Below are 72,089 nucleotides of genomic sequence, written 5' to 3'. Positions count from 1 at the left end.
TACTGCTCTTAAAGGATCTTGAAGATTGCTTGAGGAAGCTCCAGCATGGTGAAATTGATTGCCTTGGAACTGATTTGGTCTGTTTGCTCCTCCTGCCCATTTAAAGCTTGGGTGATCTCCCCAACCGGGGTTGTATATATTTGAGTAGGGGTCCCTTTTCTAATATTGCCTCTGTCTTCCTTGGTACATCACATTAACTTCTTCAATCGGCCCGGGACAGTTCTGAGTTGTGTGCATCAGAGAGTCACAAACCCCACAACTTGTAGCTACTAAAGCAAGAGACTGTGCGTTGTTGTAGCGAAGACTTTTAATGGTGTTTGCAAGCTTGGATATATCTTGTGCTAGTTTGACCAACAGTAGATCCCTTTCAGTTTGTAGTCCCTTATATCCCTTGAGCCTACATGTTGTCGGATAAGAGCAAAAGTTCTAATCAATTCCCATGTAGCCCGTGGTTCCATATTCTCCACAGATCCACTCACGACGGCATCCAGAACTTGGGCATCGTATGTCAACAATCCATTGTAGAAATATTGTACTAAGTGCGCCTTAAGAATTTGATGGTTGGGGTACCAAGTAAGCATTTCTTGAAACCAGCTCCAGAATTCAAAGAACGACTCGATCGGCTCTTGCTTAGCTGTAAAAATTTCCTTGCAGGCAGCTGAAATGTTGGTGGAGGGAAAACACTATCCAAAAATGCTTTCTTCAGACTAGCCCAAGATTCATAAGCATTGTCCACATAGAGCGGCAGGTTCATGTACTATTCTTTAGCCTTTCCCTCCAAGAATAGGTGAAACACCTTCCGTATAACATCATCGATACTTGCCCTCACTGGCTTTATGGACAAACACTGCATGTAGAGAGTCCAGAGATGAAGGTACAGGTTTTCTCCTACAAGACCATGAAATTTAGGTAGTAAGTGGATCAATTGACCTTTAATTTCAAAATCTGCATTAAAGGTAGGAAAAGCAACAAGTATAAGATCAAAATTCCCATCAGGTTGAGTTAATTCCTTGATAGTTCTACCCTAGGTTGTCTAGGGATCCTATTATGGCCATTATTCTCTCCCTGCCCTTCATTACCACCATTATTAGGTCTATTATGATTGCCATCCCATTCCCGCCATTAGGAGGTACTTCAACCATGATTTCCTCTTCTATTTCCTCACTATCACTAGATGAATGGGATTGGTCTTATAAAAGAAGTAGGCTACGAGATGCTGTATGTTTACCTTTCCTGCCTCTACGTACTCTAAGCATGCACAATTACTCAAAATCAAACACAAATAAAGTAAAAGAGAAAAGCATTGTCAAAACTTTGATATTTACCTAGTGTCTATTTCAAAATTAAGGCAAACTCAATGATTTCAAATAATGTTCAGTGAGTTTGAGGCGTATGAAGCACTATATACTCTCAAAGTATGTGTAGAAAGCAAAGCTATACAAAAAGAGTAAGTTTGGACACTTAAAAATTTTTCAGTGGAAAAACAGCTTAGGTCACGACTTAGGGAATCTAAGTTGTGACTTAAGTGCACAGAGAGCAACCCTGAATGAAGAAGGAGCTAAGGTCGTGACTTGGAACAGTCTAGGTCGTGACTTGAACAGACCGAGAGCGTCACTGGAAAATAGAAGGTTGAGGTCGCAATAAGTCACAAGCCAAGTCAGCGACTTAAGCACTGAGGTCACGACTTCAAGTCACAGAGAGCTACCTTTGCAAAACATTTGAAAAATTCACTAAGTTCTTTAACCAAATGCTCAACAAACCATGCATAATGTTCAAAACTTCAGGCAATTGGCCAAAACACTCAGAATCAAGTCAGAACAAAATGCAAAATGCTACACAAGAATGCAAATGCCAAAGTATGGAAAAGCAAGATATTTGTTTCTATTTGTCAAAAATTTTTACGCTATGAGATGCAAAAGCTAAGTTAAAAAAATAAAACTCAATGAGAATCGACCAAAATCACAATGGTATGGAAAACCAATTACTAGGGAACCAATTTCTTGGCTCCCCGGCAACAACGCCATTGATCGGATCAAGATGTCGCCTTCTGGGTCATCAAAATTGTGATTGCACCAAATAATGTAGTATAGGGTGTAACCAATCATTCTTCTCAAGGATCACTTTATTGGAAAACAACTTAATCTAAATTGGTAATCAAAATCATGATAATTTGGGTAAAAAAAGGGTTTTAATTGTTTTAAAGATGGTGCAATAAAGGTAGAGTGCAGAGAAATAAATGTTTGTGGGATTTTAAATGAATGACGAAATGTTTTGGATTAAAGGGAAATTATGGTAAATTAGTCTCTTGATGATGAAAACTCAATTATCACTGCTCTTAAAATGAATGGGAGCTTTAGAAATCTTTTAGTCTGAAGGGGAAAACCCCAAGTAATCACTTGAGTCCAATGTCTTAATTAATGAAAACTCACTTTAATCAAAGTTAATTAACATCCTTTTAAAACATTGTTGAAAACCCCTTAGAGTGCAAATGAATGGATGGTACAATGCCCTTGGAATGTCAATCGACAATCAAAGAATACTAAGCACACAGATTAATTATCAATAATCACTAATCATTAATTAAACACCAAGATTCCCAACTGAGATATTTATAAATGATCCAACATCAACAACATCCAATCAAAATACATTTAGTAGTCTAAACACAAGATTTACAATCACAAACCAAGTCTAATACATAAAAAATTCAGAAATCCATATATCTACAAATCTCTAACACAGAATTAAGTACACATTTAGACTGAAAACTCCCCTATTAAGTCCTTGAGTTCAAGTTTTGTCTTCCATCACTAAGAGGCTAAAGATTTAGCCACTTATTCTTCAAACTAATTGCAATCGCTCTAGGTATGAGCAGCCATAAGGGAAGCTAAAAATGGGGTTGAAAAAATGGAGAAGAAGGTGACTGGAGTGCTTTGATCGGTTCAGAATTACAGAAAATGATGAATAAGTGAAAAAAAATGAAGGTTTTGGGTGTGGAATCAATAGAGGCTTGAGAGGAGATGATGGTGGCCCAACCCTATGCAAATCTACAGAATGGAAGAGTCTGGCTTCATGGTGGTTGCCCCCCTTAGGTGTAAAAGCTTAGAAACCTATTCCAAAATGCACAGCTTCACTTAATGCACTCAGGTTGTGACCTCAGGATTGCCCCCAAGTCATGACCTCAGAAGTGTCATGTCACGACTTGGGAAGATAAAGAGGATTCGGTTTTGACTCAGCTCCAAAACACGTAGCTTCATTAAAAGGACATCAAAGTCATGACCTCAGAAATTTATGTCACGACCTGGGGAGGCAGAACACTCCAACTCTTATGTTTTAGTCCTTGTAACATTATGGCTCCACCAATGCTCTATCTTGGGTCTTAGGTCCTTCTCTAATTGCCTGAAAATCACAATAAAGAGCTTTGTAAAAACTAACTAATTACAGATCAAGGCAATTATAATTAAGGAAGGAAAATTGACCTTTTTCACCCCTTAAACAGCAAAATGCAATACATAAACTAATGTAATAAAAAAGCTATAAATGCATGCATGGTGAGGGTAAAAGTATTGTAAAACATCAGAAAACACTTGAGAAAACCATATAAAGATAGGGTTCTATCTCTATACTACTAAAATTCCTATGAATCTTATCCCTCCCATATTTCAGTACACCCTAGGGCCTATAACATCAAAGGGAAAGAGCAAGGAGGTGATTAATGCATGAAGGAATGGTTAATGTTATGAAACTTTATATGACTTTGATCCTTTCTTGGAATTATGTGGATATTTGTAAATAATCTTTTTGGATGACCCTATGCTATATTTTGATGCAAATATATGCCAAAACATGCTATTATATTCAATTATGTGGTTGAATGAATGGCATATGAAGTTAGAGTTTAAGTATGAAGAAGTAAAGCAATTACGGGATAAAAGTCAACATTTTAAGGTTAAACTTTAACTAACGTGTTTCTGACCAATTTAGTGAGTTAGATCACAAAATTTTGCACGTAAATAAATATCATTTTTCTCTTTAAAATAAGTGGTAACACACCTCAAATGGATATCTGTACAAGAAGTTATGTCTATCCCAAAGCTAGGCAAAAGTACTGAAAAATTGAAAAATGACCAAATGAACAGTACTTTTTGAAAATTAAATTGGGCTCAAATTTGAAGATAATTTGTCAAGAAACCATTTTTTATAAAAAGATAATCCAAAGAGCTTCTAATAAAACTTAGAATCACTCAATTTTCATTTTTCCTAGGATTAATTATGATTTTTCAAAGTTTGGCCAAATTATGAGTTGTGGTGAATAGTAACCTGAGAACAAAATTTTTAAGCTCAATTTTTTCAAACATTTGGTCATTAAATGTGATTCCATTTACTTCTAATTGATTAGTTGTTTGGTATAATGTGAAGATGTTACATCCAAAATGGTTATTGTTGAGATATGAATGATTTAAGGGTTGTGTAAGGATTAAGGGATAGAGAATGGTTGGAAAATGATGTTTGAACCTTGTTTTTGAAAGAATATCAACTTGTGTAATTTAGAGATACCATTCGGCCAAACTTGGTTCTTGGAGCTAGGTTTTGATTTTTGTTATTTTGATGCTTTCAATGAGTTTAGGAGGTGAAATTGTTTAGGAATATGTGAGTGTCACATCCAGTAATATGGCAATTAGGAATAAGGATATTTCTAAATAATTAAAGGTCAAAAATGACAAGGAGAAATAGAAGAATTTTGGTGGAAAATAATTATTATAATTTTCCAAGCCAATTATTAAAAGTTTGACTAATTAAGGAAAATTGGTCAAGAATAATTATGGAAAAATAATTCCAAGCCTCAGAAAATTAAGGAAAAAAATAAGGACAAGGTTCCTTGAGAATTATATGGGATTATGAAATTGGTCTTATGACCAAAATTGCCCTTAAACATATTACAAAGGAATTTAAGGGCAATTTAAGCTAGTTTAAGGTCTTTTATTTGGAAAAATCCAAATAAATATTTTAAGGAGGATAAAAATTCCAAGAAAATTCCTATGATGTCCCAAGGAATTATAAGAGATTATGAAATTAAAATAAGGCCCTCAAGTATCTAAGATTTTTCTCAATTCCTCTAAAAAGTGGAAAAAAAATCATTAAAGAGAAGGAAATTAGTTTTCCATTTTATTTAATTATTGGGAAATTAATTTTGAGATAAAGAGGGCAAAGTTGGAAAGATAAAAATAAGGAGAATAATTTATGGATCTGACAAGAAATAATTATAGAGGCCAGAGTACTATAATTATAGAAAAGAAGTTAAACCCGTAGTAAAGTGCACCGATAAAGCAAGAAGTAGAGTCTTGCACTTTGCTTGGCCCACAAGTTGCCACTTGTCAAGCCTTTAATGGATGGTAATCAAAGCTTTCCAAGTGTCAAGCTAACAATAGAGAGGATCTTGACTTTGGAATTTAATTACATTATGATTTAAGTTAATTAAAAGAGAGGATCAAGACTAATTAGGCTCTTGACACATGGCATATCATTAATGATGGTTGGTGGGATATTTTGTGTGCATTGAATGAGCTCATCCTCCCCCTAAATCTGATCTATATTTTAGCCAAGAGGGAGCTTGAGAGGAAAAGAGAGAGTTCAAGGGAGAAATCAAGAGAAAGGCATCAACTTTGAGCATACAAGTGAGATCCAAGGTAAGTTTTCGATTCTAAGTTGTTCCTTGCCTTGTTTGCTTGAGTTGTATGGTTGAAATTTCTGGTTCTCTTCCTCTTTGAGTGCTGGCCGAAATGCTTCTTATGTAGGGGAGGGAGTTTGGTTGTTAGATCTTGCCAGAACACTTCAAAGTATAGTAGATCCTAGTGATTACAAGTGGTTGTAGGTTGATTTTGAAGTGTTTTCTTGGTTGTGTTGCTTGAGATCCATATCAGCCAAAGCAAGATCTGAACCCTAGGATGTGTTTTTCAAGGTTTTAAGGCTTCCATTGTGTTCAAAATGAAAAATGGTGTAGGGTAAACCTAAAGAATAAGGGTTGGAAGCCATAGAACCAAAGTTGTAATTTTTGGAAAGTGAACCATAGTGGTTTGGCCAAGCTGAAACTGAAGGAAGGAAATTTATTTTGTTAAATCCAAGTAGATATTTGGAATCTACATGAAAAATCATGTAGGCTGAGTCAAGAGGGAATTTTTAGGGTTTATGGAAACCAACTCTAAAAATTCAAGAACAAAGATGAAAGCTTTAAGGGGTTTAGGAGTTACTTGAGTTATGTTATTGATTTTATGAGGAATGGTTGATGATTCTTGCTGCTCTTTTTGTGGATTGCCATGTTAGGGTTTGGCACTTGTGGAAGCAAGAAGGAACAACAAGAAAAACAAAAAGCATTGGATCAAGGTAATGGGATCTAATTAGCCATTAATATTAACTTTGCATTGTTATTTATGGCATGTATGCTTGCTATTATATGGTTGAACTATGATGATGTGATATGGTTGCTCCTTGCATTTGTTGCCATGGCCTTGCATGTTGAGGTTGCCTATTTATATAAAGATTAGTTCTCCTATGATAGCTAATGTTGAAATGCTTTATAATGATGCATGTTAATGTTTTGGTTAATTGATCTTACTACTGGGATTTCTTAAAATCTCATCCCCCAAATATAATTTAACATTTTAGGGCCTGAAACTCCTATGAGCAAGCTGCATATTGGAGGCTAAAGTATGGTGTCTTGCCATAAAATTCATGGACCCTTTTTGGTTATGTACATATTATACTAACAGTGCTGTAAGCACACTGACACTGCCTTGTTTACATGACCTTTTGACTATGCTCCCAAATGCATTTAATCACGAAATTTGGCATGATTATAGATAACATCCTGATCTTCAAATTGATATCTAATATGTTAAAAATGGTCAAGTATACAATTTTAATGATTTTTCAAAGCTAAAGTTCAGAATCTGGGGAAAAGGGTTTTTGGCAAATGGACAGTGTTGCATTTCACAAAAACCTGATGCTTTTTCATAAGGAATTGGATCATGAGATTATTTTTCCTTGAAAGAGGACTTAAAGGGCTTTAAATAGAATTTTAAACCACCCCAATTGGATTTTTATGGAATAGGTTATGAATTTTTGAAGTTGGGCCAGAAAAACTGGATTTTTACCTGATAAACAGTAAAAATCTTAAATTTAGCATTTTTAAGATAAAAAGTGAGCCCAAGACCATCCAATATGGTCTAAAATGGTTTTGAAAGGAACCTAAGTCAATATAATAGTAAGGTGTGACATGAAGAATATTTGTTTGGAAGCATTAAAATTGAAAATAAAATTTTTGAAATTTAATAGGGCACCTCTTGACCAAAGCTGGAAATGGAGGAAGGAGTTGGATTTTTATAAATATATGTTCATTGATGGATTCTACATGAAAAATCATGTAGAAAAAGCATATGAAAGTTAAGTTAAACAAGATCATAACTAAAACCCTAAAAGAAAGGCTAAAGGGTTAGAGTTTCAGGTTAAAGTGTTGATGAAATTGTTCAGTTGATGAGAATGCCCTCTTAAATGCTTGATAGGCAATTGGCATTGATAAGAGGTGAACTCCAAGAGCAAGGAAGGGAAGCAAAAGTTAAATTTTGAAAGAGGTAGCAAGAACCTATACTTTAATGTTAACTTGCTTTGTGTGTTTTTTGCTACTTATGTTCTACCATGAGGTGGTTGAGCTAGATGTATTATGATATATGAAACGTCTTACATGTAATGCCTTGGCAATATGCATAGTTGAGTTGTGAAATGGAATGGTATAATGGCATGCTTCCTTTCTATGGCATGATGATGAAATGATATGCATGAGATGTGCATTGATATATAGTATGACATGCATTGCATTGTTAACATTTTGTTATAGTTCATTACCACTGAGATTTCTATGAAATCTTACCCCTTCCATATTTAAACTACAACAAATAGGGGCTGACTTATCAAGTGGTAAAGGAAAAGAAAATGGAGTTGGAATGAGGACTCCTTTGAACAATTGTTAGGCCACTAAACCCCAAACAATGACAAACATTAAGTTCTTCTTTCAAGCCCAAACTTGATCCCAAACATAATGTTCCTACCAACGATTTCATTCATAGACCACTCATCATAAACACTGAAATAAACACAAACAAATAATCCAACATTGTCAAAAGGTAAAAAATAGAGCACCCATCATAAAAATAGACTAAAATAATCATTGGTTTTTCCTCAATATACTAACAGAATAGTGGAAGATTCAGTTGTATAAATAGAAGTCCATTCGCCTATCTCACTTGCAAATAAACCCTATCAGATAAATAGAAGATTCAAGATACATAAGGAGGTTTACCTTCACTAAACTTCACTCTTGTATTTGGCTTTAGTCTCTTCTACTTTTCCTTCCTCCTTTGTCAATAGCTTTCTATTTGATGTCTACTTCTCTTTCTTCTTCTTTTTGTTGTACTGACTACCATGTACCAAAGCGTCGGCTTTCTAAGTTTTCTCCTTTGTCCACGGCAATGGCTACACTAGAACCACGATGATGACAATCTCATTCAGCAGTTGAAGCACTTTGAGTTTTTAGAGGGGGAGAGATATAAAAGTTGTGAAAGGGAAGAGTAGGGAATGTGAGGGATATGGGAGAGGGAAGAGTGGGATGAAGTTTTCTCATATTTTTCAACCCTCTTCTTTTCAAATTTTAGGCAACAATTAACAAAGGCATTCCTGTCTTTTGCTTTTTGCATTTAATTTCACTTTGCCCCCAAGTCCTACAGTGAAATTTTAGAATGTTTTAGGGGTTGTTTAAAATAAATTGGCTATTATGGTCCTTAATTGAAAATTTCCCAAATTAATATGATTGATTGCAAAGGTTAAAAGGGTTTTGTTTTAATATATGTTATTGGTAAGGATATTTTAGGGAAGACAATACCTATTTATTACAAATAATTAACTTAATTAATTTTTTAAGCATGAGGAATTAATTATCTAACTCTTATATTAAGAATCAGAAGTAATATTATATATATTATAGCAAAAATTTCTCAAAAAGACACTTAAATAACACATTCTTATTTGGTCACTAGATTTGTCAAACTTCTTATAAGGTTGCATGACTCTAAATTAACATGTGTCATATCACATTAAAATTTTATAAAATGACTTTAATGTCCCTTTTGTTTGAAACCAAAAGAGAATTCTAAATTAGCATGTTTGATATCACGTTTCATTATAAGATGAGAAGTACTATTTTCGGTCCTTAATATAAGAGCTCATTTAACTTTTATTTTAGCTTTAAATATAAAATCTCAATCCATCTTTTATCTCATATTTATCTATTTTTTCTCAAGATAATCTCCGTAACAATGGTAGTTCTAGTCAATACACTTGATTAACAAAGACATTTAGGAAAAACAACATCTATTTATTACAAATAGCTAACTTAACTAGTTTTCTTAATTTAATCAAATTAGTCGACTAGCTTTTATATTAAGGACCAGATGCAGTATTCTTTTTAATAAAATCTTTCCATATCTTCTTTTATTTTATAAAAAAAAAAAAGAGGACAGAAGATGACATATAAAAGAAGAAAATAAGAAACAAAATTTAAAAAAAAGGAGGAGGAGGAGGGGTGCAATGCAGCCTTGGGGAATTGTGAAGGGTGGGAGGAAATAATAATAATTAAAAAAGGGCCAATGTAAACTTTGGTTTCTTAAATTTTCTTTCATTTTAGTTTTGATCTCTCAAGTTTCAAATCATAGGTTTTAGTCCCTCAAGTTTTCTTTCATTTATAATATTGGTTTCTATAATCAAATAAAAACTTGGACTATTTTGCCCTATAATTTGAAACTTAAAAAATCAAAATTAAAATGAGAACAAGCTTGAAAGACCAAAAATTATATTAACTTTAGAAAAAAAAAAGAGTAAGTGAAGGCAGGGAAATGATTGAGGCGGTGTCTGAATAAAAACCAAATTGTGATTTTAAAGATTATTTTACAATATATGAAATAAATATGTGGAGAAATTTATTCTGATTTATTCAAAAATATTTTTAGAAGGCATTTTAGGAACATTCAAACCAATTTCACTTTGCTGAGTTGCTCCTGTTAAAAAAATAGTCAGTGTGTCAGACAACAGTTGTCTGAGTGCCTGTTTAGTTGGACTTTTCAGGGGTGAAAATTAGCTTAAACTGGGTAGAAGCTTGATTGGAAATTTGGATGCTATTTGGATGGGCGATTGGGCAACTTGGCTTTTGTATGAAAAGTTACAATAAGCTATAAGATAAAATTAATAGCTTATGACTTATAGCTTTTGAAACATGGAGAGAAAAAAGATTAAGAAATTTATTAACTCCTTTTGTTCTTATTATAAGCCTCAAATAACTAATTTAGAGATAATAAAACATCAGTTAAAATTAGTTAAAAGTAATAAATAAGTTAGAAATATACTTTTATTTTTAAATATGTTCATAGAAATATAATTTTATTTTTTCATGTTTCATTTTATATTTAAAACATTTTTGGAATAAAAGTCATTTTTGTCCCGGAAGTTTCCATAAAGGAGCACTGGCTGCCTGGATGTTTTTTTTTGGAGCAATGTTACCCTGGACATTGCAAAATCGTAGCAATCTTAGCCTACCCTAACAAACTTAGATGGTCAACGTTTGCTGACTAAAATATGCTGATATGGCTTTGCCCATGTAGCATCCACCTCACCATTCTTTCCCAATTCAGATTTATAAGCTAGGAAAAAAAATTTTAAAAAAAAAGTCACACCTCTCTCCTGGGCTCTTTTGCATCCCTCGGTTAAATTTCTCCCTCCATCTTCATCAAACACTAGCATGGCTCCTTCCATTCTCAGTCGCAGATGAATCTAAATTTCCAGTAGCCTGAAAAGTATAAATAGGTGCCAAGGAAATATGAAGAACCGAAATCAAAACTCATTTAATCCCATTCCAACACCAAAAGAGGTTAACATCTGGAATCTAGGGAAAAAAAGAAAAGAAAAGAAAACCAATCTAGAAAAAACCAAGCCCAAAGCTCGATCATCAAGCCAAAAAGAACCCCAAAGATCTGAAAAAGAAAAAGAACCAGATTGAAACATCAAGCCACTAGAAAAAAATTAAATCGAGCACCAAATCACCAATTAAACTTGTACTTATCAATATGAAAAAATTAAAAAAAAAAAGTGGAAGGGGAGTTTCATGAACACCTAGTAATTGTGGAGAGGGAAAGGGAGAGGATTTGAACTAGTTTTGCTTGTATATACACACTCACAAGGCAGTGTTGCAAACAGAGGAAGAAGAAACGCAATTAATAGAAGAGTGCTGAGACACACCCTCAGCAGTGACGGATGAATGATGGTGAGAGGAAAGGATTAAAGCTCTTGCCCTACTCATGAGACCCATAGCAACTAGAGAATGGCCGACTCCAAAAAATGGTAGAATGAGAAGACATGAAATTGGTTTGGCTGGAGAGTGAACAAAATTGAAAATAGGGTTTGCACAAATGATATTCATTCATTTCACTTCCACTCGAGAAAAATTAAATTAGGGATTTGAAGGACAGAAATTTGAAAACTCAAAACCCAGAAGATAGAGCAAAAGAGAAATAAAAGCACCCAACATTGCTTTTCACGTCTTCTCTGCCCCTTCAGATGGTTGTTGGAGGCTGGTTGTGGCTGAGAGGTGAAGAGAAGCAGAGAGGCAGTGGTGATGCTTGAACCTTGTAGCTTTGTTGTGTCTTCTCCGCCCCTTCACTGTCATTTTCAATCCCAGTCACTGACACTTTTGTTTCAAGGGTATGTTTGGTACTTTATATTTTTTTTAAATTTTTTTAATTATGTAGCATAATATGTTGTTAATACGTGGAATAATATCCCATCTGACAAACTTCACCTTAGCATATTTTAGTCAACAAACATTGACCGTCTAAGTCTGTTAGGGCAGGTTGAGATTGCTATGATTTTGCAACTTTCGGGGCAACATTGCTCCAAAAAAAACTTCCTAGCAGCCAGTGCTCTTTTGTGAAAACTTTCGGGACAAAAATGACCTTTATTCTAATATTTTTTATGATTTCTCTAAAGTTTTAAAATTTAATTTACTCATTAAATTTGACTTTTTCATATTAAATTATTTTAATTTAATTTCATTGTATTATGTGAAATTATTTTTTCTAATCATGTTTTATTATTTATTAAAACTCATACTTATTTTAGTTAATCTACAACCAAACTTACTTTTACTTAACCATAATCCAAACAACCCTTTATCAATCTCATTTTTGCAAATAGGGGTGGAAATAGGCCAGGCGGCTTATCAAGAGCCTATAGCCTGGCCTGTTTTTCAAAAGAGACAGACTTAGGCTTGTTTGAAGGCTTGTTTAATTAAATAGGCCAGGCTTAGAGTTTCTAAATGGTCTGTTAAGCCTAGTAAGCCGGCCTGAGCCTGTTAGAAGTTTGTAATTATAATATATATAAAAAATTAGTTAATGACACTATAGTTAATGTGTTCTTTTAATTTATTTTTTAATTTTAATATATAGTTAATAGATTAATCCTTCCTTACATTTTGAAGTTTAATTGATGAGTGAAGATAAAAATATAATTTAAAATAATAATATCAATAAATAATGTGATCTTTAAATCTTAAAAATATAAATAAAATAGGAAAGAAAAATTTTCTTCTAAGAATGATAAATTAATTAACTTATGTGTTATGTTAATAAATTATGATGCCTTCTTTGTTTGTTGTGAAATCAATAGTTTTTTCTTTTTATTTATTTATCTTAATTTTAATTTCTTTAGTGTACTTAAACATAATCTTGTTTTAAATTTTAACATATAATTACAACTATTTTTTAATAATATCCTTATAAATTGTAATTAAGATTTAAAATAGTACTTATAATACTAAAATTTAAATAAAAGACAAGACTAAAAAACTAATTATTATGTACGCTTTTTTTTTAATCTTAGCTTTTTAAAAAAAAAAATATAATTGTAATTTGAATTTTTTAAAAATACAAGTTTTTAACAGGTTTCAAATCAAGCCAGGTTTTTATATAGGTCAAGTTCAGGTTGAAAAATAAGCCTGTAATAAGCTACAGGCCAGGTTCAGGCTAATAGGCTACAAAACAGGCTTGGCCTGTTAAGAGTAAAGTCTAGCCTGTCTTGTTTCCATCCTTATTTGCAAACTAATTTTTCTGAAATTCAATACAAATATAATTCAACTTATTTAATTTACTTTTTACTCAATTTTATTCTTCTATAAATCAAATTGATAATAAGTTACTTTTTCAATAGCCGATGTAAACGACCCCTAACAAGAACGATTTCTTTGTGTTCTTGAACTCGCTCAGCGCATGAACAACTTCAGGTGTAGTATTTCTTCAAAGTGCAGCGTCTTCTTATTATATGTTTACGGGGTCCCCGTCAAAAAGCCTCTAATCATTCATTCATTCCATTCAGTGTGGCCATTCCCTTGCGAACTGGCGTTTCATATCCAAAGGTTCGGTATAACTTCTACACGCCGCTCGAACTTGCGTCAGACTGCTTTCGGCGGCAGATGATCTTCCTGCTCAGAGTGAACCAAGGTCGACGGCCGCGAATTCCATGGCGAAGCGACACCGTTCTATATTCGAACTCCAGCCTGAATTTTTTCACTCCTGTCGCCTCCTTGCTTCCCCTCGATTGTCCGCTTCCGACAATCTTCAGAATTGCTACAACTCAGTTCACGAAACCGTTGACCCTATTGAGAAGGACGCTGATGGCTTCCAAGACGTCGTTTTTTCAGTGCCCAGATGGACTTGCAATACTTGCAAGGCTCAATTTGACTCCCTTCAAGACCAGCGTTTGCATTTCAAATCGGATGTTCATCGTTTCAATGTAAGAGTGATTCTCATTGCGTTATTTTATTTTCGAAAATTTTAATTATCAGTATTTACTTCCAGAATCCTCTTCCCGATAATTTGTTTTGGTAAAACCTACATTTCGTGTTTTTTTTTTTAAATACAAATCTACATATTTCCCCCTTGAAGAACATAATTCAAAATTTATTGATTGTTGTGGGGATTTGCAATTGGGTTCTATATGTTTGTTTTGGGAGCTTGATAGGTATTTGTTACTTCAAAGTGGTAAAGTTGCCCTTATTTGTGGGAAAAAAATTATCTCTAATTTTTGTTAAAAGACGACGGTAGTTTTTCTCTTGCCATTTAATTCTCATTTAATGTCTGTGTTTGGCTGCATTGAATATTGATCATAGGTGAAGTTGACAATGGCTGGAAAGAGTATTGTTAAGGAAGAAGATTTTGGGCTGTTGACATCTGATTCTATTAAAGACTATGATGTTTCGAGTATATCAGGATCAGAAGATGATGATGATGGTGATGATGATATTGAAACTCGGAGACAAAATGTTCGTGACAAATTAAGTGAAAGTTTTAGGCAGAAGTTAATTATCTGCCTTCCGACAGGGGAAAGAGTTTCTATTTGGAAGTGCTTAGTAATGAACATGGGTGACAATATACTGAATGAGAACGAAGTGATTGAGAGGTTGAAGTCCTTGACTCTTGAGCCCAGGAATAAATCTCGCTTGAGAATTGTGCTGCTTGCATCTGGTGGGCACTTTGCAGGTTGTGTGTTTGATGGTGATGAGCTTGTGGCTCACAAGACATTCCACAGGTTAGAAATTTAGCACACATGTCTCTTGATATTGGATGGCATGGAAATATAATTACAATTTCTGGTCTATACTTCCTTGAGGCAGTTTGTGGGGCAAATATTATCTGTGTATATGTGAGTGCATACGCTATCATACAACCATGCACAAGGACTTGTGTATTGTAGTTATCAAAACTAAGCTTTTGCCTGACTTGATTATGATTGGTAAGTTTGTCTGAATGTGAACTCAGTATGCCATTGTGCATTAGTGTGTGAAGATACGCTAGGAGTTTGATCAGTTAGTAGTAACCAGTTGTGTGTGCCATTTATTGTTTGTGACACAATACCACATCTGCATTCTTATTTTAGAAAGTCACATAGGAGTGCTATGCTATCCCTTGAGAAAGAAAGAGAAATCTTTGGAAGTCAACGTTAGTTATAGTCCATGATTGTAAATTGACTGATTCGTGGTCTATGGCCCAATATGGAAACTTCCACTCTGCACTATTGCAGTTCAGCCTTCTCCATGTCTTCTTAGCTTTTAGCATTCATGGTTGTGTTTTTGTTATTTTGATTGATTTCTAGTATAAATAGATCTTTAGGACTTTGCTTGATTTGGACTTTTGAAGTTATTTTTCTATCAGCATATCTGGGAGATCGATTGTCAACATACAAATTATGTAAATGAATGGATTAGGTTACAAAGTTTAATTATATCGTATTTGTAAATATCTGAGTTCTCAGTTCTTACATCCAAATGATAATAAAAACTGCCGGAGTATGACCTAAGATGCTGAAAATAGTGGAAATGAGTCAAACCACATGAACAAACACATGCTCACGCACATAAGTTGCTTAGCTGTTCTAGAGGCTAGGCTCTCCCAATTGTAGTCACTCGTTGATTGCTTAACCCTCAGTAAACCCTCCTTCACAAAATGCATTTCACCACCACCCCCTTCTCCTCTCTTCTGCACCTTATGGCCGTTATGTTAGTGACGCACTTGGCCCATTAGTTATGGGCCCATCAATTTACTTTCCTTGCTCTTCCTAGCCATCATTTCATTATGTTCACTTGCCCTTATGGAACCGATAAAGCCTGTTGATCCATCATGATCACCACCAAAATAACTAATTCCTGTCATGATTCTGCCAACCCACCTATTAACCTGAAGCTATACTTAATTTCGTAGCACTATAATCTTTTGCTACCCAATTTGAAACATTTGCTGTTTTATCTGCTGAAGTAGCTGGCCCAAAAGCCAATACACGTAATATTGGAAAAAATTCAATAATAGCAGAAACCAGTTTCGGATTGTGATATAGAGAAATCTCACTGTTCATAGGATAAGAATTGAAGATCTTTGAAGTTGGATTTTAAAAGCAAAAACTTGTCTTATCTACTACCAAAACTGTGAAGAATTAAATTACGAGATTGTGGCTATGTACCTAGAAGGTGATGCGCTTTATATATTTTCTAGACCAACATTGAACAAACTATCTTGTATAAGGAAAAACTGCTGAATGTGATAGTTACTTTTGCTGCCCGCACCTCTCAAAGGAAAGCAAGGAAGATACATGAAAATGGGAAGCTACTTTCGAATGACTAGAGAGTTGACTGTTGGAAGTCACTATAAGAAGCTAGGCCCAAGCCCACTTAAGTTAGATAGTTTATATGCAATCTTTGTTATTTAATGTTAGTTTTGAATTTTGAATTCAGATTCTATCTTTCCATGATTTTCGCATATCTGAATTAAGTTCAGGGATTTGATTAGATTGTAATAATTAGCTGAGATAGGGTATGTGTTTAAACCTTAATTCTCTCTATATATGTACTGCCAGAACATTTCAATGAATAATAAGAAAAGTAGACTATTTTCTGCTCACTAAATTTCATGGTATCAGAGCCATGGCTGCCGAAAATCTCAAATTCGGCAGGTTCCAGGCTTTAAACACAGAAAGAGAGGCCAGCGCCTTTTCTGAAGCAAGTCCCAACCCTAACTTACTGTTAGCGCTGATATGGGCCTTGGCCCAAATTAACCTAATTAGGTTTAGGTTTATTTACTTAAGGAAATTAGAAGATAGGCGGCAGGAGTTTTTAGTTCCCTGATTCTAGGAGATTTTATTTTATTTTTCATTGATTCTGTATCCTATGAGTGATTCGGTCAAACAGGGCGCATGCCTATATATATGTACCTCTCTGTTTTCATGAAAGATGAATAAAACGAGCATTGAATTGCACATGGTATCAGAGCTACCATGATCCGGTTTGGATTCGGACTGGATAATGACGGTCAAGGTGGCATGAACTCCTCGGCCTTGAATGCCTCTACAACGTCGAGTGATCAGGGTTCAGGCCACCAAGTGCCGAATGATGCTACCTCCTCGTCAATCACCATTCATCGACTGAATGGCCAGAATTATCTCCAATGGGCTGCGGGCGTCCGTCTGTTCGTGACTGGAAAAGGGAAGCTGGGCTATCTCACCGGCATCGAGAAACGACCTCCGTCCTCTGACCCGAAGCTTGCAAAATGGGAAACAGAGGATTCAATGATTCAGTCATGGCTTGTAAACTCAATGACCACAGACATAAGTGCAAGCTTCTCCCTATTCAAGTTTGCACAGGAAGTTTGGGAGGCCGCACGAGATATGTTTGCCTCCCTCAATAATTGTGCTGCGATCATGGAGATTGAGGCGGCCTTGGATAAACTAAAACAGGGCACTTTAACTGTTACAGAATTTTGGACGAATCTGGTGATATTATGGCAACAACTGGATCTGTATGACATGTATGAATGGGCTTGTTCTACTGATGCCTAGCTCTATGCCAAAATCAAGGAGGAGAAAAGGATTTACAAGTTTTTGCTGAGTCTGAATCCTGTTTTTTGATGAAATCAGGGGACGCATTATGAGCTTTGAAAAGCTTCCTTCCCTACGAGAAGTATTCTTCATGGTGAAACAAGAAGAGAGCAGGCGAAAACTTACTGCCTCTGTACAACCACAACAGTTGGTGTCTGACTCTAGTGCTATGTATACTAAGGGTAGCCAGTCAAATGATGGAAAAGGGAGGAAAAGTAACAGATGGTGTGATCACTGTCAAAAATTAGGACATACCAAAGAGGTGTGCTGGAAGCTTCATGGGAAACCAGCAAACAGAGGCAGAGGGAAAAGTGACTCACGGGTCAACACAGCTAAAAGCAACTCTGATTATGGTAATAAACTCAGTACTGAGGAAGTTGAATGTCTCCGAAGAATCTTAGAAAAATATGAGACTAAGGAGCAACTAGTTGCCTCCGGTAATATAGCCTACACAGGTAATGTCATTCTTGCCCTAAAAGCTAATATTCACCATGAGAATATGTGGATAGTTGACTCTGGCGCCACAGACCATATGACCGGAAATCCAAAGCTGATTCAAAACCTAAAACCGTGCACATTCCCAATGTTTATAAAGGTAGTTGATGGAAAATTTTTAAAGGTTCATGGTATCGGTGAAACATGTCTCTTTGAAAGCCTAATTCTCAAGACCGTTTTATATGCACTAGATTTAAAGTGTAGCTTGATATCTGTGAGTAAAGCTACCAGATTTTAACACTGTCATGTTGATTTTTTCGCTACTCAATGTTTGTTTCAGGACTTGGAGTCGGAGAAGACGATTGGCAAAGCTAGGATGCTAGAGGGATTGTACTGTGTGGATGCTCAACAACCGTGGATTCAACCAAGTGCTTCCAGTTTTGCTGCTGAAAAATGTCTTTCTTCTAATTTTACTGATAAAGAAGTGTTATTATGGCATTATAGGTTAGGACATCCTAGTCCAAAGTATATGTCCAGATTGTTACCTGATTCTTTGAATAAAAATTTTTCATATCTATCCTGTGAAGTTTGCCAATTGTCTAAGCATACTAAAGGTGTCTACACACCCCACTCTCATCAATTTACTCAACCTTTTTCCTTCATTCACAGTGACATTTGGGGTCCCACTCGAACTCCCTCTCTAACACATGCTAAATGGTTTGTCACGTTCATTGATGATCACACACGCTTAACCTGGGTGTTTCTAATGAAAGATAAATCTGAGTTACCTGAAAAATTAATAAATTTTCACAAACTGATCTTAAACCAGTTCCATACCTCTATTCAAATCCTTCGGAGTGATAATGGGAGAGAATATATGGGAACATATCTACAAACCTACCTCAAACAACATGGGATTGTTCATCAAACGAGCTGTGTGAATTCCCCACAACAAAAGGGCACAGCCGAAAGGAAAAACCGTCACCTTCTTGAGGTAACCAGATCCATCATGCTAACACAGTGTTCCAAAATACTACTGGGGGGAAGCCATACTCACTGCTGCACACTTAATAAACCGTTTACCTTCCAAAACACTGAATTTTGATACACCTCTCCAAACCCTAGCTAAAACCCATCCAAATTCCTACCTTCACAGTCAGATTTCACCTAAAATTTTTGGGTGCATTGCTTATGTTCACAACGATAATGGCAGTAAATTAGACCCTAGAGCCTTCAAGTGTATCTTTCTCGGATATTCATCCACCCAAAAGGGCTACAAGTGTTATTTTCCTCCCTTAAAGAAATACTTTGTGACCATGAATGTGACTTTTGATGAAAACCACAGTTATTATCCAAAAACACCCATTCAGGGGGAGAGTAGTGAGGAATGGGAGTTTCTTCAGCGCAAAAAAAATACTATATCAACCACTCCTACTTCTACTACCCCTATTTTCACCACCTCACCATCACAACCTCAACCTACACCAGAACCACCACCAGAACTCCCTGAAAACTCATTCTAATCTGGACAGCAGGCAGAACAACACAGCAACAGGTGATACAGATGCAGAGTGTGGTGAGTTGGAAATATATAATGCCGACACTGATGCAGTCTATGAGCAGTCCACTTAGGACAATAGAACCGAAGCAACTCAAGACTCCTCTAGCATCGAGCACCGCCAAAACTCAATTCCTACTTTAGGTCCAAACGACCTTGGGTGGCCTATTGCCTTGAGAAAAGGGGTAAGGACCTGTACCCGACATCCAATCAGCAATTTTGTGTCCTATGATCGGCTATCTTCTTCCATCCAGTGCCTTGTTACTAATCTGGCAGATGAAAAATTGCCTAGTAGCTTTCAACAAGCAATCCTAGATCCCAAGTGGAAGGAAGCTATTGAAGAAGAATTGAGGGCTTTAACACAAAATCAAACTTGGAAGATCACGCAATTGCCAAAGAACAAGAAGCCCGTAGGCTGTAAGTGGGTGTTTACAAAGAAGTATAATCCAGATGGCTCCATTAACAAATACAAAGCCCGACTTGTTGCTAAAGGGTACTCACAGACCTATGGCATTGATTACCAGGAAACTTTTGCACCGGTAGCTAAACTCAATACACTTAGAGTCTTGCTATCTCTAGCAGCCAACCTTGACTGGCCCCTGCATCAACTAGATGTTAAAAACGCGTTTCTTAATGGTGATTTGGAAGAAGAAGTATTTATGAATATTCCACAAGGAGTAGCAGAGTACAACTCTCCAGGTATGGCTTGCAGACTATATAAATCTCTCTATGGTCTTAAACAGTCACCTTGAGCTTGGTTTGAGAAATTTACAACTGCTGTAAAGAAATTAGGGTATAACCAATGCCAATCAGATCATACTCTATTTGTCAGACATTCTGGTAGAAGAAAAGCGATTCTCATAGTGTATGTAGATGATATCATTTTAACCGGTGATGACTTGTTTGAGATAAACAGACTGAAGAAATCCTTAGAAAAGGAGTTTGAAGTAAAAGACCTTGGAAGTCTCAGATATTTCCTTGGAATGGAAATTGCTAGATCCAAGGAAGGCATAGTTGTCTCTCAGCGAAAATATACCCTTGATTTACTAAAGGAGACTGGTATGTTGGGTGCCAAACCAGCAGACACGCCAATGGAGCCAGGATGCAAATTAGACAATAAAGAAGAGGAAGAAATGAACTCAGAAGAAGGGAAAGAATGTTCAGAAAAGAAATCAAAAAAGGAACCTGTGCCGGTGGATGCAGAGAGATATAAGAAGTTAGTGGGAAAACTGCTCTATTTATCTCATACACGCCCAGACATAAGTTATGCCGTGGGAGTGGTGAGTCGCTTCTCAAATGAGCCACTTGAGGAACATATGGATGCTGTTTACAGGATTCTACACTACTTAAAAATGACACCAGGAAGGGGACTCTACTTTGCTAAAGGGAGTTCCAGAGAAATAGAAGTATATATGATGCAGACTATGGAGGTTTTCTCCCTGATAGAAGATCAACTTCAGGCTAGTGCACTATGATTTGGGGAAATCTTGTAACATGGAGAAGCAAGAAACAATCGGTGGTATCTAGGAGTAGTGCTGAGTCAGAACTTCATGCACTTGCTCACGGAGTCTGTGAAGGACTATGGCTACTCAGAGTGTTGAAGGAGCTACAACTTGTGCCTAGTAGTCCAATCAGGCTAAGATGCGATAGTATGTCAGCTATTGGGATGGTCAGGAACCCTATTCATCATGAAAGGACAAAACATGTGGATATAGACAAGCACTTCATCAAAGAAAAGGTGGATGCAAAAATAATTGATCTTTCACATGTTCCATCACACAAACAAGTAGCAGATTTCTTCACCAAAGCATTACCAAGGCCCCAGTTTGATGAGCTCAGAAGCAAGCTGGGAATGAAGGATATTTACTTACCAGCTTGAGGGGGAGTGTTAGCGCAGATATGGGCCTTGGCCCAAATTAACCTAATTAGGTTTAGGTTTATATACTTAAGGAAATTAGAAAATAGGCGGCAGGAGTTTTTAGTTCCCTGATTCTAGGAGATTTTATTTTATTTTTCATTGATTCTGTATCCTATGAGTGATTCGGTCAAACAGGGTGCATGCCTATATATATGTAGCTCTCTGTTTTCATGAAAGATGAATAAAACAAGCATCGAATTGCACACTTACGATCCCAATCGCAAGACCTAGCCAATCTGATTACAACACCCAAGTTAGATGGAGAGAACTACCTTCAATGGTCCCTCTCCTTCCTCATGTTTATTCGTGGACGTGGAAAGGAGGATTATATCAATGGTGAATCACCTTGTCCTGCTGTAACTGATGCCAAGTACGTCAATTGGAGAGCCGAGAATAATCAAGTTATGTCATGGCTGATCAACTCAATGATGCTAGACATTGGTAAAAATTTCATGCTCTATGAGACTGCTCGAGAGATTTGGGAGGCCGCTCGTGAACTATACTTCTCAGCTTCCAATACTGCTGTATTGTTTGAGATTAAAGGAAAGCTTCACATGATAAAACAGGGGAGTATGACAGTCACAGTATATTATAATACTTTGACTCAATTATGGCAACAAATTGATCTTTATGATACAATTGCTCTCAAGTGCAATGCAGATATAATCATCTTTCGAAAGTGGATTGAAATAGAAAGAATATATAAATTCCTCCTTGGCCTAAACCAAGAATTCGAGGAGGTTAGAAGCAGAATCTTGAATCTATCACCTTTGCCTTCCCTTAGAGAAATTTTTTTAATGGTGAAGAGAGAAGAAAGCAGAAAGAAGGTGACCATTAACCCTCCAAGCGTGAATTCTAGTGAACCAGTGGCAATTGCTGCCCAGAGTGAAGGCAAGAGTAGACTCTTCTGTGATCATTGCAATAGGAAGGGTCATACCCTAGAGACATGCTGGAAGATCCATGGCCGCCCTCAAGATAAGCAGAAGGGAAAGCAAGAAAGTCATGGTTATGCAGTAGAGGGGGAGCAAAAATCAGATATAGATGAACTCAATGAAAAACCACCTAAAGTGAGCACTGCCATTGGTTTAGTAGCAACCAAAACAGGTATTATCTTAGTTGCTTTCCCCTCAGTGCGACTTGACTCAAAAACATGGATAGTTGATTCAGGAGCCACAGACCATATATGACTGGAGAGATTTCTCTATTTCATAATATTCGACCATGTCAAGAGAAGTGGGTTGTTAGAATTGCTGATTCATCTCATGTTGATGTAGCTAAAATTGGAACAGTTATTTTATCTGAAAATATTGTTCTGCAGGATGTACTTTATGTTCCTAAGCTAGCTTGCAGCTTAATTTCAGTTGGTAAACTTACCACACAAAATTCTTGTAATGCTAATTTTGGATCACGTGATTGTGTATTTCAGGAGGTGAGGTCAGGAGTGATGATTGGTTGGTGTGAGAAGGATGGAGACCTATACTACTGTCGGGAGAAGGTTGAAAAACTATCTGCTACTAGTGCTTTCAAGCCTAGTGCCTTGTTTCAAATGAAATAAAGTTGATTACAATTCTGGTCATCCTCTATTTCATAATATTCGACCATGTCAAGAGAAGTGGGTTGTTAGAATTGCTGATTCATCTCATGTTGATGTAGCTAAATTGGAACAGTTATTTATCTGAAAATATTGTTCTGCAGGATGTACTTTATGTTCCTAAGCTAGCTTGCAGCTTAATTTCAGTTGGTAAACTTACCACACAAAATTCTTGTAATGCTAATTTTGGATCACGTGATTGTGTATTTCAGGAGGTGAGGTCAGGAGTGATGATTGGTTGGTGTGAGAAGGATGGAGACCTATACTACTGTCGGGAGAATGCTGTTGAAAAACTAAGGGCATCTGCTACTAGTGCCTTATCAAGCCAATTAGTGTCTGATTCTGTTTCAAATGAAATAAAGTTGTTACATTTTTCTTCTGGTCATCCAAGTATTGAGTACTTCAAGAGATTGTATCCTCAGTTTTCTAATAAATATTTATCTCATTTTAATTGTGAAATTTGTTCTTTGGCCAAACACACAAAAAACACCTATTCTTCTCGTCCTTATAAGCCAACCCATCCTTTCCAACTTATCCATGGTGATGTTTGGGGGCCATCCAAAATTCCCAGCACAAATGGTGCATGATGGTTTGTCATCTTTATTGACGATCACACACGACTCACATGGGTATATCTCCTCAAAGAAAAATCTGAAGTTCCCACAGTCTTTAAAACCTTTTATACACATTGAAAATCAGTTTCAAACAAAAATAAAAACCCTTCGAACTGATAATGGCTGAGAATATTTCAACACAACCTTGAAAGAGTTCTTGAACACTCATGGAGTTTACCACGAAAGCTCTTGCCCTCACACACGTCAACAGAATGGGGTTTCCAAGAGGAAAAATAGACAAAAACTCAACATAACCAGATCACTCCTAATAGCCTCAAATGCATCTAGTCAATTCTGGGGGGATGCTGTGTTAACCTCAATCTGCCTCATAAATCGCACACCTTCCAAAATCCTTCAATTCCGAACACCACACCAAGTTCTCCTTGAAACCTATCCTTCCAACAGCCTTTCAAACTCTCTACCACTTAAAGTGTTTGGATGTACTGCCTTTGTCCATAATCACAACATATCAAAACTAGAGGCAAGAGCCACCAAGTGCATGTTTGTTGGGTATTCACACACACAAAAAGGGTACAAGTGTTACCATCCTCCTAGCCGAAGGTACTTGGTTTCCTATGATGTGTCTTTTGTTGAACACCAACCATATTATCCAAAAATGCCCATTCAGGGGGGGAGAGAGAGCTATGAATGGCCTATTTTTGATGACACCATCCAATCTACACCCTTAAACCTACAAGATACAAACACATACATCCAGCCCTTCTACTTCCAGCCATTGGCCGAACCTGAAACAGACCAAACAAACCCCAAACAGCCACCTGAATAATCTATGGGACAAGAAAGGATCAGTGAGGAACATTTGGAAACTGAACAGCATGCTAAAACAGAACCAGAACAGCCACAACAGCCAGCCTAGTAGGAGATTGAGCAACTAGCAAGGGGAACCGGACAACTCACATCACACCAATCATCTCTCCTAGCCTCAAATCCTCAAGAAGGTGATCTGTGGTGGCCAATGGCGCTAAGAAAAGGGGTGAGGTCCTGCAGTAAGCATCCTATTGCTAATTTTGTCTCGTGAAAAATTGTCTCCTACCATGAAGGCTTTTACAGCTAATGTATCAATGGAAAGGATCCCAAGGGATGTTCATGAAGCCTTGAAAATCCCAGCATGGAGCAAAGCAGTTCATGAAGAAATGGAAGCCCTAAAGAAGAATGGAACATGGGAGCTAACAAGACTACCAAAAGAAAAGACTACTGTAAGCTGTAAGTGGGTACTCACAAATAAATACAACCCTGATGGAAGCCTTAATAAACATAAAGCGAGACTGGTGGCAAGGGGATTCACCCAAACCTACGGCATTGACTATCAGGAGACATTTGCTCCGATTGCCAAATTCAATACTATCAATATACTACGCTCCCTAGCAGCTAACCTAGATTGGGGTCTACACCAATTGGATGTCAAGAATGCCTTTCTAAATGGCAATCTTGAGGAGGAGGTATATATGGAAATCCCTCCTGGTTTTCGGAATGAGCAGACTAGAGGAAAGGTATGCAAGCTTAAGAAATCCTTGTATGGCTTGAAGCAATCACCAAGAGCATGGTTTGAAAGATTCTCACAGGTAGTTAAAAGGTATGGTTACTCTCAAGGTCAATCAGATCATACACTCTTTATTAATCTTTATTAAACATAGTGAGGAGAAAATATCTATCTTAATTGTCTGTGTTGATGACATTATCCTTACTGGAAATGATGATGGTGAAATTGAGAAATTAAAAGGGTTTTTCACAACTGAGTTTGAAGTGAAAGATCTAGGAGACTTGCGATACTTCCTTAGGATGGAAGTGGCCAGATCTAGAACTGGAATTGTTGTATCACAGAGAAAGTATACACTTGATTTATTGCATGAGACAGGAATGTTAGGACGTAGGCCATGCAGTACTCCAATGGAACTAAATAGAAAGCTGGGCTTGAATAAAAATAGTCCGTTGGTTGACAGAGAACGATATCAAAGGTTAATTGGCAAGCTAATCTATCTCACACATACTAGACCTGACATTGCTCATGCAGTCAGTGTTGTAAGCTAGTTCTCTAGCCAACCCAATGAAGAGCATATAGCGGTAGTGTTCAGAATACTCAGGTACCTCAAATCCTCACTTGGGAAAGGTCTCTATTTTAAAAAGGAGGCTAACAGGGGATTGAAGTTTTGTTGAAATTGATCGCCATTTTATAAATGAAAAGATTGAAGGAAAAATTTTTGAAGTAATCTATGTGCCTTCAAAACATTAGTTGGCAGATATTCTAACCAAACCTATAGGGTTGGGCCAAAGTTTGAAGATCTTACAAGCAAGCTGGGAATGATGGATACCTATTCTCTAGCTTGAAAGGGGAGTGTTGGAAGTCACTATAAGAATCTAGGCCCAGCCATTTAAGTTAGATAGTTTATATGCAATCTTTGTTATTAATGTTAGTTTTGAATTTTGAATTCGATTCTATCTTTCCATGATTTTCGTATATCTGAATTAAGTTCAGGGATTTGATTAGATTGTAATAATTTGCTGAGATAGGGTCTGTGTTTAAACCCTAATTCTCTCTCTATATATGTACTGCCACACAACATTCCAATGAATAATAGACAAAAGTAGACTATTTTCTGCTCACTAAATTTCATTGACCTTAGATTCTTACCCTTTTTGAGTAGAGCACAGAGCTAGCATTCCATAGGGTGTTTCAGACCTGACTTGGGTCAAAAGGTTGGTTTTGGTGATTGTTGAATTACATTTTTGCTCTTACTTCCCCTATACTTATAATGGCAGCAACTGATAAGTATTCTTGGTCATTTGTATAAGGCGTTGCTTAGTTTAAATGAGCATTGGATTTTTTTGTCATATATGCCCATATTTAATAAAGGAGTGAGATAATAAAGATTAATGTGATGTCGAATCAACCCAATTAATACAGATCTGGTCCTATTCCTCCTAATTAATACAGATCTCCTATTCCTCCTAAAAACATGAACACTTATAATGACCAAATTTTCCTCTAATCTGACCATTTCTTTTATTAGAAAATGTTCTCTTTAATAAACTTAGGAAATTTGTCAAGCATTTGGTATTGGGCCCCTAAGCAGCATGCCTACTTTCCCACACTCTCCTTCAAGCTGACGAATAGATGTTAATCATTCCCAGCTTATTTCTGAGACCTTCAAATTTCTGTTGAGTTAGAGACTTTGTCATCACATTTGCAATCTGATTTCTTGAGGGAATGTAAGCTAGATCAATCACTTGCCTGTCTATTTTTTCTTTTATGAAGTAAGGATCTATTTCCATGTGTTTTGTGCGATCATGATGCACTGGATTATTAGCAATCTTGATTGCTGGCACATTATCACCCGAAACTTTTATTGGAGCATTAACCTCAATTTCAAGTTCCCTTAAGAGCCTCACAAGCCATATCCACTTCAAACACCTAGGGCCAAGGTCCTATATTTTTTGGCTGACCTTGTTGATACCATTGGTTGTTTTTACTCTTCAGGTAACTAAGTTTCCTCCTCACACATAAGAGCAGTAGCCGGTAGTAGATCTTCTATCTCTCTTTGATCTTGCTCAGTTAGCATCAGTGAATAGTTCAATTTCTCTAGTTTACCCTTTGCAAAGAACAACTCTTTCCTGGGCTTTAGAATTGCTCTGATACCATGAAAGTTTTTGAATAATAATATTTGATTGGTATTCACTTAGGCTCTGATTACATAATGCCGTTTGGCATGCTGAAAGTCATGATTAATTCTACAAGGGGATTCGCTTTTTCTGAATGAAAGTTTCTCCTTTTCAGCTTCATTGCAAGTCACCCTTTGCAGTCTTAGGGGCATGAAAAGATTCGAACCTAACAACTGTATATTCTTTCACCTGAATGGAAAGTGTCAAAACTCCAAGATGTCCATTTTGTAGCATTGATGCCACTTGAAATATACTAGAGCTTTTCAATAACGAGAGAGTTTTGTGAATTGTGCAAAGAAAGACAAGCATAGGCTAGATTTAAATAGAAAGCTTTTAGAAGCCGTGATCCTCTCCCCCATCTTCTCCCTTGATTTACTCTATTAATTACCTAGAATAAGTTCCTGATTTCTTGTGATATTGCATTATTACTGATTGATTGTAATCTCTTTGCATTATTATTATTGATTGTAACCGGATTGCACTCTCCCATCCGGACTCTATAAATTGTACTCAGATCATATGAAATAAGATATATGAGTGAATTTACATACTCCACAAATATGGTATCAGAGCACTGGGTTCGGTCTGAACCCAGAAAAGCTCCGTAAACGTCTGTTGTGAGCCAGAGAGAGAGAGACAGCGCGGGGAGAGAGAGAGTGAGGCGTCCTCAAACTGATGCAAGAAGAGCTGCGTGGATGACACCACCCCTCCAGTCCTCACCGGCGTCCCCTGATCGGCCAGTCCCCAGAAGCCGACGTCGAACGGAGCTGCGCGTGACTCTCACGCGCCGACACAAGCACTGCGCGTGAAGTCCACGCGTCGCCACGCCCTGTCACTGTTCCGACGCGTGAAGCCCACGCGCCGCTGCCAGAGACCTCCAGTATCTTCCAGAGACCCAGAAAATGGATGACCTAGAATTTCCACCACTTTTTGGATCTGTTCGCAATATTCCAAGGGCCCTCATGTCCGTTACATCTTCTAATACTCAAGCTACTCCTTCTAAAAACTCCACTGCAGAATCAGACTTGACAATAGCCTCTGAACCTCAAGCTATGGGGGTATCTCACAAACTTAATGGTAGCAACTATTTCCAATGGTCTCAAAGTGTCTTAATGTATCTGCGTGGGAAGCGTAAGGAGAAGTATATCAATGGAGAAGCACAACAACCTTCACATAATGACCCCAAATTTGACACCTGGTTTGCTGAAAATAATCAGGTGATGTCTTGGTTGTGCAATTCAATGACCCTCGAAATCAGTGAAGGATACCTTCTTGCAAGCATAGCCAAGGAAATTTGGGATGCTGCTAAGCGGACCTACTCTACCCTCGACAACACTGCAGCCTTATTAGATCTCAAGAGGCAACTCAAAGATCTGAAGCAAGGCAACTTAACTGTAACACAATACTATAGTACTCTGACAAAGATATGGCAGCAATTGGATCTCTTTGAAGTACATCCTTGGAAGGATATAGATGATGCTAATTACTACAGACAGTTGGTGGAAAAGGGACGAACATATGAATTTTTGTTGGGCTTGAATGATGTGTTTGAAGAAGTGAGGGGGAGAATTATGGGACTGAAACCTCTGCCATCCCTATTTGAAGTCTTCAGTATGGTTAAGTTCGAAGAAAGCCGAAGACACCTCACCCAAGGTAATCTGACCCTAGGAGAGGGCATTGGTGACGAGGACAAACATCAGAGGGGCCTGAGAAGAGAGAACAAGTGGTGCAATCATTGTAACAAGAGAGGGCACACCAGAGATGAATGTTGGAAACTACATGAAAACCAACCCAAGGGAAGAAACGAGAAGATAGAAAGAGCCACCACACCTCATCGAAAGAGGTGACGATGGAGACCAGTTGACCAGAGAAGAGCTTCAAATGCTTCGTAAGATACTTGAAAAACAAAACAAGTCAAAATCTGTTCCCAACGTGAACTTGATACAGTCAGGTAACTCCATTATAGCCCTTAATGCAATGGTAACTAGTGATGAGACTTGGATTATTGACTCCGGTGCTACCGATCACATGACTGGTAATAAGTCCTTCTTCAAATCCCTCAAATATTGCCATGAGAACCTTAGGATAAAAGTAGCAACTGGACTATATACGAAAGTTGAGGGTGTTGGCATTGTGGCTCTATCTGAAGATCTGGAAATCCATAATGTTTTGTTTGTCCCTGCTCTTACTTGCAATCTTATTTCTGTGAGCAAATTAACTAAAGGGGACGTATGTCGGGTGATCTTTGATGATGTTAAATGTGTTTTTAAGGATTTGACCTCGGGGAGGAAGATTTTGACTGCTAAAGAATGGGATGGACTGTACTACTTTGAAGGAAAGGATATGAAGATAGCAGGAGCAAAGAAAGCTATGGTTAGCTCCAATTCTCAGAATAAAAATGTAATGTTGTGGCATCTAAGATTAGGCCACCCCAGCTTTGATTATATGAAGCATGTGTTTCCAACTTTATTCAATAAAAATTCTTCTCCTTTCCAATGCGAAACGTGCCAAATTGCAAAACAAACTCGCGCCTCTTATCCCAAACATACTTACAAACCTACTGCCCCGTTCACAATGATCCATACCAATATTTGGGGACCTGCCAAAACCAACACCCGAACAGGCACAAGGTGGTTTATCACATTCATAGATGATCACACCGGGTCACATGGGTTTACCTTATGAAAGAGAAATCCGAAGCCTTACAAATTTTCAAAAACTTTTGCTCGTTTGTGAGAACCCAATTCCAAACTCCCATCAAAGTTTTGAGAAGTGACAATGCCAAAGAATACGTGAGTGGAGCCTTTAGGGAATTTCTTAAGCAGGAAGGAATCCATCACCAAACCTCATGTGTCTATACCCCCAACAAAATGGAATTGCTGAGCGAAAGAATAGACATCTTTTGGAAGTAACTCGAGCTATTATGATGGAAAGAAACGTTCCGAATATGTTTTGGGGAGATGCTGTACTGACCGCAGCTTACCTTATCAATCGCATGGCCTCCAAAATCCTCCATTTCAGTACCCCTATTCAGAAATTCCTCGAGACTTACCCCACCTCACCTATCATCAATTCCATTCCCCAAAAGATCTTTGGGTGTGTTGTCTTTGTTCATAAACATGATGGAGGCAAACTAGGTGCTAGAGCAGAAAAATGTATTTTCCTCGGGTATTCCTCCACCCAAAAAGGGTATAAGTGTTATAGTCCTACTACCAGAAAACTCATCATCTCCAAAGATACCGTCTTTTACAAGGATGACGCTTACTACCCCAAATTACCCATTCAGGGGGAGCACTGTGGAGTAGAATGGCTAATTACACCTGAACCTATAACCACCTCCAACCTACCTCTTAACCCCCTTGAATCTTCCACACCTCAAGAAGAAATCCCCGAACCGGAATCACAAACCCTAGTCCTACACCTTCTCCAAAACACCAAAACACCACAAACACTCCTCACCCAATGGAAACCAATGCTGAAATTGATGCAGGGGTGACAGAGCACTCAAGTTCTCAATCAGGTAGTAGGGTTCCTTCCATTTCAAGGCAGCAACATGATTCCAATCCGGAGTTGGATCCTGAAGAGCTGGGATGGCCTATTGCACTCAGAAAGGGGGTAAGATCGTGTACTCAGCATCCTATTCAAAAATTTGTCTCCTATGGCAATTTATCTGCGTGAATGCAAACCTTTGTAGTGAATAGTTCACAGGTGAAGATTCCAGAAACATTTCAACAGGCTATGACAGATCCTAATTGGAAACATGCTGCATATGAGGAGTTAAGAGCCTTGAAGGAAAACAACACGTGGGATATTACCACACTTCCTAAGGGCAAGAAAGCAGTGGGCTGTAGGTGGATCTTCACCCCTAAATTCAATCCTGATGGAAGCATCAACAAGTACAAAGGAAGATTAGTGGCTAAAGGGTACACTCAAACCTATGGGATTGATTATCAAGAAACGTTTGCTCCTGTGGCAAAATTCAACACCATCCAGGTACTCCTATCCCTTGCTGCTAACCTTGACTGGTCTCTACATCAGCTAGACGTGAAGAATGCTTTCCTAAATGGAGATTTGGAGGAGGAAGTATACATGGAAATTCCAGATGGAGTAATAGCTCCACCCAACTCAGTTTGCAAATTAAAGAAATCATTGTATGGCTTGAAACAGTCTCCACGAGCTTGGTTCGACAGGTTTGCCAAAGCAATCAAAAGGTTTGGTTACATTCAAGGACAAGCTGATCACACTCTTTTCGTCAAACACAGTGATGGAAAGGTAACGATCCTAATTGTGTATGTGGATGATATAGTCATAACTGGCAATGATGAGGTTTCTATCTCCCATCTCAAGAAAGCCCTGGCTCGGGAATTCCAAGTGAAGGACCTAGGACAAATGAAGTACTTTCTTGGAATGGAAGTTGCTAGATCCAAAAAGGGTATAAGTGTGTCTCAACGAAAGTACACACTTGACTTACTCCACGAAACAGGAATACTTGGGGCTAAGCCTAGTGAGACTCCTATGGAAGAGTCATGCAATCTGGAAGTGAAACCAAACGGGACACCAGTTAACTCAGAAAGGTACAGAAGACTTGTGGGTAAACTGATCTACTTGACTCATACAAGGCCTGACATTAGCTATGCAGTTGGAGTGGTAAGCCAATTTATGCATCAACCCCAGGAAGAACACATGGAAGCAGTATACAGAATCCTCACCTACCTCAAACTCAATCTTGGAAGAGGAATATTCTTTCGAAAGGGGAATACAAGGAGCGTAGAGGTCTACACTGATGTAGATCACGGGAGAGCTGTGGATAACAGGAGATCAGTCACAGGATACTGCACTTATGTTTGGGGAAACCTAGTCACTTGGCGAAGCAAGAAACAAACAGTAGTCTCAAGGAGCAGTGCTGAAGCTGAGCTAAGAGCTGTAGCCCACGGGGTATGTGAAGGAATGTGGGTGATTAGACTCCTAAAGGAATTGAGAATTTCCTATGAAGGACCTATGAATCTCTGGTGTGATAATCAAGCCAGCATTGAAATGACCAAAAATCCTGTGTATCACGACCGAACAAAACATGTTGACATTGATCGGCACTTCATCAAAGAAAAGGTCGAAGATGGCACCATTAACTTGAACTATGTGCATTCAACTGATCAGATTGCTGACATCATGACCAAGCCATTAGCCAGAGTCAAGTTTGAAGGGCTTCGGAGCAAGCTGGGAATGGTTGACATTTACTCTCCAGCTTGAGGGGGAGTGTTAGAAGCCGTGATCCTCTCCCCCATCTTCTCCCTTGATTTACTCTATTAATTACCTAGAATAAGTTCCTGATTTCTTGTGATATTGCATTATTACTGATTGATTGTAATCTCTTTGCATTATTATTATTGATTGTAACCGGATTGCACTCTCCCATCCGGACTCTATAAATTGTACTCAGATCATATGAAATAAGATATATGAGTGAATTTACATACTCCACAAATAAGCTTGAGCCAAAAATATGACACACTGGTCTATGCTCTAGAAGAGGGAAAAAATTTAAAATGCAAAACATCTATAATATCATGACTGACATTTGCACATAACCAGGAGCTAAGATAAGGGAGATTTGATTGAGATTTTGACCTCATTTGGAGACTAATTAGAGAAATGATGCAAGATTTGGGGGTGTTTCCAGATCTGCTCGTGCTAAATATTTTCTCAATTTATGCTCCTTTATTAGCACCGCTGTTCATTTATTGAGCAAGATGCCTTGTGCAGAAGGCAAATCAAACTCAATTCCTGATTCCGCCCACACTTCCAAGCTTTTAAATTTATGTTTATTCAGCCTAAAATGTTGTTCTTGTTTCACTCACAGTGCTCCAGTATTCCTGTGTCACCACATTCTAAGCCTCTTAACTTGATATTTTTCTGTCACACACTTGCTCCAAAAAGCAGAAATTAACAATCATTGACTGACTGTTTGGAAATATGATTAATTTGACCTAGTTAAAGTCCATTTTCTAGTCACTGTTATTGGTTAGGAAGGACATTTCCTACAGTTTTGTCCAGATAATCAGGGTCTCAATCATGTCATTGTTTTCGGTGAGCACCCAATTTGTAACATTGAATAGTTGAACTAATTACATCATTCTACCCTGTTTTCATTGGTGGATATCATCGGATAAGAATCAACCCCAGCCCAATGTCGCGTCCAAATCTCATTCCAGCTATTACCAATTTTTGTCTTACCATTTGGCCTTACCAACACTCATCAACATTTCAGGTCATGATGAATAATGTACCTTGTAGTTGCTTGTAAGTACAGACTTCATGTTGTAGAGTCTGCCCTAGCTGATCTTCGTAAATGTTTCAGCATTCTGTTTTCTTTCCTGTGCCTTTTTTTCCTTCATTTGGCCAAACGGAATTCATACATAGCAGTGATTCCATTACTTATTGTTTTTGTACTACCATGTAATTGAGTTGTCAAATGAGGGTGAGGGCTGATTACTGATTTGGCTGCCTGTTTGTTTAAGAACCAGCCTGGTTACTGATTTGACATTATCCTTGATAAGTTTTTATTTGTAGTTCTGGTCATATAGAAACTGGATTTGGGTTATGAATATTAGTTTTTGTGCGTGTAGATATGTTGTGAGGGCTAAGGCAGGGAAAAAACAGTCAACAAAAGATGCTACTGGTAGGGCTGCCCATTCTGCAGGGGCTTCACTCCGCCGCCACAATGAACTTGCATTAAGGAAGGTATTCTAATCAAAGCTATATTGTTCTGAATGTCAATTGTGGATTTCTATGTCAGTGAATGGTTTTTGTGCAATTTCGTGTCTCAGATTGGGCTGATATAGCGAACATGTGCTAGATTGAGACTGTAAAGAATATATCAGCCATGTTGCACTAGATTGAGATTGTAAAGAATATATCAGTGAATAATATGTGTATGTGCTTTTTCCCCCTAATTTGAAGTTTTCATCTTAATGATGACTAGTGGGAAACTCGGGGTTTGTAAGGTCAATGACTCTGTCAATAGCTGAGGGCCCCCCCCCCCTTTTTAAGGGCAATTAAATTTGTATCAAGTCTTTTTCCTATGTCAAAAAAGCAATTTATGTTTGTGTATTTAACCAAATGGAGAATTCATCCCTCTATGAATGCCAACTCAAAGTGACTTGTGATTTAAGTAGCACTCACATTTAGTCCATTGAGTTGTTAGCACTCGTGTCATTTGTATGGTTATTGATTTGCAATTAGGTTAATGAATTAAGAACCTTGTTGCTATATCTCATAATTTGATTTTGATTGATCCTACTAGTCATAAATTTTAACAAAACGTTTTTCCCTGTGAAAAGAATTATTCTTCCCATTTAGTTCACGGTTTTCCTCCCTTGAACACAGATGTTAATGCGCAAGGATGTTTACTTTCTTTTTCCATTTACGTTTTCCCTTTGTTTATTTTTGTTTGCTTGCTTGCTTGCATTTACTCATTTGTTCTTGTGCAAAATAAGTTTAGGCTTGACTCACTATTGCTGAGCCAACCTTTTCAGGAAATTCAAGAGCTGCTTACTGGTTGGAGAGCTTATTTTGATGCTTCGAATTGCATATTCGTACATGATCCATCAAGTAGTCGTCAATTGCTCTTTGATGGAGAGAGACCGTATTTTAGTAACCAGCATAATGTTACTAGAAGCATTCCATTGACTGTCCGAAGGCCTACTTTGAGAGAAGCAAAGCGTGTGTATAGCCAGTTGACTCAAGTATCCTATGAGGTAGAAGAGGATTTAGGGTCAACTCCCATTACTGTGAGAAATGCCAACCCAGCCGTTGACAAAGAAGCATTTACTAACTCAGATAGCCAGGATAAAAGTGAGGCTTGTTCAAGTAAACAAGATGATAGTGAACTCCTTATTTCAAGTGCGAGTGAGAGCGAAAATGGGATAATGGGTAAATCAACTCCTTTGCATCAAGCTGTGCAATCTGGTGACTCTCACAAGGTTCTGAAGTTACTGGAACAGGGCATAGATCCTTGCATTAAAGATGAAAGAGGAAGGACCCCTTATATGTTGGCGCATGATAAAGAAGTGCGGAATACTTTCAGAAGGTTCATGGCATCAAACCCTGAAAAATGGGATTGGCGTGCAGCAAAAGTGCCTAGTGCATTGACCAAAGAAATGGAAGAATCACAAGCAGCCAAGCAGGTGATTTGCATGTAAATCTGGTCTAGCTCAATGGATTTTCAAATCTGATTTATTTACAAAAGCAGTACTTTCATATGATCTACTTTGTTCATTTACTTTGGTTTACTGGTGGATTATTTTTCTTCTTGTTACTTTGGTTGTGTAATGGATACATTTTTGATGAGCCTCAGTTATTAAAGATTATATAGCAGGAAGAAAACAGATAAAACAGAAGAGAATGATAGAGTGGTTACTGATGAGTTTGTCATGGGATGGGGCTGTTAGAAAGATTTAGATGACGCTGCAGTGAGGACAATGATAAGGAGAACACCAGAAAGTTTTGGAGAGATTCTGCCTCTTGAATGTAGGAATCCCATTTTCATTGTTAACATATTGTTTTCCCTTTACTTTTATCTTTTAAGCACCCCTCTACTCCAGTGTTGCTGTATAGTTGGTTTATCCACAAAATTCAATAAAACAGCTTCGTGACAATATTGTGGCAGAGAGAATATATGAGAAGAGTAGTTCATGATGGAAACAAGTGAATTTGATTGCAAGTCCTTCTGTCATATTAGAGAAGTTTGTTTGAGAACAAGTTCTGTTGGATCACTAGAGTTCATACATATCTGTTATCAGATTTTGCTTGTATACCTTAACGTTGCCGCAGGTAGCAACATCCAACCAGTGATTGTTGGTTCTTCTTATGTTCAGTCTTTTGCCTGTTGCGAAGACAAAAAATCAAGGCAAGATAGTTTTTCATATTAAATCAAGCAAGTTTGAAGGAACACAAGATAGTCAGGATACTAATCATATTGACCATTGCTAGACAGGCTGAAGTACAGCTTGTTGACTAGTTGAACAGTTGAAGTTTGAATTGATTGTAGCCCTCATTTACTTTGGAGTAATGCATAGCCAAGCATGTGAATATTTTGTTTATGCAACCTGGCATTTTTGTAGCCAAATTTACAACAAAAATTTTGTTTTCAGAAAATGTTTTTTTGCTTTGATAATTTATTGGAGTCAATGAGATCTGTTTCGTGATTTCAGGTTTAATGGTCAAACTAACAACTTTCATGACACAATAATGATGCCCGTTTTTGCCTGTGCAGGCTGAAAAGGATGCCAAGAGAAAAGCCAGAGCAAAAGAATTAAAAAAATTACGTAAAGCAAAAGAAAAAAGGGCTCAGGTACATCTTTGCTGGTTTCCGTCTCAAAATGGATCTGGCCTGTCTTATCTATTACCCTTATGTTAGATACACTAACAATGACTTCATTAACACGGTTTATCTTAAAGTTTGAGATTTGAGATTCTATGTGGTGGAATTGAAATAGTTGGTTTTGGTGAGAACAATGTGCAGAAAGGTTGGTTGCAGAAACTTAATTCTTCATTCAGATTGCACAGTCATTTAAATAGATATAAATCTCTCAATCATATGAGAGTGATAGACCGAGATTCTAGTCTACAAACCAGGAAAAAGAATTAAAAAAGAAAAGTCCAATAAAATCGGGAGAGAATTAATGACTTAAAATGCTGTCTTGCTTCAAAAGCCTACCCTGGGAATTAACCTTTCGGCCAAAAGGATCATTATGTAACGCTGCTAACAGAGTGTATGCTCATTAAAATAATATTTTCTTTCTGATAACAGTAGAGGAGAGAATAAGAGTAAAAGAGTAATATTCAATTCAATATACACCGAACACAACCTCCAGTACCTTATTTATAGCCTAGTTCCCCTTTCGTATTTACTTAATTACCCCTAGTAATACTATTACCATATATCAATACTCCCCACAAGAAAAAGATCCTTGCCCTCAAGGATGAGTAAAAAAGCAGTAGGGGGGGGGGGAACTATTATAATAGAACTCTTGCTTGAGCGCTCTCTGTTCTTTTTTTTTTTTTTTTTAAATCATAATTGCTGATTTATAAAAGGAAAAGAAATTGGAAGTAAAATTAATGGGCATCAAAACTCAAGCCTCCTACGGTAGTCCTTTAGTCCAACTTGCTGCAATACTTAGTAGACTAGGAGCCCCATTAGCATAGTCCATTTAAGACCAAATGACACCTAATGCTGAAATTTTACAAATTGTAATCCAAAGGTGCTCCAGCCCATATATGTTTGAAGAGCAGACCTCATCTTAAGGTTGTCTCTTAACTATACCTATGTTGAGCCCATGATTTTTCTTGCTGCCACATGAAACACACAGCAGCCAAAGTGAAAGTAAAATTGAAAACCCGGACCCCTCCATATATGCAGCCGAAGAAGATTCCAAAAGCATGCACAAAGACCCAACCTCTCATGCCTCTTCAATAGATTTACCTGATCCATCTTCATCAGCATCCCTACTTGACCCAACCCCAACCCGATTCACCCTTGAAACGTTCTTGGCTCACACGGTTATTCCTCATTGGAGCTAAGGTTGAGCCTCCACTAGAGGTAGTGATAAGCAGCATTTGTCCTTATTCCAATGTTGACAAAGGCGTTCCCATTGGTAGCTTCTCCAGGTCCATAGATGTCAAGTAATGATTCAGCATCATGTGGAATTCCATGTTCCTGACATGAGAATGCGAACCGGAGAAGATGGATAGATTGTCAACAGCAAATATCATCATGTTAGTGAGGGTGACCAGCTTGAAGTACTTCACCTTCGTAGAAACCTTCATGTCAGCAGCATTGCTGGGGTTCTTGTTGATCGTATTAGAAGTGATAGTGATGCAGTAGCCTGGACTCAAGGTTGCGATCTTGGTTCTAGGCGCAAATCACATAGATAAGAGCCTAGTACTGCTCTTCCTTTCTTTAATGAATGAGATCTGGTTTGTGGACTTCAACAAATGTGAGGATGAGGTAGACAGAAGAGAAAATGTATTGAACACGGAAGGAGCACTGATTTGGACTTGTAAATGGGATTTATCCCCAAGCGATTGTAGAAGCAAGCCGGATTTAGGGTCCAAAATGGAAGAATCAGTAGCTCAAGCAGTGAATGAAGAAGCCGCTTGCAATGTCTTGTGAGTAGAGAAGGATGGACATGCATTCTCGAGCAAAGTGCGATTAGGTCGAAGGTGCAGTAGTGGGTGTGTCAATATGGATCATTGATCATAAGAACAGAGTATCCCATAGTGGCGGTGAAAACCATCGTTAACCATGTGACTTAGCAGAGGCTCTGGTTTTGACAATTCTCAATTCGTTGCTGTCTTCACTCCTGTCTTCTCATCATCTCATTTTTTCCTTCTTCATTAGCATCAGTTTCATCGACTAGAATCAAATCGTTCACGTTCGTAGCAACATCGTCACTTTCAGATGGCATGTTGTTGTTTGAATGAACTGCATTCAGCTTCAAATCCTCCGCAGCCTCTATTTGTAGAAGTGCATCATCGCTCGTGCCTTTAACAACAATGGTGAGATTAGAAATCTTGCCAGATGCTTCCTCTATTCCTTCAGGTACAGCATGATTCAGAATCTTGAACTCTTTTTGCTGGCCTATTCTGTATTCATTGTCAGGGTCTCGATTGTGTGGTCTATATCGATCTTGAAAATCAGCTATACACATCCCACTAGCAAGAGTGGTCGGAGTGTAGAAGGCAATAAACTCCTTGGATCTCTGGGGAAGTCTATTAATAAAGATGTCAATGGCTGTTGATTTTGATAAGTGTGTGCACGACAAAAGAGTTTTACTCTAATAGAGTTGTTTCTTGTTTTAGTTGGAGCAATGCAGTGATTGTTGGGAGGATTGACAGCGGCTAAAATGCTGGCTCTGATGCCATTGATAACAGTAGAAGAGAGAATAAGAATAGAAGAGTGATATTCAATTGAATAGACACCTAATACAACCTCCAATACCTAATTTATAGCCTACTACCCTTTTCCTATTTTCTTAATTACCCCTAGTACTACTATTACCATATATCACTTGCTCTGTTTTCTCATCCCCCTTTGACCATGCAAACACCACAAAGATATGTTGCGATAGAGTTCTGATCAATTGAGAGCTATAGTGGTTTTGCTGATTTTTAACTAGGAGGCAATCAGGCAAATAGCTTTGCTTAGCTTCAAATTTGCTGGGGAATTTTCTCTGAGGAGCTGTGATTGGCATAATTGTGTTCAAAACTGTGGTTCGGAAATCAGAGTATTTGGCTTGTGGAAACTTGTGTATTATTCTAGTATTCACAATGTATAAATAGATACAGGCTCTCAATGATGATAGAGAGATCAACGAGATTCTAGCCTGGGATTATGATACAATAGAAGCAGGAATATAATGTAAGAGAATCAGGACTAAAATCCCATGATTTTAGGCTCAGCTCAATGGGAAACAATCCTCTGAGATTTACCCTAAGTTACTTAGGGTAATCAGCCCATTGGCCCATTAGGTTTTTCACCAACAAAAACAACAAAAATGCATGGTACAATTCTTACTTTGCGTCCGGATTCCCTGCCTATCTCTGGTGATGGGGAGTCTGTATCTTCATCTTGCTTGTTTGATTGTGTTTGTATCTTCATCTTGCTTGTTTGATTGTTCAAGGGGTCCATGTCATTTATCAACTCAAGTGCATCCTAGCATTCGATTTGGATTTAATTTTACTACTTCAAGCACAACCCGTTCTTCATTCTTTCTCTTGCCCTGTTCTCTCCTTCCAACTCTCATTGCCCCTGATCCTTCGTTCCCTTGAAAATCTTACTATTGGGATAATTCTCCTCCTACTGGAAACAATACTTTGGGCCTTATGTACCTTTCACCTCACTCTGCTCCCAAAAGAAAATATAAAATTGTACGGCGATGTGATTACATAAGGTGGTAGTGAATTTCCATTTTTCTGGTATATTACTGTCATTTTCTTCCTTAAACTAGAACATTGCCTCTGTTCATCTTGGAAACATCATTTGATCTATTATTGTTGGTAGCTTTATATATTCTCCTCTAGGTAAACCATGCTTTGTGTATACAATGAAAGAGACTAAGAGAGATGACTGGAAGTGGAAATGTGATCCTAGAAAAGAACAGTTGACCTAAATTACTGCTGTACCCAAACCTAGGCAGCTACTTGTGTGGTAAGCTGCGCCCACCTTTATTATTTCTAGTTACATTTATGTGCGTGCAAAGAGAGTATAATTGGTGAGTCATCAAAACCTAGTCCGCTGTTTTGACCCAAAAAAGAAAAAAAAAGACCTAGTCCACTGCAGATCACTAGATCCTGGAAGAAGAGAATGGCAATGGAGGGAGAACAAGGAAGAAGGGGTTGTGGATGATGGAGAACACTGGAATTGTAATCATTGGCCAAGATTTGCTGAACTTGAAACAGTGGATGGCCCAGCTTGTTGGATGAATGGAATTGTCACAATGGCGAGATGCGCAGGCTGCCCATTGCAGGGTTGGACAGCCAATCCGGATGCCTTTACTATTTTCTTTTTTTCCTTCCTCACTTCAGTTGAAAGATTATTATTCATTCTGGCTAATGTTCGATGTGTCCAGGCTGAAGCTGCTAAGAATGCTTCCAAAACTGCAGAAAACGAAGTGAATGCTGTAACTTCTACTCAGAAATTATCTAAAGAGGTTAGATACTGAACTTTTTGCTGGCTAAAAAGGCCGTGTCTTTTGCAATTTTGATGCCTTGAAAATATCATGTTATGCTTTTATCAGATTCCCAGACTCTCCCATCTGAACACTATATATGTTAAAGTAATATGAATAAATGCACCAGTCAATTTCATCGCTTCTGCTTCATCTCAATTAGGAGGAACTGAGAAGAGCTCAGGCTGAAGAAAGAGAGAAGAGAGCTGGGGCTGCTGAGAGAAGACTTGCTGCCCTCAAGATTCAAGGCAGCAGTGCGACAACCGTCTTGAGCACTTCAGAACCAAAAGGTGGGGCAGCCGGTGACATATATTGTTCCTGTTGTAATATGTCACTTGCTGGTAAAGTTCCATTCCATAGGTATAATTATAAATACTGCAGCAGTTCATGCATGCATGTACACAGGGAGATCTTAGAGGATGGATGAGAGTGTTCTGTTAATATTAGTTTCATTTTGCAAGATTACTCCTGACCCATCATTGTTCTTAAAATATTGTGATTATGTTTGATGATGTGGTGCGGATGGGAAGAGTTGAGAATTGAGAGTAACTTTGAGCATTTGTCAAAAGGAACAAAATATGGTCGTCAGAATTTATCCTAATCAAGGAAGCATAGTAAAATATTCAGTGACGTTGCTCCACTTTTAACCGCATGGTGTTCTTTTGTCTTAAGCCCCCTGAAAAAAATTGGTGTTTCATGCTAGGCATGTGGATACACCAAGCTATAGCCTGTAACATAATCAAAACCCCGCCATGAGAAAATTCACACCCTTGATATTATATGTTCATTTTTTGTATTAAGTTTGCGGGTATCTTATTCACTGCAAGTCGGAACGATGATGTACATTCACCAATGTGGGTTTGGGGGTTGGGCAATCCAACTGTTTTTCTCATGCTACGGAAAATCAAGCCAGTTATTAAAACTTTCAAACTGAGAGGAAGCAGTACTTTCTAGGGAAAGGTACAATTTGGTCACCTTTCCTTTTTCCTTCTCTGTTTTCATTTTTATGACATGCATGTGTGACCCGCCAAAGGCCCGCACATAATTTTTTGTAGTTTTGTACACGGGAAAAAATTTGCGGGCATGGGCACGACCGCACGAGAGTCAATAAAATATATTTATATGGATTTGTTTAGTTTTCTTAAAAAACCTTTTTTTAAAAGCACTAGAATTTCATGGACGTGAAAAACAATTTGGTCCGCGACTATTTATTCTTATAATATCATTTTGTTGACACAAAACAGAATTTATGTAAACTGATGACTTGGATCGTACGTCTCGGAAACCTCGCTTGCAAGGAAAGATGTCATTTTGCGGATCGCCCTGAAGAAATGTTGTGGGTTTTCCGTCAAATTAATCAAATTCTTCAATTTTCATATCATTTGCCAATTTTGTTTTGATTAGCCAAAATTAATCTTGACATTAAGGTGCTGCTGGTTCACCCCCCCCCCCAATTTTCAGTATATTTGAATTATGCTGTGAGCATATTTGTGGAGTTATAAATACAAATTGAAAGTGGTTTCATGAGTTTGTGATGAGAAATTAATCAAAGGCATCAAATAGGTATGATGTTAATATTATTAAGAAAATAACGAACAAGCAGTCCACTTATAAATGTTTATTTTTGACAGGTAAGCATGAATGTTGAAAGAAAGAAAGGGATTGATGAGTGTGAACTCAAGTTGAGAAAGTTCACTATTGTGATAGGTATTTGATAACTTGAGCACAATGTCTAGCATGCATTTCCGCAGAAGACTTTGAACTGGGGGCATAACTGTTAAAATGAAGGTTTAGCATATTTGCCATTCAAGGAGAAAAAATTCTGCTTCTGTTGCTGAGTACAATGGTGCATTTATTAGTTCAACACTTCAATTTATATTAGATGACATTTGCCTTCTCTAGTGCTACAACACATCTTTTAGATGCCAAGGCACCATCATCAAGAAGTGAAATGGCTGTTTACACTTGCAACTATCACCTTTGTAACTTATCTCCCTTGTAACATCCGGAATTTTAGGTCTAGAAGTGTAAGAAATAGCTTAAAATGGACAAGCTACTAGATCCAAATTGGCAAGAGTCCTAGAAGTTTATTGAAAAAATAAGAACAATTCTTAGGGATCAAGTTGCAAAGAAAAAGTTTTTTGGGACCAAGAGATGAGGAAGTTAAAGGTTGTAGTGAAGCCTCAGGGCCAGAACAAAAAGAATGAGGATGAATATGAGCCAAAGGTTATGCTAGAAACCTTGAAGGGATGATTCTTGAGGCTAAACTCTAGCAAGGACCTAATTATAATTTGGAAAAGCTTTGGGCTGCAAAAGGTAACAATGAAAAGTATGTCCAAAAGTTTCAGAAAAATTCTAGAAAATTTTTAGAAAATGGGAAATAAGGTCCTGAGGCTCATATGAGATTAAAGATGACAAAATACCCCTGAAGCAAATTATGAAGCTCCCAGGGTTTTAGCTAATTATGGGTTATTTGCTGAAATTAGATTATTTAAAGCATCCAAAGACCTCAGAGGATTAGGAAAAATAAAGAATAAATAGTTGAGAAATTATTGTAGGTTTTAAAAAGGATTTTGTCCCTATAATACGTAGACGTTGGCTTTAATAGAATTTAAAGCTTATTTATACACTATTTGGGATAAGTCAAAATAAACTTCTTACATGTCAAAGTTTGGTTTGATAAAAAATAAAAATTATTTCCCATGACAAAAAGGAGTTAGTGGTACCCAAAGATAGACTCTCAGGGTTATGGACCAATAGAAAAAATTAGGTTAAGTTTACTCTAAAATAAATATTATTAAATGTTTAAAAGAGAGACAAGGGGAAAAGAATCTATCTTTATGTACATGCATATATAATGCCATGTGAAGTGTGATGAAAAAGTGCCAGAACATGTTCCAGTGTAATTAGGTAAGTCAGGACTAGGAAAAATACCCAATATGGAGTAAAATTGTAATATAAGTGGAGCAATAGTCAAGGGTAAGAGAGAGTACAAATTTCTCTCTATTTTCTCCACATTTTAATGTTAATTTGATGAAGGGACATAGAAGGAATTATATAGTTTGTTAAGGGCAAAATTGGAAAGGAATTTTTAGAGTTGACCAAAATTCTGGGGTTACCAAGTCAATAGTAGCTCAAGAAAGAAATTTTTAAGGTTTGATTTTCTAAGCTTTATGCCATGAAATATGGTTTCATTTGACATATTTTGGCTCTGTATATGGTTTTAAGTGAAGCCCAATGGTTGGACTAAACTTACTTAGAAGTCTTACCACAAAACAAATGTGGGATCTTGTGCACCTCATTGCATATATTAGACTTTCAACAATACTTGCATACTAGAGTTTTTCGTTTTTGTAGTTAATTTAGTTTTAGAATACATAACAAGACTCGAATTTGCATCTGAAGCGACTAAGGTATCAGTCACACCTTGACTTACAACTTTTATACATATCAAATCCTTAAGATGAAAAAATTTAAATTTCAAAATAACTGTTCTTGGGTTATTGGTCATTATAACCCTAAAGCTGGCCCGATACTAAAAAATCATAACTAAATTTAGAAAAGTCGAAAGGAGGTGATTCCAAGTTCTATTTGAAACTTTCTAAAATATCTTTAAGGAAACAAATACTTTCTAGTTGTGAATCCATCACAGGTGTGCCTAGTTTTCACACAGAGATGCACGATTATATGGTCAATTTTTTATTTTTCCAAAATTTATGCCTAATTTTAGATGGGTATAAATTTTTTGTATAAAACTCCAACTTTAATAAATTATCACTCATTTTGAAGCTAAAAGTGAGATATATTAAATGGCACTGCCAAGTTTTGTGGTCAAACTCTTCCATTTGTCCAAAATCACATGGACTCAAAATAGGCTCATTTTAGGTCAATTTTATCCCTTTTAAGTGTCATTCTTATGTAATTATACAATATCAACTCATATAATGCCTTTACCATATTGCACACCATATGGATTATTCTTTGTTTATGTTACACATCATAGAGTAGTCATTGAGTCATCAAAACATGTAATTATTACATCATTGTAAAACAACAATGGCATTCCAAATCAATTTAAATAATTCTATCAAACACCTTAATCTAAAACCCTAACTCTTTAACCTTTATTTTAGAGTTTTAGTATAATCTTTCTTAACATAACTTCCATAAGCTTTTTCAATATAATTTTTATGTAGAATCCATATATGAACTTAGATTTATCAAAATCCAATTCCTCCTTTTATTTTTCCTTTTGCCCAAGAGGTACCCTTTAGGGTTCCAAAATTTCATTTTCAATCTTAATGCTTCCAAATATATGTTTTTTTTGAAGTACGAAGGAGCGATTGAGAGTTTTCGGTTGTTCTACTAAGGCGCCAAGAGCCCGATTAAAATCTTGGGGAATAGTAAAACTCTCAAAGGTGCTATGAGAATTGGATGTAAGTCAAGTGGTTAAGACCAAACTAGTATAAATTTATTGTGTTCCTCTCTCTCTCCCCCCTACTCATTTGGTGATATCTTTCTAACTAAAACTTATTTCATTTACATTATTGTTTTTTGGGTTTAAAAATTTTTATATCATCCAATTCACCCTCTCTTAGGTGTACTGCCATTCTAACACCACAAATTACATAGAGAGCTTAGACCCCGTTTTCATCCATTCACTATAACGAACATTTTACTATGGCAAATTGTATAGAGTCGTCCCCTTGACTTAAGACACTTTGTTGCAATTAGCTACGCAGAAAAGAAACTGAATTTTTTAGAATGTTACAAAAGATGCTTTGGTGGAGCGAAGTGGGCACATTAGTTTTTATTTAGAGGCTCAAGACGATATTTGGAATTTATGGTTTGGATAGTAGAATCAATAGGTTCTTGACTAAAATTGAGCGGACAACAGTTGGGATTAAATTTTTTAAGGTTTATAAGCCTTGAAACACACAAGTCAGCTCAATTCTTTCATTTAAACCCAATTTTCTTCTTGGATTTCAAATTTGGGCGAGATTGTGTGGGTAGGGGTTGATGAATCTAAGATGGAATTTGGTTAGATTACGTACAAATAAGTTTGTCTGGATAAAGTTTTTTATCAGCTTATTTTGTAGGAGTTTAAGTTTAGTGAAGATTTAAGCGATAATTTGACGTTAGATTGAGGTTTTTGATAAATAAGATAACCTAACTATTTAATGTGTAGTTTGATGGTTGGGTTATTTTCATATGAGTTGGAATTAAGGTTTAATTAGTTTAACTTGTTGATTGAGCTTAAATTTCACATATGGGTATTTGGAGGTTGGAACCTTAAGTGATAAATTGAAAATTTTAATATATTAGAGTGACTAGAAGTTAATAAATAATTTAGATGAGTTAGTTGAACTATTGTGACACTAAATTTAGTGTTGGAATGATTGGTTCTAGCCTATAATGAGAAGTTTGGTTTCTAGAGGGTGCAGAGCCTACTTAACACCTCACGAGCACATGCTGATATATATGATGAGTTGGAATGTTAGTTACCAAGGTATTTGCATCATCCTCTTGCTTTTAATATCTTAAGGTGATAGTTCAATAGTGAGTCTATTAAGGAAAGCTTTAGAGGCATAGGTAATTTATTTGAATTGTATTGCCTCCTCTTTTGTTTTATTTGATAAATGTGATGTATATTGCTATGTCATATCCTGTTAATTATAACATAGAAAATGAGGAATTCAGGATTGACTAAGGGCCAAGCAATGTAGTAGAAACATAAATGAAACAACTTTTGAGGTAAAACCAAGGAAAGAAGTTGACCATCATTTTGAAAAGTTTTGATCAAGGAAAGGCTTTTGGGAAATTATGCTTGAAATTCCTAAAAATTCTTGAAAATCCATGAAAAATAGATAAAAGGTCTAGGATAGTGCTTGAGGATTGAAAGATAAAAATAGCATGAAAATAATTTATTTTGAAATTTTCTATAATTTCAGGAAATTTTGGCTAATTCAGAAAAAATTGGCCAAATTGAATTATTTAAAATATGTAGAGACCTCAATAATTCAGGAAAAAATAGAAACTTTATTTTAGAAGTTATTATGAATTTTAAAATTGTTCTTGGTCTATAGAGATGCATAGGTTAGCTTTAAAATATTTAAAGCCGAATTATATATGTAAAAGGCTTATTTTTGGAAAAAAAATCAATTGAAAGAGTTATAGGTCAAAATTAAATATGAGAAAATTAGAGGAACCACTTATCGTTAAAACGAAGCTATTGACGTAAAGAGAAAAATTCAATCGATATTGTGACAGTACACAGTATGATAGTCTTAGGCTTAGTGGGACAAAGTTTTTTTCAATTCTTTCTATAGAAAATGGTGCTAGGGGAGAGGATATGAATGGAATAATACATATTGTTAAAGGTTAAGCTTGAAAAAATGAAATTGTTGAGTAAAAAAGTGTTATTTTTCCACATTTGTGATAGGTGGCATAGGAGGTTTCCTATGAAGTGGCTTAGGAATTGAATAAGGAGGACATGGATTTGACCATATTTTTATTATTGAGTTATTTCTAAAGTTCTTGAAGTGTTTTTACACACTTTTTGGCTACCTTTGAGACAATTCTTATCACTATCCTTTTGTATTTAATTCATGCTTTTTTAAGTGTTTTTAATGACTCTTAGCTGATTTTCATCTAACTTGGATCATAAGGAACTAGATATTATAAGAAATTATGTTAATGTTATAGGTAAATAAAAGGATCTGGAGAACCAAAGAAGGAGTCAAAGAACCTTGAAAAGTACCATAGGGAGCTTAAAGTAAATAAGGATGTAGAAATCCAAGCTAAGAGAAGAACCTGAAGGATTCACCCTCACTGTGCACCATTGCCGCGGCACAAGATATGGCTTCACTGTGGCAAAGTCGTCAAGTTCTCAATAACTCCTCTCATACCACTTCGCCACGGCAAAGGATTTGTTTAGCCGTGGCGAAGCGCTTTAGACAGTAAACTGCAGAGTTTCACTTATCTGATGCCAGGGGCTTCCAAATTAGGTTAAAGGCTCAAAAATTGAGGCAGCTAGCTGTCAGTCATTATCCAGGGTTAGCCTCTCTCATTTTCTCTTAACTCTCCACCACTCCCACCTAAAAATTCTCTATTTTTACCTCATTTCATCACCAATCTCTTGATTCTTCATTGATTATTCCATCTCTACACCACCTTTCCATACCCATTTTATCCTTCATGGCTATCAAGAGTGATGAAATCGATTAGAGCAAGATTGGAGCTATTAGGCAAAGTTGGTGATCACTGGTGATGGGGATGCAAGCTTAAGCTCATGGACTAGAGTGGGGAGTTTCTTATTTCAATCCTTGTAGTTATATGTATTTAGACCTCTAGATTTAGTGTTGAATATCATATTTACTACCTTGGATAACTGATAAGTTTTTCCTTATGATTGATTTACTTTATTTAAACTAAATGATGGAATGTGTTTCTGATTTTTATATAGTTATATCTTTCCAACCTTTGGCTTTTGATTGGTTCACAATGATTATTGTTAGTTGATTGATTGCCATTGAATCTTGTATGCTAATCAGTAACCAAGAGAGAGCATTGCATTATTCCTTCATTTACACACTAAGTGGTCTTCATAACAGTGTTTTGAAAAGGTGTTGATTCATTTTGATCAAAGTGATTTTCACTAATTTAAGCATGGACCTAAATGATTATTTAGGGTTTTAATCAAGACTTAGTGATTTTAAAATCCCAAATATTTTGAAAGATCAAGGATAGCTCAATCTTTATTGCCAAAGTCATTTTTATTGAACCCTTTAATCCAAATCATTCCTTTTCATTGCTTTTATTACAAAAACCTCAAAAACAAGTATTTTCTTTGCGTTGTTTTTGTTCACTATTCTCAACATGATTTTCAATAACCAAGTCCCAATTTTACAAGTTTTCTTAGACACTTTCTCAATTAAGGCTCCATAAGTAAAACGACTCGAGATTGTGCCACTATAGTGTAATCCTTGGTTAATTTGTGATCTTGACTCGCAAGGCATTGGAAATCAGTCAAATCAAACACCTAAAGGGCTAAGGTGGTGTGATCTTGAGGGCAGAAGGAGTAAGATGTGTATAAGTGTTCAGAGCGTAAAATGGTAACTTGAAGAAGTTACCTTATGGTAAATTCTTGGATCCAAGTTTATATATATTCCCTCCTCTTCTCTTTAGCCAATTTTTAGCCAACTCCAAAAGCAAGGAAGAGACAAGAGACTTAGCTAGTAGAAGGAAGAAGGAGGAAGAGAAATTCAAGCAAAACTTAGGTCAAATCAAGTGCTAAACTAAGGTAAGAGCTTGGATTTTCTTCTAGTTTGTGGTGTACTATGGTTTGATAGTTTTAAATATGGTTTTGAAGGAAGTTAAAGGCTAGAAACCCTAGGGTTTGGTGCTGTTCAATTTGGTTAATGATGAGATATGAATGATTTAAAGGTTATATATGGATTAGGGGATAGAGAATGATTTAAAAATGGTGTTTAGACTTTGCTCTTGGAAGAATTTCAAGTTGTGAAACTTAGGGTTTCATAAGCTAGGGTTTGATTGTTGTTATTTTTATACTTTCAATGAGCTTAGAAGGTGAACTTGTTTAGGGAAATGTGAAGAATATATGTTTGAAAGCATTAAAATTGGAAATCAAATTTTTGAATTTCAAGTGTACCTCTAAGCCAAGCATAGTTATGGGGGGATGAATTGGATTTTGATATATGTATGTTTATATATGAATTCTATGTTAAAAATCATGTAGAAAAAACATGTGAAAATTAAGTTAAAGAAGATGATACTAAAAGCCTAAAATAAAGGTTAAAGGGTTAGGGTTTTAAGTTAAAGTGTTTAATAAAATTGTTTAGTTGATTCGAATGCTATTGTTGTTTGTTTGATAAGCATTAGCATTGAACAAGAAAGGGCTTAAGAACAAGAGGAGGGAACTGAGGAATTAAGTTTGTAAATAGGTAGCAGGAACTTACAATTTTGGTATTGAATTACATTAGTCGTCTATGTTTTGTGTATGTTTAAGTTATGAATGTTGATATGTGTTTAACTCCTTGCATTGATGCCTTGGAAAATATCTATAATTGAGTTGTTGAATGGTGTGTTATGTGCTCCTTTTCCATGGCATGTTAATGGCATGATAATGCATAAGTTAAATAATTGCATATGACATGAATTAGGTACTCAAGATGAAGGTTCAAAGGGGTTTACAACGGTAAAATGATTGGGTTTGTGTTTGGGAAACGAGGATTTGAAATCGAATGCCTCTATCATATTTACAAAAATTGATTCACTAAGCTTCGATTAAGAATTAAAACAAGTTCTAGAGAAATATGAAATAAGCAGATTCACTCAATTTAATAACTTTAGGCCCAAAAATCCTTCCAACAAGGCTAAAATCTCAATTAATCAATCTCAAGGGTTAACAACCACATAGTCATAATTTCAAAGCATATCATCATTTACTATCTATCAAAAACATGAAAATAACTAGCCCAAGTTCAACCCTCATTTAAAAGCATGGAAAGTTTTCTAAAAGCACAAGTAGACTTTGAACTTTCTATCAATTTTAAAAGGGATGCAGGAGCATAAAGAATCTAAGCCAGGAAAAATTTCTGAAGACCAGCTGAAATTGCAAAGAATTTATTAATTAAATAAAATTTATTTATTTATTTACAAAATAATTGCATGCATATACTCAAGATGAAGGTCTAAAGGGGTTTACAATGGTAAAATGATTGGGTTTGTGTTTGGGAAACGAAGATTTGAAATCTAATGCCTCTATCATATTTACAAAAATTGATTCACTAAGCTTCGATTAAGAATTAAAACAAGTTCTAGAGAAATATGAAATAAGCAGATTCACTCAATTTAATAACTTTAGGTCCAAAAATCCTTCCAACAAGGCTAAAATCTCAATTAATCAATCTCAAGGGTTAACAACCACATAGTCATAATTTCAAAGCATATCATCATTTACTATCTATCAAAAACATGAGAATAACTAGCCCAAGTTCAACCCTCTAAACGCCCACTTGAGTTCAACTATACTACAACAAATAGCCCAAGTTTAGGGGTTCAGAACCTCAGCTGCTGAACTCACCACTATACTACAACGGATAATTTGATTGAGCTCAAGTTATTATTATTTTTTCATTACATTATCCATGATTTTGTGGTATTTTCTGGCCCTTTTTAATGATAATTGTGCTTAATTTAGATTAAGAGTCCTTACTTTAAGTTAGTGTCTTTTTTAGGATAAAATTGTCATAATTGGTTATTAATTGTATTCAATTGATTTCTAGGACAATTGATACTTCAATTTGTTGCTTTTTTATTGTAGGACACTAGAGATTGGGTCTAGAATTGAAGAACTCAAGGCACAAGAAGCAAGAGAGGAGCCTTGCCTCAGTTCGCCGCAGCACACTTCTGCTTCCGCTGCGGCGAACATCGTTCGTCAAGAAGGAAAGCTCTCAGCCATGGTTCGCCACGGCGAACCCCTCGTATCAGTAAATTTTAGACCCAACCATTTCGGGAAAATTTGACCTACCCACCTCCAAGAACCGACCTATACACGTAATTTTCGGGTTAGAAACCCTATTTTGGGTATGGGTAAGGTCAGACATAAGGAGATAGCCACCACCTACGTTTCTATCATCATCTCTTTTCATCTTTCCCACAGAACCCTAATCCTCCATCTCCATCTCCTTCACCTTCCATCTTCCTGCACTTCTTCTTCATCCACCTTCATTTCCTTCATCTCCTGACCATTATGGCTGAAGATTTAACTCTGGTTGGAGCTGATTCCAAGGCTATGATGAGCTAAGCTTTTCCAACTCTTGAAGATGGTAGAGTAGCATGAGTTTCCAAGCTTCAAAGGGGAGTTTTAGTTTTGATCTTTAGTTTCTAGCTATGTGTTTATAATTTCCTAGGTATAGGAGTTGTAAAGTCTTAGTTAGACACTTTGATTAATTCTGTAATCATTGGTTAGTGATTAACTTTTGTAATTTGGATTGATTGATGTTGAACTTTGTGCTTAAATATATGTGGTTGCATATATGCTTATTGTAACTCTCATGATTCTCTCCTATCTTGTATGGTTATGTTTCGGTACTGAGTTGATTGTGTGTTACATTGAGCCAATTGCATGATCACTCCAAAATTACACATTAGGGAAGTTAAACAAAGTTTTCATTAATAAGTTCATTAATGTAAGCTTTAGACTCATTGAGTTAATGAGGTTCTTATTAAGAAAACCTAATGGATTTGTGAACTCCCAGTATTTAAGTGAACTATGATTGCTATCAAAACCATTTTCATGAGATTTCCTATCAATCATTTCCATTACATCATTATTATCTTAAAACACTAAAAACATAGTATCTTCAGTTTGTTTTCATTGCATTCAGTTTAGGCACCATTCATTTAATGTTAAAAACCCAAAAAACCCCTTTTCATTACATTGCATGGCATTTAGTCTAACTTAGGTAATTAATTAAGGCTCCCAAGCATGAACGACTCGAGTTTGCATTATACTGCATAGCTTGGATTTATTTTTGAGTGAGAACCCCAAAGCGAATGACGAATGGCTCTCTTCAAGTGGCGCCGTTGCCGGGGAGCCAAGAAATTGGTTCTCTAGGTTAGCTTGTGCTAATTGGTTGTCAATTGAAGTTTTGATCTTTTTGGGTTGCATCTTAGGTAGTTTAGTTGCATATTTGTTCATAGTATAGGTTTTCATCTTGCATAGCATCAAAATTTTTGGAAATACAAACAAATATACTGATTTTCTTGATTTTCAGCATCTCTCACATTGCATCAGTGGAGTCCAGTATCTGATAAGCATTCTGTGACACTTCGCCGCGGCCAACCTGCTCCTTCACCGTGGCCAACTATCTGAAAAACCGAAGGATTCCTCTCGGGATACCTTCGCCGCGACACACCTTTGCTTTCACCGCGGCCAACTCCCTGCAATCAGATATCTGGTCGCCTCTGTCAACCTTCGCCGCGGCCAACATCTTATTTCGCCGCGGCAAACTCTTCTGGAAAATTTTGAAACTTACACTTTTTGCTTCTTTTTCTGTGCATACATACTCATACTCGCCCATACACTTGCATACTTACCCATACACTTGCATTCATCACATTACATGCTTTTAATCGACTTTGTGTGCTGCAAGTCAATTTTGTTTGCTCTTTCTCTTGTGACTTTTATCTTGCATGCCACGGAAAACAAAACTTGTGCCCTATAACCCTGAGATTGAGAGAAGACTCAGAGAGAAAAGAAGAGAGAAAAGAATTGAGGGGACAAGTGAGTTGGTGATTGACCAAGAGAATATTTCTGTGGAATCTAGCCTATCTAGTAGTGAGAGTGAGCCTACTGATCAAGAGATAATGGCTGAATTACCATAAAATCAACCTAATCCTAACCTGAATGCTAATCAAGTGAGGAATGGTGGAAATGGTGAACAAGAGAGAGTAGGAGAAAAAAATGGAAACCCTAGGAGAAGAACAATTAGGGAAGCCACAACTTCTGATGTAAATTTTGATCCTTTTACTGCGGCTTGTCCAAATTTTGAAGTTAACTTTGAGATTAAAGGTTTATTGATTAACTCTCTTCCCAAATTTCATGGCTTGACAGGAGAAGACCCATACCTCCATCTGCAATCTCTTTCCATGATTTGTCAGAGTATGAAGCCTGTGGGAGCATCATTGGACCAAGTGCTATGGAAGGTTTTTCATCTATCCTTGGAAGGAAAAGCTAGGGAATAGTACATGAGCCTCCCAAGACATGTAGCTGATGCATACCACAGTTGGGGGAACTTAAGGAAGGCATTTCTGGAGAAATACTTTCCGGCTTCTCGTACTTCATCAATGAGGAAGGAGATTTATTCTGCCAAGCAAGACTATAACGAATCTCTCTATGATTACTGGAATAGATTTCAGGACCTATTTTCAAGATGCCCACATCATCAAATTCCGGATGAACAACTGGTACAGTACTTCTATGATGGGTTGAAGAACCAAGAGAAGGGTATGTTGGATGCTGCATCACGAGGATCTTTGATAGACTCCATTGCTGAGGAGGCTTGGGATTTGATAAAGAAGATGGCCCTGAATCATCAACAATCTGGTGTGAGAGATACTAGAGGAGTGCATGAGATGGGAGCTATATCGGTGCACAGTAGGAGAATAGATGCTTTGGAATCAAAAGTAGATTCTTTGGGAAGCAAAGTGACATCTCAATTGTCTTTGATCATTGCTGAATTGAAGAGTATGAGTGTGCATCACCCATCCACTCCTATGGACATTATAGCGCCTAGTTGTGAAACATGTGGATCAGTCATGCATATTTCTAGCGTTTGTCCAGACCGCTATGAAGAAGTATCTGCAGTCTTCCAAGGCCATCCAAATCAAAAGTGGGACCCCTACTCCAACACTTACAAAGAGGGATGGAAGGCAAACCCTCGATTGGGCTGGAGGAATGATGATAGTAGACCTCTAAATAGATTTCAGAAGAGTGGAGGAGCTGGCCCATCTTCAAACCAATTCCAAAACCAATCTCAAGCCTTAACTGTCCCACCTAAGGATAAAACTAATCAACTCCTATAGAATATGATGGCCTTAATGAAGGAAGAAAGCGCTGCTAACGCTACTCAGTTCAACTCCTTAGCTTTACTAATTCAACAAGACTCATCCAAGAATGATGCTAGATTTAGTGCTTTGGAAAAGAGGATGGAGCAATGGGAGACTAAATCTGAGAACATTAACTCCTATGTAACTCACTTGTCCAACAACATGAGTGAGCAACAAGCAAGGAGCAGTGGCGCAATTCCCTCCAACACTGTTATCAATCCTAAGGGCTTGAATGCTATTACCCTTAGGAGTGGGAAGCAAGTGAAATTTAGAGAAGAGGAGGATGAAGTTATAGATGAGGAGATCTTGTGTGATGAGCTGCCACAAGCACCTTCAAAAGAGAAGCAGTCTGAAAGCTCCAAGGAGAAGAGGCTAAAGCTGAAAGAAGCCTCAAAAGAACATGATGGCAAGGGGACAACTGTGGAATCTAAGCCAAGCAATCATGGAGCCTCAAGCAAGGAAGGTAAGGAGGTAAACATCAATGAACTACCTTTCCCTAATGCTTATTTGAAAAATGTGAAAATGGGTAAGGAGAGGCAAGATCATGAGTTGCTTGAGACATTTAGGAAGGTAGAAGTGAATATACCCTTGCTTGACCTGATTAAAAAGATTCCTAAGTATGCTAAGGTCTTAAAAGAATTATGCACTCAAAAGAGGAGATTTAAACCTAATGAAAGAGTCTAATTACCCTCTAATGTGTCTGCATTATTTAAACCCCAAATTCCTGTAAAGTGTCAAGACCCTGGATCTTTCACTATCTCTTGCACTATAGGAAAGGTTACTATAGGGGGAGCCCTGTTAGATCTAGGTGCAGCCATTAATGTCATGCCTAAGTCCGTATACACATCTCTAGGAGTTAAGACTCTTAAGTCTACCACTGTTGTGCTCCAACTAGTTGATAGGACTATTAGGTATCCTGAGGGCGTTATTGAAGACATTTTAGTCCAAGTTAAGGGATTGGTATTTCCTGCTGATTTTTATGTGCTTGACATGTCTTCTGAACTTGTAAATGACACTACACTCATCCTTGGTCGACCTTTCTTAAGGACTGCTAATACCATGATTAGCATGAAAGAGGGCACTATAACTATGAAGGTGGGTGATAATAAAGTTTATTTTAACATGTATGAAGCAATGAAACATCCTTATAAGGACTATTCACTTTTGGGGGTTAACATGATAGACATTGTTGTTGAGGAGGCTTGTTCTGAAGTTGAATTGCAAAATGACTCTTTCTATTCTGATATTTACACTGATGAATCTATTGATGAGAATGAATCCATTTCTTCCTTTTCATCTCTTTACTCTACACCTTCTACTTGCTCATGTGGTGGTGATGTTACATGTCTTGATTGTACTGTGGTTAATTGCATGCTTTCTATCCCACACACATTTTCTGTTTCCTCCCTTGACTCCAAAGTAGACTTTGATTCCTCTATTATCAGTGATGATTCCCTTGGGGAAAGGTTTCCTATTGATGTTTCAGATATGGAGGAAGAAGTCATGGAGAAGAATCCCTCTAAGGCAGTTGCTGTAGATCAACTCGAAGTTGGTTCAACGCTTGGAGAGGAAGTTAACTACAAGGTTGAGGAATTATCACTGGTTGAAGGAAAGGGGAGTAATCTGTTCTCTCTTGAAATTCATAAATTGATTCCTTCTATTGTGCAACCACCTACTCTTGATTTGAAACCTTTACCTCCTACTTTGAAATATGCTTTCCTTGAGTCTAATGAACAACTACCTGTTATAATTGCTAACTCACTGTCTGAGAGTGAGGAAGAGAGACTCTTATCTGTTTTGAGGGAGCATAGAAGGGCAATAGGCTGGACACTAGCAGATATACCTGGAATTAGTCCTGCTGTGTGCACACATAGAATTTTACTGAATGAGGAATCAAAACAAGTGAGACAACCCCAGAGAAGATTGAATCCTCTCATATTAGATGTAGTTAAGAAAGAAATTACTAAATTGTTGAGTGCTGGGATAATATATCCAATTTCTGATAGTGAGTGGGTCATTCCAGTGCATGTTGTGCCAAAGAAGAGCGGGGTAACAGTAGTAAGGAATGAAAGGGATGAGTTAATTCCTACAAGGGTTCAAAACTTATGGCGTGTGTGCATAGACTATAGAAGACTTAATGATGCAACATGTAAGGATCACTTTCCTATACCCTTCATTGACCAAATGTTGGAGAGACTAGCTGGTAAATCACATTACTACTTTTTAGATGGCTTTTCTGGCTATTTTCAGGTACCCATAGCCCCCGAGGATCAGGATAAGACTACTTTCACATGCCCCTTTGGTACCTTTGCTTATCGAAGGATACCATTTGGGTTATGTAACACTCCAGGCACCTTTCAAAGGTACATGATGGCGATTTTTAGTGATCTCTTAGAGCACAATATGGAGGTCTTCATGGATGATTTTACGGTTTATGGGGAGAGTTTTGATCAGTGCCTGAATAGCCTAAGGCAAGCTCTAGAGAGATGCATAGCCAAAAATCTTGTTTTGAACTTTGAGAAATGTCATTTCATGGTGGGCAATGGGATAGTGTTAGGTCACCTCATCTCTAGTAAGGGGATTGAGGTTGATAAGGCTAAAATTGAAGTTATATCATCTTTGCCTTACCCCACTTGTCTGAAAGACTTGAGATCTTTTCTTGGACATGCAGGGTTTTATAGGCGCTTTATTAAAGATTTTAGTAAAGTTGCCTTGCCCCTTTCTACTCTTCTTAAAAAGGATGTTGAATTTAATTTTGATGAAAAATGTAGACATGCCTTTGATACTCTCAAGTCTATGCTTATTTCACCTCTTATTTTGACTGCACCCAACTGGAATTTACATTTTGAACTCTCATGTGATGCTTCTAATTGTGCAGTGGGTGCTATGCTTGGCTAGAAGGAGGAGAAGCAATCTAGAGTTATAGCCTATGCCTCTAAAACACTTGACCCAGCTCAAGTCAACTATACCACCACCGAGAAAGAAATGTTTGCCATTGTATTTGCTTTAGACAAGTTTAGACAATATCTAATCAATTCTCGAGTGGTTGTGTATACAGATCATGTAGCTGTCCTCTATTTGCTCAAAAAGCCACAATCTAAACCAAGATTGATTAGATGGGCTTTATTGCTTCAGGAGTTTGACATTGAGATTAAGGATGGACCCGGGGCAGTGAATCAAGTAGCCGATTACCTGAGTAGGCTACCGGAAGACACAAGGGGAGTAGACTCTTCTAACTTGACTTGTGATTCTTTTACCGATTCAGCTTTATATTCTGTGGTTTCTATAGAGCCTTGGTATGCTAATATTGTCAATTATCTCATGTCTGGACTCACTCCTCCCTTTATGTCTAGATTTCAGGCACAAAAGCTTCGTAGCAAGTCAAGGTACTACATTTGGGATGCCCCTCATCTATGGAGGATGTGCAGTGACAAAGTAATACGGAAGTGTGTGCCGGAGGAGGATTTTGAACCTATTATTTCAGCTTGCCATTCCATGGTTTGTGGTGGTCATTTTAGTGCAAGGAGGACATCTAGAAAAGTCTTACATTCAGGATTTTATTGGCCTACCCTCTTCAAAGACTCTTTTACATTTTGTAGATCTTGTGACAAGTGTCAACGATTTGGGGGGTTGGAAAAAGAGATGAGATGCCTTAACAGCCCCTCCTGTTTTGTGAGATTTTTGAGGTTTGGGGAATTGACTTTATGGGACCCTTTCCTTCTTCCCTTGGTTTTGTATATATTTTATTAGCCGTAGATTATGTATCCAAGTGGATTGAAGCTATACCTTGCAGAAAAGATGATGCCCCAACTGTACATAGATTTCTAAAATCACACATTTTCTGTAAGTATGGGATCCCTAGGGCTATAGTGAGTGACCGGGGAACACATTTTTGTAATAGGATAGTCAACAGCCTATTGTCCAAATTTGGTATCACTCATAAAATCTCTACTGCCTATCACCCCCAAACCAATGGCCAAGCTGAAATATCTAATAGGGAAGTGAAGCATATTCTGGAGAAAATGGTAAAGCCATCCAAGAAGGACTGGAGCTCACATTTAGAAGAAGCATTATGGGCTAACTGGACTGCATACAAATCCCCCATTGGCATGTCTCCCTACCGCTTGGTTTATGGAAAGCCATGTCACTTGCCAGTGAAGCTGGAACACAAAGCATATTGGGCATTCAAGCAGTACAACATGAATATAGAGTCCTCTGGCATGGAAAGGAAGCTACAATTGCAAGAGCTGGAGGAGATTAGACTTAAAGCTTATGAGAACTCCAGACTCTACAAGGAGAAGACCAAATTTGTGCATGATTGGGGTATCTTGGGAAAGGAATTCAAGGAAGGTGATAGAGTGCTGTTGTACAAGGCTCGATTTACCTTCAAGCAAGGAAAATTCAACACCAGATGGGATGGGCTATGCACAGTCACTAAAGCGCACAATTTCGGTATGGTGGAGCTACTACACGAGGAGACCGGGGCCAGATTCAAAGTTAATGGCCATCTACTGAAGCTCTACCATGAGAACCAAAAACCTCCTTAACTCCCTGGTCGTTTCTTTCCTTCACTCATTTACATGCTTTTGCTTAATTATTGATCTTGCTATGTTTTGTGCATTGTATGTTGAATGAGTGTGGGGGAGAAACCCTTTTCAGTAGGATAGTAGTGTAGTTGTTGTTTGAATTCAATAAGACCCCTTGAAAGTTTTGATCTCTATCCTATCTTATTTTGTGCTTGATGATTTAGTGCTTGTAATGAATTATATGATTCAGATTAATTGAGAAAGTTTGTCTGTGGTATACTACTTAATCATCGACTTATTGAGCACCTTCTGATCTCTTTTGATGCACTTTAAAGTTTTTGAAGTATCCAGCTGCATCTATTGTTTGCTGTTGTGATTCTCTGTGTTTGAGTGTTTTATGTATTATTCTGTGCTCTCTGTGACACTTCACCGCAGCAAACCCAAGCCTTCACCGCGGTGAAGTGGTTCTTTTTCTCTTGTGTTGCTCTCAGTGATATTTCGTCGCGGTGAAGGTCGCTAACCTCTGTGTGTTGCTCTCGGGAAGGTTTGGTCGCGACGAACGTTCACCTTTGCCGCGGCTAAACCCTTCTTTTCTCCCTTTGTTTTTGCCTCGGGCATGGTTCGCCGCGGCGAACCTATTCTTCGCCGTGGCAAACCCGCCGTTTCTGCGCTAGATGGTTTCGTTTTTTCCCTGTTTTTCGTGTGAATTTCCCTTTTTGCCCCCCATTCTGACTCACCCACTCTTTTTTCCTAAACCCATTTCAGTCTTTTCCCCTACCCATTCCATTAAACCCACCATTAACCTATTTCATTCTACCCAAAACCATCGGTCCTCCATATTTCGCACATCCCTGCTCTCATTCTGAACCCCCTCTTCGACTTCTCCCTTTCCTCAACTGTTCGAACCAATCCCTCTCCCTTCCATCTTAACCCGTCGACCCCTCCCTCTCCCTATTCTTCTTCTGCGCCCTTCTTTCTCTTCTCTCTAGTCTCATTTTTCCCCTTTCCTTTCTCTGTTTCTTTCTCTTCCTCCAGCATGCGCGCTAGCTCTCCCCTCATTGTGGTATGTTTTCTCTCTTCCTTTGTTCTTTCCTTTAGTTTAATTTTGTTTAGTTGTTAATTTGCTTATTTGTTCCGGTATTGTGTTGTTGGGTTGGGTTATTTTGTTGTTAGATTGTAGTTACGTAGCCTTCAGGTTATCTAATGATTCATGATACATTGTGTTTTTCTTTAATCTCTTTGCTTAATTCTGAAAGCTTTTGATCATCTGAAAACCTATGAATCATTATGTAGCCATTTGCTACTGTCTAGGTTGTAATTTTGGTTTTTTTTGGGTTCTTTAGGTTGAGGTTGTTTGTTCTGTGTTTAGTGTTTCTGTTGTTTGTTGCTGCAGGACAATGCCTCGTACCAAACGCCCTAAACCCTTGCCCACGTCTGACTCTGACTCAGGGGAAGACTTGTCTTATGACAACCTCTATAAGTTAGTAGACCAGCGCCCCCTCCTTAAGGAGAGACCCTTTCCTCTTGACCCACCAGACAACCCCTTTGTCCAAAAACTCTGGGAATCCCAATTGACCGAATTGGTTCGCCCACGAGAAATGGGCAATGATGCCTTCGTCCGCCACTTTTACACCTATGCCCGCCTTAATGGCATGTTATCCATCGTGTTTCGTGATCAGCGTGTGAATTACTCCTTCACCATAAATAACATATCCCGCCACTTCCGCCTTCCTGAGGTTCGTCATTCCCACTATTCGCATTACAGAGATAATTACCCTTTTGATGAAATTGTCCAGACCCTGTGCGGGGATGGTGCCACTTGGCATCGTCCCCGCACTGTTGAGATTTTACTTGAAACGCTCTAATTTCCTGCCTGAGGCGAGGCCGTGGCTGCACCTGGTCTGCAACAACATCTTGCCCACTTCCCATCCCGGGGTTCTCACTCAAAAATAAATCCAAGCTATGCAGTATAATGCAAACTCGGGCCGTTCACGCTTGGGAGCCTTAATTAATTACCTAAGTTAGACTAAATGCCATGCAATGTAATCAAAAGGGGTTTTTGGGTTTTTAACATTAAATGAATGGTGCCTAAATTGAATGCAATGAAAACAAACCTAAGATACTATGTTTTTAGTGTTTTAAGATAATAATGATGTAATGGAAATGATTGATAGGAAATCTCTTGAAAATGGTTTTGATAGCAATCATAGTTCACTTAAATACTGGGAGTTCATAAATGCATTAGGTTTTCTTAATAAGAACCTCATTAACTCAATGAGTCCAAAGCTTACATTAATGAACTCATTAATGAAAACTTTGTTTAACTTCCCTAATGTGTAATTTTGAAGTGATCAGGCAATTGGCTCAATGTAACACACAATCAACTCAGTACCGAAACATAACCATGCAAGATAGGAGAGAATCATGAGAGTTACAATAAGCATATATGCAACCACATATATTTAAGCACAAAGTTCAACATTAATCAATCCAAATTACAAAATTTAATCACTAACTATGATTACAGAATTAATCAAAGTGTCTAACTAAGACTTTACAACTCCTATACCTAGGAAATTATAAACACATAGCTAGAAACTAAAGATCAAAACTAAAACTCCCCTTTGAAGCTTGGAAACTCATGCTACTCCACCATCTTCAAGAGTTGGAAAAGCTTAGCTCATCATAGCCTTGGAATCAGCTCCAACCAGAGTTAAATCTTCAGCCATAATGGTCAGGAGATGAAGGAAATGAAGGTGGATAAAGAAGAAGTGCAGGAAGATGGAAGGTGAAGGAGATGGAGATGGAGGATTAGGGTTCTGTGGGAAAGATGAGAAGAGATGATGATAGAAACGTAGGTGGTGGCTATCTCCTTATGTCTGACCTCACCCATACCCAAAATAGGGTTTCTAACCCAAAAATTACGTGTATGGGTCAGTTCTTGGAGGTGGGTAGGTCAGATTTTCCCGAAATGGTCGGGTCTGAAATTTGCTGATACGAGGGGTTTGCCACGGCGAACCATGGCTGAGAGCTTTCCTTCTTGACGGACGATGTTCACCGCGGCAGAAGCAGAAGTGTGCCGCGACGAACTGAGGCAGAGGCTCCTCTCTTGCTTCTTGTGCCTTGAGTTCTTCAATTCTGGCCCTAATCTCTAGTGTCCTACAATAAAAAGCAACAAATTGAAGTATCAATTGTCCTAGAAATCAATTGAATACAATTAATAACCAATTATGACAATTTTATCCTAAAAAAGACACTAACTTAAAGTAAGGACTCTTAATCTAAATTAAGCACAATTATCATTAAAAAGGGCTAGAAAATACCACAAAATCATGGATAATGTAATGAAAAGATAATAATAACTTGAGCTCAATCACATGAATTAACCTTATATTTTAATACTATAATTGATGTTGTTTGCTACTGGGATTCCTTTGAAATCTCACCTTTATTATGTTTAAATCATAACTATTTAGGGGATGGAAGTGCTAAAGGGAAAGGCAAGGAGGTGGCAATTGCTTGAAGAACTACTTATCATGACCTTTTTGGATAATGTGATGTAGTTATGTATTAACTATGTTTGGGTGACAATGACTTTTTCATGTTGTATAGTGTAGTTGGAGTATAATTATATATTGTTTGGCATGACAAATAATTCCTATGAAATGATGTGGCATGATGGTGCAAGAATGGAAATTAAAAGGGATGAAAATGACCTAATTTGCACCTATTTTGGAGTCCATGTGATTCCAAGGAAATAAGGGAGCTTGATGATGAAACTTGACAGTTTAATAGATCTCATTTTCAGCTTTAAAATGAGTGATAATTCATTAAAATTAGAGTTTTGTACAAAAAGTTATGCCTATTAGGCATAAATTCTGAAAAGTTAAAAATTTACCATATGAACAATATAAGTATACATGAAAATTGGACTCAAGTGTAATAGATTTTTTTAACAGAGATACTTTTCCTTTGAAGAGCACTCAATAAGCTTCAAATAGAGTTTGAAACAACTTTCTTTTGATTTTTTTAGAATTAGTTATGAATTTTTAAATTTGGCAAAAATTTTAAGGTTAGCAAGTAAATAGTAACCCGAAAATGAATTTTCCAAAGTAAGGTTTCTCCAAGTTTAATGCCATATGATGTGGTTCCAATTGACTTGTTTTGGCTTTGTATATGGTTTAAAATTAAGGTGTTACATGCCATGATAAGGATCATTCATACACTCTGATTAATTTTGATATACTTTTTAGTAACTGTCTTGGGTTGTTGTTCTAGTAGAAGGCTGAAGACCTCTAATAAGCTAAAATCATGATTAAACTAGAGGATTTGAATTGTTGTGTGTTTGTTAGTATGGGCTTATGGTTGAATTGGCATTCTTAACTTTGAGAAGCTCGAGCTCAAATTATTGTTAGTGGTAATTATTTGTTGAAAATTAAGGTGTGATCCTTTTATAACTATATTACCGAAGCTTTATTATCCACAATATTCATTTAAATGCATAGACTCTCTTTTTTATCATGAATTAGTCATAAGTCATTAAGAATGGGTTTATTTCTTTGAACCATTATAGGTGCGTTTGAAGTTAAATTTGATTCTTTTCTATCATGGTTAACTACTCAATTAAGGGGGAATCATTTTATAACCCCTCTCTTCCTTCCTTTCACCTCACTTCCCTTTGTCCATTCATTGGTTCATGCCATAAACTGATAGTGGTACCAGAGGAGAGCGATGGAAGTCAAACAAGGTAAGACAAAGGAAGATAGGACGAGTAGAGAGGCAACAGGTTAGCAGGGGTAGTAATTTGTTTGGTTCAAAATTACAATTTCAGAATTAGTAAATTCAAGATTTATTTAAGAAAAATGCGGGCTAGCTTGTAGTGGGTGTAGGCTATGCAGGTATGTGTTCAAAATACCCGCTTTCAAGTAGGCCACTATTTTGACAAACCAAACCTGTTTTTTCAAGGATTTACAAGTTGGGCCTGTATGTCCAACCTATATTATTTATATTGAATTGCTCAAGGATCTCTTTAATATGATTCTCTTATGAAAGAAAGGATTCTTCTTGAATGATCTCTTTGGACTTAATTCTAAGAATACATTCTATTTTACCCATATTATTTTCTTCAAAATTTAATTAATAAGTGCCATTCTTTAGTAGGCACTCACTACGATAAAAGAAAAGCTATTATTGATGAAATTAGTAATGGAGTTCTATTATGTCACGAATTTATCGTAAATTTTCTGACTAAAATTAGTAACGAAAATTAACAATGGGATTTTTCTTTCACTAAATTATGAGTGAATAGAATTTTGTCACTAATTTCATTGCAAAATTTTTAGCTATATATTATTTTCGTTGCTAACTTTAAGAATAACTACTTCCAATTTTGCGAACAAAAAAAATTTCATTTAAAAAGAGCAAGCATACAATCTAAGGGTCTAAATCACTCAAAGGAAATAAACTAAACTACAAAGTACAAGGAAGCAGCATTTATAATGGAAAAAGTATGGGAGAATTGGAATTAGGTCCCACTTAAGGAATTAAATACAAAAAGGTCCCTTGAAATCATGAAATTATTCTGAAATCCCAAGTTTTGTAATAAATTTTATTTGTTTAATTACCAAATTATCCTTCTTTTTTTTAAAAAAAAAAATTTGTATTGATAACTGAAAGATCAGTGATTAACAACTCAGGGTGCAAGGATTGACAACTATCGCGGCTGGTTTGACAACACATTTTCTCAACATATCACACTCTAAGTTGTTAAAGCAGCCGCGATAGTTGTCAATCATTGCACCCTGAGTTGTCAACCACTGCTCTTTCAATTATCAATGCAAACTTTAAAAAAAAAGAAGGGTAATTTGGTGATTAAACAAATAAAATTTATTGCAAAAAATTTTTGGGACTTTAAAATAATTTCATGATTTCAAGGGACCTTTTTGTATTTAACTCTCTTAGGTGGGACCTAATTGTAATTTCTCAAAAAGTATTTAGCATAAAGACAATAATGAAAGACGGAGATATGATAAACTATGATGAATGCATACGATTGCAAAGACGAAGAAAGACATGTTATGATGAGCACGAGGGAGAGATTGGACCAAGAGAAGAAGGCTTTGGCATGAAGATAAGGGAGATGTTTGTTGTGTGATACGGTACTACACTGGGCGCGTGCAAATGAATTGACATATATGACATGATTTAAAATTTTTTCAAATTACTTTTCTTCACCAGTTGTGTGAACAACTTGTTTAGAAAGTTAACTTTGTTGTCTCAGCAACCGGTATAGAAAGTCAAAAGTGCCATATTTTACTTTACTAAAATACCACTAATCATACTTTCTACGCTATCTACACACCAACCGATGTGAAAGGCCCACTATAAAAGTGATATATTGCACTAGTGCTGGGGAGCACAGGAGAGGAGAGAATCATGCGAATTGGCCTCAAATTGGTCACAATTTTTTTTATTAAATGAATTAATGTTTTTAAGTTATAATTTATGCTTTTCTGTACCTAATAAGCATTAAGAAATAAATAATTATTGACAAATAAGAAAACAAATATGTAACATACACTAAAATCATAAATTACAAATAAATATATACATCGTCAATAAACTAAAATTATAAATTACAAATAAATATATTCATTGTCAATAAATACTATGAACTATTGATTGACATTCCAATTTATCTAACTATATATTAATTTTATTTAAATTCAATAATCTATTTTATAGTTATAGCTAATAACTTTTTATTATCATATGAATATATTATTAAAAATATATTACTTTATTAATAATTGGTTCGAGTAAGGTTCGACCATAGTCCAATTCATTATAGTCAAACTCACAAGTCAACTTCTCACGTTCATTGAGTTCACATTTCTAGTTAAGAAAATCGAGTTCACTCGCTTGTAAACTCATTCTATGCATAAACTCGATTGAACTCGATCATGATATTTTCAAACCTATTAAACTCATCATTCTAAGATTGAATTAAGCAAGTCAGGTAGATTTGGTTAATGAAAGACTGAAACAGTATAATACAAGCTAAAAAAAATTATATTATAGCATTCAAAAAATAATACTTATATAACTTGTCCTATTTTAAGCTTGTAGACCTTGTACCACTGCTGCCTTCATCTTTCTTTCCTAAGTTAGCCTCTTTCTTTCTTTACTCATAACTTTATGCCTCTACTTACTGCTGCTACTAGTTCTTTTTCAACTTGAGACGAGCCAATAAAATGATAGTTCGGTTCTGGATCTGATCTCAGCTTAAAAGTTATTTTGTCTAAGTTTTTACTACACTACTTGGCCCTTGATAATTCTAATTTCCTCTATTTTTAGGGTTAAAATTAACAGGGTATGACATTTCCTCCTTCCAAAATAAATTTCATCTTCAAAATTTGGAACGTGACTTTATGTGAAGAGTTCCAGGTGTTTTTTCTTCAGCTTATCTTCCATCTCCCATGTTATTTCTTCTTAAGTTGGGCCTCTCCAAATCACCTTGACCAGCAGAATTTTCTTATTCTTGAGTTGTATAACTTTTTGATCCACGATCTACTTCGGCTGTATCTTGAAAGATAGTTTATCTTTTATCTTAATGTTATCGTGTTCGATACATTTGCGGGATCTGGTTGATACCTTTTTAATTGGGAAACATAGAAGACATTGTGTGTCTGACTAAGATTAGGGGGCAGGGCCAAGTGGTAGGCTACAGGTTTAACCTTTGAGAGGATTTAAAATGGTCCGATGTACTTCGAAGTTAACTTTCATGCTTTGAGGGATTGACCTACCCTAGTGGTTGGAGATACTTTGAGGAATACGTGATCCCCGACTTTAAACTCCAACAGCTTTCTCCTTGTGTCAGCGAGGCTCATTTGTTTGCTTTGAGCCACAAGTAACTTTTGTCTAATAATCTTAATTTGTTCTGAGGTCTGATCCACTATTTCCAAACCATAAGCTTTCCTCTCACCAAGTTCCGTCCAGCACAATGGGGATTTGCACTTTCTTCCATATAAGGCTTTATACAGAGCCATTTGAATATTAGAATAATAACTGTTGTTATATGCGAACTCTGTCAGCAATAAGTATTCATCCTAGATCCCTTTGAAAACCAACACACATGCTTGTAGCATATCTTCTAGTGTTTGGATTGTTCACTTTGTTTTCCATATGTTTATGGATGATACGTAGTGCTGAATCTCAAAGTTGTGCCTCTTGCCTCTTGCATTGCCATCCAAAATTGAGACATAAATCAAGAGTCCTTGTCCGATACAATGTTTTCTGGTACTCCATGTAATTGGACTATCTCCTTGATGTATAACCTCACTAGTTTCTCGGGTGGGTACTTAGTTTTATAGACAAGGAATGGGCTGACTTTGTTAACCGATCTACCATTACCCATATAGCATCGTACCCAAATAATGTATAGGGTAATCCCATGACAAAATCCATAGAGATACTGTCTCATTTCCATTCTAGAACATCTAGGGGTTGTAGAGATCCTAAAGGCTTCTGGTGCTCAACTTTTACCTTTTGGTATGTAAAGCATTTTGACACATACTGTGTAATATCCTTCTTCATTCCAGGGAACTAAAATGTGGTTTTAAGATCACGATACATTTTGGTCATCCTAGGATGAATTGTATACTTATTCCTGTGTGCCTCATTTAGGATTCTCTCTCTAAGTTCATTAACAGAAGGGACATATATTCTTTCTCTGTGTTTTATTACCTTTCCTGCTAATAACTCGAAGCCCTTTACTTCTCCTTCCAACATCTTTGTTCTTATTTCTTCTGCAAATTAGTCCTGTCTTTGTGCTTCTCTTATCTGTTCCATTAATACAAAGTCCATTTATGATGTTCCAATTCCTTCTGTCATTAGCTACATTTGATAAATAGGACCCCAATCCTGCACATTCTCAAGTAACTCGTATTCCTTGATCATAAGTGATACCACCTGCATTACCTTTATGCTGAAAGCATTAGCCACCATGTTAGCCTTTCCTGGATAGTACTTAATTTGGTAGTCATAGTCCTTTACTAACTCCATCCATCTCTTCTGCCTCATGTTCAACTCTTTTTGGTCCTGGAGGTATTTAGGGCTTTTGTGGTCACAATATAACTCAATAGTCACTCTATACAGATAATGCCTCCATAATTGTAAGGCATATACTATAGTTGCTAGTTCTAGATCATGTGCAGGGTAGTTTTCTTCATGTGACTTAACTTGTCATAAGGTATAGGCTACCACTCTACCTTACTGCATCAACACACATTCCAATCCTTGTTTACTGGCATCAGTATATAAAACATAAGTCTATGCAGGATCCGAGATAATCAGCACAAGAGTTCAAGTTAGCCTCTTTTTCAATTCTTGAAAACTGGCCTCACAATTCTCATCCTACATGAAAGGTTGGTTCTTTCTAGTAAGCCTGGTCAGCGGTTGAGCAATTTGGAAAAAGTCTAGAATGAACCTCCAATAATAGCCTGCTAACACCAGAAAGCTCCTAATCTCTATGAAACATCCTTCCATAAACCCCTTTTAGTATGCATTTAGAAACGTTACGGCTCAAGCGGATCACGAAACAAGCCCATGGATTGAAAACTTAACATTTTGTTCTTGAGTTACTGCTCACTATTTAAATTCCAGATTACACGTCCAACTTCAAAAATTTATAAGTAATTCCGAAAAAATTGTATTGAGGAGGTTCAAAATTATATTTAAGGCTTTCAATTCTGTACAGGGAAAAAATATAAAACTGAACTGATCCCTCACCAATTCGTATAGTTTATTCATTGAACTTTATTGTTCATTTGGTCAATTCTGGAGCGAAAATTATTATAATTATTTAGAGCTCTTAATAATTCCCAAAAAAATAGAGAATAATTATCTAAATATTTATTGGAATTTATAAAATTGGTTTCAAGTCCTAGAAGTATAGGAAATTATTTTAGAAATTTATTTTCAAAATTCTTACTAATAGAGCCCTATTTGAGAAAAATTCAAAATACTTAGAGGTAGAGAAAAATTCTAGAACTTTTTAGATTGCATTCTTATATTAAAAGAGGATTTTTCATGGAGAAAAATGTAATTTTGGAGGTCTAAAAAAATTATAGAAGGTTACAAGTGAATAGTAACCGATAAGCATCAACATTGCTTGGAATTAGTATTTTATTGTTGGGCTAAATTCTTGAGACTTTCTAGATCAAAAGTGGGCCCCACATTGGCCCAAGAAAGCCCTAAAATTCATGCTAAAGTATGGCCCCACAATTAAATTGGATTTAAGCCTAATTTTTATATAAAAATCAGGAAATATTCTAGGGTTTGGACACACGGCATGATCATAAGGCTTGGAGCACATGATGGCAGCCAAGTGCCCCCATTATGTGGTAGTTTACATGCCTAAATGAAGAGGGGGAGGGCAAATTCATTTGTCTATAAATACCTGCTAAATACACTAAAATAGGTAGAAAATTGACAAAAGAGGGGCGGTGCTGTCTAATTGCTTTCTTGATCTTTTGAACTGATTTTAGCTAGTGCATTTGGACAAGGAATCATCAAACTTTAACTAAGCATTCATCAAGGTGTGTTTAATGTCACATCTCGTCGAATTTAGCATTGACAGGAGGGATGAAAAAATTTGGTAGAGAGCCAATGTCGAAACTAGATACGGAGATGAAACAACTTTTGATGTAAAACCTCGATAAAGTCCTGACCAGCATTTTCAATCTTATTAGTCCAGGTAGGGCAAAATGGGAAAATTTTGAGAAAAATTCTAGAAAATTTTCTTTAAATAGAAAATTAGTGAATTAGAGGTTTGGAACCTTGATGGAAGCCCTAAAGGTAAAAGTTATGGAAAAAGGAATTTTTATGGAATTTTCTGAATACGAAGTTTTTGGGGAAAACAGTGAAAAATTGAGGAAAAATAATTATTTTGAATAGTTAGAGGTCTCAATAATTTTGAAAAAAATATGAAAAAATCATCTAAATATTTGTTTGAATTTATAAAATTTATTTTAGGCCTTGGAAGCCCCATAATTAATTTTAAGAGATTTATTTTCCTGCAGTTACATCAATAGAGGCCTAATTGGGAAAAATTCAAATTCAAAATAAATATCTAGAGGTGGTGAAAAATTCTAAAAATTTTCATATCATGTTCTTATATTAAAAGGTGAATTATCATGGGAGAGAAATGAATTTTTGGGGGTCTAGAAAAATTACAAAATGTTACAAGTGAATAGTAACTGAAAAAGTTTCGGAATGATTTGAGATTGTGACTTGGTTTGTAGGTCATCTTTTTGGACTAGCCCAAAACATTTGTGGGGCCCACATTGGGCATGAATTAATCCTAATTTCGTGAATAATCTAGACTCTTCATTAAATATTAATAAAATTTAGTTTTTGCATAAATATCAATAGGAGAGTTCTGGAGACAGGACACTTGGCACGATCAGGGAATTTGAGGCTTGGATGGCAGCCACATGGCTACTTTTGCTGGCTCAATTTCAACCATTGATCAAGGGGAGGGGCCAAATTTATTTCTCTATAAATACCCCTCAAAATACCCATTTCATTTTTGGAACTGGAGATTGGATTTGACAAGTACTTTTGGATAAGAAATTATCAAGCTTTATTCAAGGATTCACCAGGGTATGTTTGAGCTTTGGTTTAGTTAAGATTAAAACTTATTTTGGTTAGGAAATTAAATTATTTTGGAAATGTTTTGCTACCATAAAGTCGGTTAACATGCTTATGCTTTAGGGAAGGATAGAGACCTTAAATATGATGTGGAATAAGCATGTTTAAGTGGTGTATGGATTGATTTTTAGAAGAAAATCAACCTAGGTTTCAAGACACATCAATTCTTTCACTACGCTATCTTGGGGTAGGAGTTTGTTTTGACGTGTTTTGATAATTCCAATTGTAGGGAAATACTAAAGAGAAGTGTTTAAAATCATTGGAGTCAAAAATAGAATTTTTGAAACATAATACCCCATATTCGGCCAAGCTTAAATGAAAAGGAAGGAGCGTGATTTTTATAAATATAATTAGATATTTGGATTCTACACGAAAAATTGTATAGGAATAGACCAAGAGATTGATGGAAACCAAGAGGGAATAATTATGTTAAAAATCAAAGAAAAGGGGTGGGATTGAGAAAGTTTAAGGTTAAGTGTTGTATTTAAGTTGAATGATTGTTAATATGGCTTGGAATTACACTAGAATGGATAGATTTGTGGAGAAAATTCAAGGAGAGCATAATTTCCTTAAGGAGGCCGAATTGCATCAAGGATTAAGAGGTAGCATTGAATTATAATTTGATTGTTTATTTTGCTTGTTTAATGTGATTATGTTGATTGTTTGAATTGAGAAATTATGTGGTGATAATGGTTGACTTTATGACATTTGATTGTGCTTTGGCCAAATGCATAGAAACATGTCAATGTGAAAGTGTTGATGTTCCTCTTTTGGTATGATACAAAATATAATTTTAGGTGACTTGACGATGTCTTGATGTTTTATAACATGTCATATTGTACTTGCTTGATTTACATGATGAATGTAATTTATTGTGTAATATCCTTTAAAAAAATTTCAAAAAAAAAAAAAGTAATTGAAAATATAATATAATATATATAATATAATATAATAATATTTTATTATATATAAAAAAAAACAAAAGTCCAACTTTCCACCGATTTTTCGGTGGAAAGTTGGAGGGGATTGTGGAAAATTGAGGGGGGCGTGGAAATTGGGGTTGAAATTTCCCTCCCCCAATAATTGTGTGGGGGTGTTAAATAACCCCCCCACAATCCATTTCTTCCCCACGGCAAACGCAAGAGAGAAAGAGAGAAAGAGGAGAAGAAAGAGAGAGAGAG

The 72,089-nt window shown here is 36.8% G+C and overlaps 1 protein-coding gene across 6 annotated transcripts; it reads left to right on the top strand.

Moving 5' to 3' along the window:
- The first annotated feature begins 13,438 nt into the window (after positions 1 to 13,438).
- On the top strand, positions 13,439 to 62,883 carry LOC114753426 (ankyrin repeat and zinc finger domain-containing protein 1). Of its 6 annotated transcripts, none has more exons than XR_003741025.1 (9): positions 13,442 to 13,884; positions 14,261 to 14,679; positions 33,932 to 34,046; positions 34,841 to 35,491; positions 36,580 to 36,657; positions 40,937 to 41,017; positions 41,199 to 41,325; positions 42,667 to 42,742; positions 62,673 to 62,883. XR_003741025.1 is itself a non-coding variant. In XM_028942199.1 (8 exons), the coding sequence occupies exons 1-8, from the start codon at positions 13,612 to 13,614 to the stop codon at positions 42,681 to 42,683; spliced, it is 1,761 nt and encodes a 586-aa protein (XP_028798032.1). In that variant the 5' UTR covers positions 13,442 to 13,611; the 3' UTR covers positions 42,684 to 42,932. The 6 variants fall into 6 exon arrangements, 4 of the variants coding, with proteins under 4 accessions (XP_028798228.1, XP_028798162.1, XP_028798032.1 ...); XR_003741028.1 differs by lacking the exon at positions 62,673 to 62,883 and adding an exon at positions 42,280 to 42,371 and having other exon boundaries at positions 42,667 to 42,932; XM_028942199.1 differs by lacking the exon at positions 62,673 to 62,883 and having other exon boundaries at positions 42,667 to 42,932.
- Positions 62,884 to 72,089: the final 9,206 nt, after the last annotated feature.

This window comes from Neltuma alba, unplaced genomic scaffold (assembly GCF_004799145.2).
Source record: "Neltuma alba isolate B1F8T4 unplaced genomic scaffold, ASM479914v2 tig00000174_pilon, whole genome shotgun sequence".
Classification (NCBI taxonomy): domain Eukaryota; kingdom Viridiplantae; phylum Streptophyta; class Magnoliopsida; order Fabales; family Fabaceae; genus Neltuma; species Neltuma alba.
Note: the sequence above shows the minus strand (reverse complement) of the source record. Positions and strands in the feature narration are given on the sequence as shown.

Bases quoted from the DNA above. Each gene is read 5' to 3' on its own strand.
- LOC114753426 (XM_028942149.1), top strand. From the start codon at position 13,612: ATGGCGAAGCGACACCGTTCTATATTCGAACTCCAGCCTGAATTTTTT. The intron at 13,885-14,260 runs GTAAGAGTGATT...TATTGATCATAG, and splicing joins CGGATGTTCATCGTTTCAAT to GTGAAGTTGACAATGGCTGG. The intron at 41,018-41,198 runs GTTAGATACTGA...CATCTCAATTAG, and splicing joins CTCAGAAATTATCTAAAGAG to GAGGAACTGAGAAGAGCTCA.